The sequence below is a fragment of the Phaseolus vulgaris genome, chromosome 1 (genome assembly GCF_000499845.2).
Source record: "Phaseolus vulgaris cultivar G19833 chromosome 1, P. vulgaris v2.0, whole genome shotgun sequence".
NCBI classification, from domain to species: Eukaryota; Viridiplantae; Streptophyta; class Magnoliopsida; order Fabales; family Fabaceae; genus Phaseolus; species Phaseolus vulgaris.
This window is the reverse complement of record NC_023759.2, coordinates 4,010,463-4,082,551: the sequence shown is the minus strand read 5'-3', so window position 1 is coordinate 4,082,551 and position 72,089 is coordinate 4,010,463. Positions and strand designations below refer to the sequence as shown.

At 30.0% G+C, this 72,089-nt stretch overlaps 9 protein-coding genes and 1 long non-coding RNA gene across 10 annotated transcripts in view; 1 reads left to right on the top strand and 9 right to left on the bottom strand.

Moving 5' to 3' along the window:
* LOC137816691 (uncharacterized) overlaps positions 1-1,121 on the bottom strand; it is a 4,449-nt gene extending 3,328 nt beyond the window's left edge. Inside the window, exons 1-3 of the mRNA XM_068619944.1 lie at positions 794-1,121; positions 645-701; positions 378-531 (exon numbers count right to left, since the gene is read on the bottom strand). Coding sequence (XP_068476045.1) covers positions 378-531; positions 645-701; positions 794-916 — 334 coding nt within the window. The 5' untranslated portion in view covers positions 917-1,121. The remainder of the gene's footprint in view (positions 1-377; positions 532-644; positions 702-793) is intronic.
* A 1,956-nt stretch (positions 1,122-3,077) lies between these two features.
* LOC137816690 (uncharacterized transporter C405.03c-like) lies at positions 3,078-8,123 on the bottom strand. The gene is made up of 8 exons (XM_068619943.1): positions 7,693-8,123; positions 6,558-6,917; positions 5,599-5,813; positions 5,044-5,114; positions 4,847-4,945; positions 4,407-4,524; positions 3,804-3,939; positions 3,078-3,325 (listed from the first exon to the last, which is right to left on the bottom strand). The coding sequence occupies exons 1-8, from the start codon at positions 7,771-7,773 to the stop codon at positions 3,254-3,256; spliced, it is 1,152 nt and encodes a 383-aa protein (XP_068476044.1). The 5' UTR covers positions 7,774-8,123; the 3' UTR covers positions 3,078-3,253.
* Positions 8,124-10,786: 2,663 nt separating this feature from the next.
* Positions 10,787-16,904, bottom strand: LOC137816689 (probable monogalactosyldiacylglycerol synthase, chloroplastic). The gene is made up of 8 exons (XM_068619942.1): positions 15,862-16,904; positions 14,822-14,994; positions 14,034-14,195; positions 13,810-13,951; positions 12,627-12,851; positions 12,002-12,064; positions 11,852-11,926; positions 10,787-11,196 (listed from the first exon to the last, which is right to left on the bottom strand). The coding sequence occupies exons 1-8, from the start codon at positions 16,354-16,356 to the stop codon at positions 10,960-10,962; spliced, it is 1,572 nt and encodes a 523-aa protein (XP_068476043.1). The 5' UTR covers positions 16,357-16,904; the 3' UTR covers positions 10,787-10,959.
* Positions 16,905-19,433: 2,529 nt separating this feature from the next.
* On the bottom strand, positions 19,434-23,322 carry LOC137816688 (uncharacterized). Its single transcript, XM_068619941.1, has 5 exons — positions 23,074-23,322; positions 22,841-22,936; positions 22,477-22,599; positions 21,567-21,606; positions 19,434-19,659 (listed from the first exon to the last, which is right to left on the bottom strand). Exons 1-5 carry the CDS (start codon positions 23,194-23,196, stop codon positions 19,586-19,588), a joined length of 456 nt encoding a protein of 151 aa, XP_068476042.1. The 5' UTR covers positions 23,197-23,322; the 3' UTR covers positions 19,434-19,585.
* Positions 23,323-29,842: 6,520 nt separating this feature from the next.
* LOC137815352 (receptor-like protein EIX2) lies at positions 29,843-37,871 on the bottom strand. Its single transcript, XM_068618496.1, has 2 exons — positions 36,977-37,871; positions 29,843-32,124 (listed from the first exon to the last, which is right to left on the bottom strand). Exons 1-2 carry the CDS (start codon positions 37,869-37,871, stop codon positions 29,843-29,845), a joined length of 3,177 nt encoding a protein of 1,058 aa, XP_068474597.1.
* A 4,489-nt stretch (positions 37,872-42,360) lies between these two features.
* On the bottom strand, positions 42,361-46,106 carry LOC137816687 (receptor-like protein EIX2). Its single transcript, XM_068619940.1, has 2 exons — positions 43,358-46,106; positions 42,361-42,664 (listed from the first exon to the last, which is right to left on the bottom strand). The coding sequence occupies exon 1, from the start codon at positions 46,022-46,024 to the stop codon at positions 43,385-43,387; it is 2,640 nt and encodes an 879-aa protein (XP_068476041.1). The 5' UTR covers positions 46,025-46,106; the 3' UTR covers positions 42,361-42,664; positions 43,358-43,384.
* Positions 46,107-48,124: 2,018 nt separating this feature from the next.
* LOC137816686 (uncharacterized) lies at positions 48,125-52,002 on the bottom strand. Its single transcript, XR_011081847.1, has 2 exons — positions 51,608-52,002; positions 48,125-48,559 (listed from the first exon to the last, which is right to left on the bottom strand). It is a non-coding gene; the product is annotated as an uncharacterized lncRNA (long non-coding RNA).
* On the bottom strand, positions 49,278-51,601 carry LOC137816274 (receptor-like protein EIX2). The gene has a single exon (XM_068619351.1). It carries the CDS (start codon positions 51,300-51,302, stop codon positions 49,278-49,280), a length of 2,025 nt encoding a protein of 674 aa, XP_068475452.1. The 5' UTR covers positions 51,303-51,601.
* A 12,146-nt stretch (positions 52,003-64,148) lies between the features above and the next one.
* LOC137816685 (peroxidase 46) lies at positions 64,149-66,535 on the top strand. The gene is made up of 4 exons (XM_068619939.1): positions 64,149-64,494; positions 64,916-65,095; positions 65,207-65,372; positions 65,991-66,535. The coding sequence occupies exons 1-4, from the start codon at positions 64,267-64,269 to the stop codon at positions 66,404-66,406; spliced, it is 990 nt and encodes a 329-aa protein (XP_068476040.1). The 5' UTR covers positions 64,149-64,266; the 3' UTR covers positions 66,407-66,535.
* A 2,573-nt stretch (positions 66,536-69,108) lies between these two features.
* On the bottom strand, positions 69,109-71,360 carry LOC137816684 (protein ENHANCED DISEASE RESISTANCE 2-like). The gene is made up of 2 exons (XM_068619938.1): positions 71,239-71,360; positions 69,109-70,197 (listed from the first exon to the last, which is right to left on the bottom strand). The coding sequence occupies exon 2, from the start codon at positions 70,152-70,154 to the stop codon at positions 69,267-69,269; it is 888 nt and encodes a 295-aa protein (XP_068476039.1). The 5' UTR covers positions 70,155-70,197; positions 71,239-71,360; the 3' UTR covers positions 69,109-69,266.
* Positions 71,361-72,089: the final 729 nt, after the last annotated feature.

Sequence of the window (72,089 nt, the reverse complement as noted above, 5' to 3'; positions counted from 1 at the left end):
TAAGCACTTATATAACTATTTGTAAAACCTTCTAAAAAAAGCTGATAGTACGTGGTTAATTAGTTTTAGATTATTTCAAAAGCCCTTCAGGAAAACTTATAAAAACAACTTACAACCTAATCTTTTCTACTTGTTGATTATAGAAACAACTAGTACATATGCCATAAGAGCTAACATAATAAACACTTATCCGAGAAGCACTTAATTATGTTGTTTACCCAGACATACCAACAAAATAATAGATCTCTAAACACACACTTACACATCACAGATAAATGAATTCGTCATTAAAATATAAAGAGAGTACCATACGTCCAAGATTAACCATTCAATTGAAAAAACATAAACTAAAACGAGATGAGAAGGTGAAAGCATACTCTTTCCGACACTCTGCAAGGCACTAATGGGTTGCCAAAGAGCAGAGAAAGTAATCCCAATGCTGAACAAGTGGACTGTGCTACCAGCCATCCACATCATGAACCCCATCATCAGCAAATTCTTAAAAGGGGCTTGTGCTACCTCCCAAGCTTTCTGTTCATAACAATAACAAAAATCATAAAAAACCAATACCAAATAATACTTCCTCAATTAACAAATCAATTACCATAAGTTCAAAAACAATTAAAACAAAAAAGAAGAAAAACCTGAGATTTCCAATTGGATTCAGCGTCCTTCTTCTGGCGACTGAGCGTTGAATCGTCCTGCACGGTTGAATTTCAATTTCAACTTAAATAAAAAATAATTTGAAAAGATGAAAGAAATTGAAAGGATTTGAGCGTGCGTGGGAAGGAACCTGGTCGAGAGAAGCGCGAGAGAAACCGGGAGGATCGGGAATATCGCGAGAAGTGGAATTGTCTGATAAGTCAACGGCCCACCTTCGTCCTCCCGATCCCATCACTCCCTTTCCCTTCTCCATCGATTCTCTCTGCTTGCGAGTGCGCCTGCACTGAACGAAACGGCGTCGTTAAGGAGCGGTGTGTCTCTCTCTGGATCGCGTTCAGTGCTGGGTGAGTCAGGGCAACGCAGATGTGAGGTTTCAGAAGTTTCTCTGTGCTCGTTTTGCTTTTCTTAAAACGACGTGGTTTTGACTAGTAGTAGTAAAAAGAATAACTAAAGGACCATATACTAAACCAGAAAGTGATATATATAAAGATATTTTCTAATGTTTTTTTTATTTTTATTTTTCTAAGATTTATTAAAAGGTATGTAATTTTGTCTCTTCTGTTAAATTAATATAAATATTAATTTTACATAAATAAATTAACTGATGATAATGTGTCACACTCAATGTTATGCAGACATGTATTCAAACACAAATGCTATGAAAAATATCTAATTAAAATTATAGAGACCAAACTAGATTTAAATTCAATTATATATCTTAATTTATAATATAGTATAATATTTAAATTTATGATAGATATCAATTATCCAAATAGATTCAAATTGATTTTAATTTTTTTTGTAATTCAGTAAAATTCAATTCAGTTCAATCTAATATAATCTCTTATTGGTGTTGGGTGAGTTATGTATCTTGAATTCAAAATTCATTTCAATTCAACGGAAATTATTAAATAATAATAATATAAATACAAGTTAATTTGTTTTATTATTTTATTAACTAAATATGTTTTTTTAATACTGAATTAATTAATTCCTTAAATATTAAATAATATAGTCTAGTTTTTAGAAGAAGAAAAATAACAAAAATAATTTCTTTTTAAAATTTCATATTTTAGAAAAAAAAAAAATTAAAACATGTGATCCAACTAAAGATAATACACTAGGTTAGTTTGGATATAATAAAAATATATAAAAGTTCGACTTAACTCAACTCATCCCAAAAAACATTTAATTGAATTTAACGAAGAACTAACACATCTTAACTTATATACACACCTATAAAATATGAATAGATGTAATGTTATTGATAATTACTTGTGAAAATGTCAAAAGATATCAAAAGATAATTGAATGATATGCAAAATATATAGATTAAAAATGATTGACAATTAAGAAGAAAAATATCTATAAGAATAAGTAAATTGTTATTTTTTACACATTTTATTTTCTAATTTATCCTTTTAACTTTGTAATCTATAATCTATAGTTATAATCTATGAAAAATATGGATATGTTTATTTAAACTCTTTTTAAAATATTTTCTTTAATAAAAATTCACTTATTATAATTTGTAATACATTTGGATAAATTTGTTTAAAAATTAGATGTAGGAAAATAATAGTTTTATTATTTTTTTAGAAGTTTTTGGAGTTGATATGTGTTAGAGGAGAGATCATTTAAAAAAACACCTCTGTTTATTGAATAAAATTATTATAAAAAATAGAGTTTTTAGATATTATGGTGGGAAGCATGTATTTATTCTTAATTCAAAGTGTAATATGTGTTTTTTTTAGGTTTGATTTGTAATGAACAACTTACATATCTTTGAGCATTCTCAACTCATTCTTCTTGTTATGTATATTCTCAACTTACATATCTTTGACAATTGTAATGTAACTGTAGTGGTTTGTGTAAACAAAGAGTACCTATGCCTGTATAAAAGGGAGACATGTAGGTAGTAAGATAGTTTAAGTACCATTGTGATCCCAATCTAAGAAAATGTAAATACGTAGTTTACGACTTTAAAGTTTTGTTAAACAGGTTAATGTAGTCGTTTTGATATATAAAAAATACAATACAAAAATAGCTTTAGGATGATGTTTTAAAATTTAAAATTCAATTCAATTACTAACTAGTTATTTATCTAGATGTTAGTGAATAAGCAAAGTCTCACATTTGAAAAATGGTACTAAATCATTCTCTTATACAATATCTCAAATTTAAATATAAGTATTTAATGAAGGTTTGACATTTGAATATACATAGTACTAAATGATTCTCTTAAATAATATCCAATTCAAAAAAAAATTGTACTAAATGATTCTCTTAAATAATATTTTTATGGATGAAAAAATGCAATTAAATGGCCGACCCTATTAAATAAAATTTCAGAGAAAAAAAATATGGAGGAGAAACTCTACTAAAAAATTCTACAAATGGGATCTTGAAGCTTAACTCACAAAGCTAGTTTATCAAAGCATTTTTCTTTTCAATCTCATTGAATGTTGTTATATATTCAACTTTATTGTTTATGAACCAAAGTCAAATCACCATTTCACACAGTTTTTGCTTCGTGACTGTACTTAAATTCTTGCTTGTTTAAGATACAGAACCTCTGCTTCTTAGAACTTCAACTACTCAACTCTTTATCACTTCTTGAAATCTTATCTGAAAGATTTGCCAGTGTAAATCCTGCAAAAACCTGTTTCCAATACAACCAAAGAATCAATTCTAAATATAGAACACACCAAAGAAATTAGTTTATGAGCTTAATTTTTATAAAAACATGGCTTTGCATCATTAACTGATAAGAAACTTATTACAGAGGGACCATACACTGAGACTGCATACACTGTGAACTTAATTTTTTAGTGTAATTTTTATGTGTTGTCATCTAATACAAATCATTAGTAAACATAATTTCTACAATAACTATTATAACAGTTAATACATCATGAATTCTGATTGGATAAATGAACAAGAGTATAAAAAACATTTACCTGTACTATAAATATGTAATATAACAGAAATATACTTACTGTCATATTATATCAAATGAATAGGAATATGATAACATCACAAAATGGATGATTTTGAGTCAATAATTATATTATAAATGGAGTATTATAATTAAATTCTACTGTTATTAAAGAGTTGATGGTGAAAAGGAGAAATCAAACCTGAATGCATCCAAGAATGTACATTATAGAGTACTTGCGACCATGTATAACCATGTCAGCTATCATGGCAATAGGAATTGTCAAGGACATGCCCAATGTAGCTACCAATGGAGTTGTCCAAACTATAGAAAGTGCCCTGTTACAATATTATTGGAGTTGTTACATGAAATAGAATCAATATTCTGTAATAACTGTTATCATATAATTATACTATGTGACAGAAGAAGTATTATATAATTTAGATGTAGATATATGTGATGTGACAGTTCTAATATGTTTTAACATTTTGGTATTTGTCAAATGTTCATTATTCACCTCTAGAAAATGTTAACTTATAAACTATTATGTGCCACAATATAATTACAAAATTGTTCCATCTCTTCAGGTGGAATATACATTTCAGTACAAAATATATATTTTTTCTGTTATAATCTGGTGCAGGTTTCAACATGTCAGTACATTTTCTTTTATATCAGTACTTTTTCTTTTCCGTTATAATCTGATGCAAGATTTTCAACATGTCAGCACTTATACCTATATAATCTGTTAAACAAGATTTTTCACTATAGGGCTTCTTCACTGGACAGATGATGTTCAACTTACCATAAAAAATCTGAAATCACGCTTGAGAAAATGCTGTTTGCTATAACAATTTCCCAAGTTGAGATTGAACTTGGAAATTTGAAATAGGTTTCAATTCCCACAGCATTTAATGGCCATGCTGCATGGAAAGTTGCAAGAACATCATCAGTTAAGAAGTTTGACAAAGAAAAAGAGACAGAAATTTGTCCTTTTCTAAGTTTAAGAAAACATTCCTTATTTTATCTTTTATATCTTTCACATGATCTTTTTAATTAGTCTACACACATTCATTTATGATAAAGAAATAAAAAAAGATAAAACAAAAGATATTTAGTACATTTAAGTCATCCTACCCTCAAATTATTTTGACCAATAGGGAAAAATCAGTGTTGTAAAAGTGCATTACATTAATGAAATTTGTAATCCCTGTTGTGTAAAATTCTCAAAAAAGAAATCCATACCTAGCCACCAAAAGCCAAGAAAACTGTAGATACCAATGCAGCCAAAAAGGTTTTCCATGTCTACCATGTCTCCTGATCCAGCAGAGTTCTTGAGAACCACTGCAATTAATTGAACAATGATATTCAAGTCAAAATTTGAACTTAGAAACAGATATTATGATCATGAGATAGAATCCATTGCAATTGATTATTCATACCTGTGAATAAGCCATAACATACTGCTGAAAGTAAGCCAAAAACGTCCCCAATGATAGAATGCTTTTGAGTACTTGGTAAGAAGAACAGTTTCCAATTTCAGAAATTGAAAGAATAAAGGCAAAGAGAATATAAATGGAAACACATTTATTTAAGGCAACCTGATATTAACTAACATCAACTAATAAAAAGGGAAGCATACATGAAAATTGCTAAATTTTTTAAGACAAAACTCATATCAACTACTTTTTTTCCCATTATCTCTGCCTGACAACAACTTGAATCTTTTAACATATTAGCTAAGATGGACAAAGATGGAGGCTGTACTCAATCACTGAATAAAAAAGATTACTTAATGAAGATTAAAAAAAATTGCAATATTGTGATTTACTGTGCATATTAACAAAATTTAAGGCTAAAACTCCACACAGAAACTGAAAATGATTTTCCTTCTGGAATTAGGTACTGTGCACCCTAATGAAGTGGACTAAAGGATTGCAGGGTTGAAGTACTTGATGAAAGAGATTTTGCACCTTAACATGAAACTTTGAACTTACTTAGAGATGCCGATAAGCTCATCTGCTACCCAAGTTTTTCCAATAGTTGTCATGACGACTCCAGCCATGCTGATTAAAACAGCTGCTATTTTGGTCATATTTACTGAGTCCTGGCCAAGAAGGGCTCCAAAGAAAAGGGTAAAGAGACCTGACATGGAATTCAGAACCGTTGTACTAGCAACACTAGTATTTGCAAGTGCCATGTTTGAAAAATACTGCATGTTATCAATCAAGTATAGGGAACATAATGAGTGGAACATCTTCAAAACTCATGATCATGTATGAATATCAGAAGAATCTTTTCTTTGTACTTAATTTACTTTTGGAGGGTAGATGGGTGAGGCAGGGAGGAAAATATGTTAAAAGCATTAAGAAACATTATCTAGATGTCATATTGGAACATTTATTCACCAATCTCTGTGCAAATCTTTTGGGAACACAAAACAAGAGGAAAACATGGTTATGTTTTTTGTAATCATAATGAAAAGAAGAAAAACTACTAGATTTTTTTTTCAAAAGAAACAAGTTCTTAAGGTTTTTCAGTGTCATCTTTTTTATAAATTTATTCATTCTTACTCTGTTTATCCAAGTTCATACTACTCTCTTTACCCATCCTTTCAACCAGGATCAGAAATTAAACTTTCAGCTTTCTAACCCATACAAAACTATTAACTACCATGCCTAAGAGATCAGTTTGAAAATCTACCAAAAGATCAAATATTTCTCAATTATTTTTAACCCCATGTTTCCAAAGTTTATAATATTCAATCATTTTTTTAGTGGTTTTTTACAACATTAAATCACTCCTGTAACAAGCAATACATCCAATCTAGACTTTCTGGTAGTGGTAACATAGATATTGACTAAGCTATACAGTGTTGATCCAACTGCATTGTGCCTATTTGTATTCTCAGTTATCCACAAAAGTAGAAAAGGAAAACTAAATGAGAAATTATTACCTCTTGTGCAAACCATATTGGAGTGAGGTACAACCCACACTTAGCAATTTTCCATGAACTACTTTCATTACTCTGTGCAATCAAGGGAGTTTCATCTTTCTCTTTCTTGACCAAAGACGTCCCTTCTTCTCTTTCTCTGATGTCATTGTCATCTATCAAACTACTTTTCAGACCAGTTTCTGGTCTTTGGAGAATCCCATCTGTTCTAACTGATATATAGTCCCCTTGAATTTTTCTAAAAAAAATGTTCAGCAATCTACAAATCCAATTTTTTAAAACAGAAATGGGAAAATAGATAGCCATCACTGATACTCCAAAGTAAGTGAGTGCAAAAGGCTGTTTGTACTCTTCAAAAATCCTCTGCAATAAAGTATCGTAATAAGCTTATTATAACAGTATAACAAGTCTTACTGCATAATCAAATTATTTCAGATGTTAAAGTGCGCTCATTTGTCACATAAATTTCTCTTTTTCTTTTCTTTACTATGCTTTGTTGCTCCATCTTGAAGTTGATCCTTCCCCAAAAACCTTATCAATGTTCTAAAAATAATACATGTAATAACAGTTCCTTATACTTCATCCCATCACAAACAGAAATGTTGTTAATTCATTATATGAAAGTCAGATAAATGACCATTTCTGATTGACTGAGGGTTGAACCGTTTGCACTTATGCTAATGCACAAGGCTTAACAACTCCAGAGAATAAACTTTCAGCTGGTTGTTTGGGTCATTTTAACTGAATCCACATCAATAAGAAAATTATTTTTTGGAAAGAAACATGCTATATTGATATTAAAAGCCAGTTACAACTGATATCATTCATTTAAGAAAAACAGTAAATTGGTCATCATGTTTAAGCTATTCAAACAAAATACAACCTTGTTTTGTGTCTCAAATTCACAATTATTCAAATAAGATAGGTGTGTGATGGAACAACTTGCAGTTTCAATAGGTTACAGATTCAGATTTTGTTTTCCACTCTGAGAAACCACACAAAAGAATAACATCTTTAAAACACAACAAAAAACAAATGAAATGGAGTTTAACACAAACAACATAGCAGACCAACAAGGAAGGATAAAAATACAAAAAAGAAAAGAAAAGAACAGAAAGAGGAAAAATATAATTCAAACCTGAGTTATTTCTGCACAACTAACCCATATTAAGACAAAAGCTCCAATAAGTCCCAACCCAGCATGGTACCTCCAACCCATTACAGAACTTTGTTTCAAGTCTCTTATTCTATGTGTGAATATATACAAACTGAGATTCACCCTACTTTTGCTAGAAAGTCAGCATTATCTTCTATGGCAATAGTAAAGACAAGAAATTATGCAGGTTATTCTAGTATATATATTTTAGATGCTAATTTATCAAATGTAACCTGGTTTTTGAAATCTTTATACTTAAAAGATATGTAAAAGAGTGGCACAAGAAATAAATTATTATATGATGTGGTTGATGTTAAGTCTATGGTCCAATGTTCAGGTTACAGTAACTTAAAAACTCAGACTTAATGATAAATAAAGACTAGTACACATTCAATAGTATCTTAACTAATTGTAACTTAAAACTCGATTTGTGTGTGAAATAAATATCAGTCAGAGAGATCTTACATAAACAATAATATATTTTTCTTGCAAGGGTCACGTGAGGGTGCTAACAAATAAAATTCTAGACCAAACTCACGTGTTAAAGGTTACAACTTTTTTTGTGTTTTAACGTTATCTTAAGCTTCTTACAGGTGCCATTGCAAAATTTCAGTTCTTAGCTATCGTGTCAGTGTACGTTTCAACACGAGTGCATGACTCATGATATATGAACCAAAAGAATATTCACTTTCAAACAATCAATTCTAGAATATATCCTTAAATATACTACTCTACTACCGTTTGCATTACATAGGATACATGAGAATTGTCAATGTTTTGAACTGTTTACCTCAGTCTTAGAAGAAAATGTAGCTCTCAGATATTGACATGCATGCAACAAAAGCAATTTCTTCTTTGATTTTCAGTTCATATCATGTTAGTGTAGGTAACATATATAACACTAGTAACATTCTTTATGCATTGATGAGATTTCAAGTGGAATGTAACTGGTTCACTGCTAAAAGTACAATTATGAAGAAGTGTCAAATCTTGGGTCATGAAATTAATGCAAAAGAAAATTGTGTAACCATTATGATCAAAGTACAAAAAGAATGTAGGAGTAATATTTAAAAATTTTAGGTTTAGTTTGAAAAAAAAATTTGATGATTCTGTGAGAAGAAATTGTTTAAGGTTACTTTGTTAAGATAAAATTATAAGTTAAAATAGATGGTACATATATAATAATTTATCCACAAAAATATATACTGAGAGTACATTTAATTTTAATTTTAAATTCTTATACTCATTTATAAAGACAAATTATTTAATTATAAAATAGAATAAAATATAACATCCTTTTAGGTAGACATTACTATTTCATTATGATAAATTAATGATTCAAATATCTTAAACTATAGTACTAAAATAATATAACAGTGACATGGTTAAAATACATTATGTAATATAAAAATTAATTTAAATAAAAAATTTATCAATATCAACGTCTTGAAATATCATCCTATAATCTAAAATTGTATAATCATAAAATGATATATTTATAAATAATATATTAGTTAAAATAAACAATATAACATAAAAAAATATCTAAGTAAAATATTAATAAGATAAGATAATTTTATCTTCTATAAATCTTGTGTAATATAAGGGTAAAAATAAGAAACATATGAAAAAAAATATTAAAAAACGTAACATAATGTGTAATAAATGAATAAAGAAAAAAATATAATGAATTTTATCTTATGGGATAAATGAACCAAAAGGAGAGTTAATAAATATTAAAAAAATAAAAATAAATATAGAGGGTTAAAAATATTGTTTATCATCTTAGAAAGCATTATATGTTATTAAACTTAAACATAATTAATTACGAGTGATTTCATACTCTATTTATATATATATATATATATATATTAACATTAACATAATATATAATTTTTAAAATATATACTAAAAATCATTTTATTATTATTGTTTTATTTTTATTTTTTTTCCTAAAAGTAGCACACATAATTACAATAATATATAGATATAGTTTAATAATTAGATTGTAAAGAAGCACATTACATGAATACTGCTTAAGTTAAAATAGTGATTCGTGTAGTGCGTTCACGTACACTATGTGTGATCCCTTGTCTGAAAAAAAAAGGTACTAGATTTGTATGGTAATAATATGTAGAAAAAAACTATGTACCCGATTTCAAAATATTTTATATATGAAATATATTTTATTATAATAATTTTGTTTTAATATTTTCAAAATTACATTTTTATTACACCTGATGAGTTTATCACTAATGATAAAATTTAATTAAGTTACATAAATATAAGATTAACATATACATAGAATAAATATATTAAAACTAATTTTTTTATAAAAAGATAAAAATAAATTACTATTTAAAATACTAAAGACTATAGAACAAGATGTAAATGAGAACTTCTTATAAAATCTTTACAATAAAGATACTGACAGACAAAAAATTAAATTAAAAAAGAGTCTTTTAATAATAGAATTAAAATGACTAATAAATTATGTTTACATGGACAGTATTCATGGTGACAAATATCCTAATTGAAAATTAAGATTTCCATAATTCACACTGAAAACAAATTTATTGCAATTTCCAAGTAATGACATTCTTCACAATAAAACATAACTAATAAATCTTCCTGAAACAAACATAAAAAATGAGACATACATGTTTTATAATTTATTTTTTATTTTTTGTTGTATTGAGTCTAGGGAGTGTTTAAGCTATAGACTCATTTAATATATGTCAGGTTAAAAGGTGTCTGACACATACTTAAAAAATGTAAGAAAAAAAAAAACCAAAACACCTTATTATTCTACAAAGGTATCAGTATTACCTAACTTTCAAGTTCCTTCTACAGTATATTCTACATTGTTAAAACAAGATATTGATTCATTAGACAATAATATATTTTACATTCCTAAAATAAAAACTTTATCAATTTTTATATATTGAAACTCTTTTAATACAGCATTCAAACTCAACCCTTGAGTGATATATGAAGAGATGCTGCGCCTAAGTTTTTCTCCAGTTTTTCATAGTAAAGTTACCAAAATAGCAATGTATCCCTAACATGAAAAGAATTGATAAACAAAGAAACATTCAAAACTATATCAACTTAAAATTCTCAAAGGAGCATCTGAAAAATAATGTTGGAAGACAATACACAGATTTCTGGTAGTGATCAGAAAAATGGTTGCCTTATACATTTTTTTTCCTCAGTAAAAATGGTGCAAAAAAATACCCTAAGTATCAATTAAGCTGTACAAGAATACTCTGCTAGGTAGCTTCTTTGTCTGACAAGCTCGTGAAGGTCATGAACAATCTTGAAAACAGCATCTGGTCTTGCCAGCCTCAACGCATTTTGTGACATTTGTTGTAGTTCGTAGGCTTTTGGACCAAACCAATTGGCAACAATTTTTGCTATCTCTTTAGGAGATTTGGAGAACTTTCCAAATCCATTTTCAACTACATACGGGACATTGCCAGCTTCCTGAAAATGAAACTCCTCTATTTAATCAACCATGAAAAGGATTCCAGTAAACTCAAGCAAAAATATCTAGCTTTTACATTTTTCATGGAACTGAAACATATGCACCTTCAGACAAGTACACAAACACACAAGACAAGTACACAAGCATGAAGTAACATAATGTTTACTCCCTCTGAACTCAGCAATCAAAAAGGGATTAGTTAACAAACTTTGTATATTTTAGGACTATATTAACAAGATATGTCTTGGATTTTCTTCAATATAAACTCATGGAATAGTTCACTAAAATACTTCTTTTGAAAAAAGTGCACTGTAGCAAAAGTACATTCACTTGCTTTTATGAGAAGTTTAACAAGTTAAAATTTTGATATTCTGTAAAATACAGTCAGGGATTGCTTTACTGCCAGTAGAAAATAGTAGATGCATGTTTAACAAATACCTATATGAAAAGTATGCATGGAACAATTTAAACAAACACTTTTGAGAAAGATTCTTTCCACCTCTTTATTATGGTAAAAAAGCCTCTAGTTATAGCTAAAATAATTCATTAAGTTCTAGAACCCAGTCTCAAATTTACACTATGACATAATTGAATCAGCTGGATTTTTTGTACAAAAATCACAAAGTTCAGGAATCATAGCCATAACCAGAATACCTGTCCAGCAATGTAATCATTCAGAATAACAGGGAGGCCTCTGATCTGGGCTTCTGCAATGGTCCCGGGGCCCGCCTACAAGAAAGAAGAACCCATCAATTGCTGCCATAATTAGGTGCAAAAAACTTAGTCAGGATAGAGCATTCAAACCTTTGTAATGATGCAATCGCAAGCTCCCATGCATTCCTCCATTTTGGTAACAAATCCCTTGACCTAAATATGAGTAAATTAATTCAGGGGCGTTGAATAAATAATTACTATGCTCATCAACAAATTGAAGTGTCACGGACCCCAAACAAAAAACTTAATATGAAGTTTCACACCTGAAGTTTTCTACATTTTCTAATGAAAAGAAAAAGTAATATTACTCTGGGTCCTATGTATAAGATCCTTTTAACAAATTCACAATAATTAAGAAACTACTTGTCCTCAACCAATGGTTAACGTGAAATATTATTTCCAGTTTGACCCGGGTTCAATCTGGGTTGAACCAGTGAATGCTAAATCAATATTTTCACTAGTTCAATCACCAGTCTAGTTTCAAAAAACATTGCATATGAGAAATCTGATTCTAAGGCTAGATACCTAGTTCATTGTGTAGTACACTAGCAAAAGTCAATCACCATGGACAGCTGACAATTAAAATTTAAGCCTATGCAGGAAACACCAAAGATTGTAGAGAGAGCGCAATAAAACTACAAAATATATTGTAATTTATATTTGAATAAAAAATGATTAACAAGGTTCTGAGGAAATATTTTAAGGGTAACAATACCTGCACAGGAACCTTCCAATCAATAGAATTCAGTTTGTTAAGAAGTTTCTTATTGCGTCCACATATCACTAGGATCTGACCTGCAGGGGCCCCAACATTCTCATCGTATAATGAATCCCCAAGTGCCCGAGCAGTAGCCTCAATGGGACCCATACCTTCACCACCTCCAATCAATAATACAGCAGGAAGATCCTCATCCATCCCTAGTTCTCTCCGTAGTTCATCCTACAAAATAAAGTAGAGAAAGCCAACAAAATCAATACTACCTGATGCACTTAAGAAAATATAACAGTGATGTAGACTTGCTTGTGACTTCTATGTTAAAGGGTTAATTATTTCAACCTTCGTTGGGCTAGTTCTTAAAAGTTTTTACACCTACACCCTTCTATTTTGATAAATTCCACTAAGCGCGTTGCTTTATTATATATTAGAAGACTTTGTGTGTAGTTTTCATAAAAGTAGGGGAGTTAGGTCTAGGTGTAAAGTCACAAATAGATAATGGAATTAGAACAGAAGCACAGTAAGAAGGAGGTGACTGTAATTTCACAAACAAAAAGAATGTCCGATAATTAGCCTTAACCTCATAGATCATTGTTACTAGCCCAATTCAAAACATTCACACTTCAACAAGCACTGAAACCAGAGACCATTTAACATGAAGTGTATTGAATTGTATGTTCGATGAAAAAAGAATAACAGTGAAACCAGTTCAGATCCAAGTTTGTACGATTAAAGTATAAATAATACATTCCTATATAATATATGCATCAATTAGTTACAAGTATAGCAGTTATGCTGTACACTAATTAAAATTTACAATACTTGACTACAGCCTGTAGTCATACAATCAGAACCTACACAAAACACCAAAGCTGATAATTTTAGTATCATACTACACATTTGATTGTCGCTTAAACAAAATCAAGGAAATAACTTATAGTTTAAAGGCAATCATTAGCAAAAAGTGTCAGCACTGTTTACATGGAAATGGTTATTATCTATCTACTTGCAATAACTTGAAAACCTAATATAAATTACTACTCCCATCATCCTATCACAGAATTTCAAACAAGCCAGAGGCATTCATTAGGTAATAGTATATATAGCACATCATTCGGTGTTGTGATTCCAGAATTGTTAGTGAACTTGCTAAGAATTCAAGTAGTGGCTATAAGAATAACACCTTGGGGCGAACATGCTTAACAAAGGAAGGCCGGACAGGTAGACCAAAAATCTTTATTTGGGATTGCTGCAATCCTGCTTTCAATGCCCTTTGCGCAACATCTGTTGTAGGACAATAGCATCTAGTTACAAGCTTATGAAACCTAAAGAAAACAAGAAATAAGATGTCAATAAAATTCTAGATATGATTTTTTAAAAAGGAAATAATAAAAAAATAGAACTAACCATGTTGGATGGCATGTGCTTAAATCTGTGATAACTGTAGTAAAAACAATCTTATCTAAAAGACCCTTTGACCTCAAAATTCGAAGTGGAACGTGCTGCATCAGTGGATGCACACTGATTATTATATCTGGTTGGTATTTCATTAGACCTTTAGCAACCTCACTGTAAAAAGAGAATGGATGGTTTAACTATGACATGTGATGTTATACTATATTTGAGATGAGATACAAAGGGCATATTGTAAATGTAATACTGTATATGCACAAAGTGAATGTATTACTGTATATGCATAGGGAAATGTTGTGAAACAAGGGATGCAAAAAAGTCAATAAACATTGCAAGCTGCAACCAGAGATCAATCTATCCAGATTACAGAATATCATTTGCAGAACATGAATACCAAATTAGAACCACCCTGAAATACTACCAAATTACTGTACTATCTTTTTTGCAAAAGAATCAAGTAATATAAATTATGCTTTAACCCGAGAAATAAATGAATCAGTACAAGCACAATCTATTCCCACAACTACAAAAGCAATACACAAAAATAATGAAACTATTCTGATATAACTTATAAATTTAATGATCAAAATAAAACTTTCTAACTACAAAAACAGGTTGAATGCTAAAGCAGTATATGCATGGAGCCTGGACTATCACACATGCATCATTTTGCATGCCTATCAACTATAATGAACGCATTGGTTTTCTTATTCATCAAAGTAATTTGTCAAGAAATGGGAGTAGGAATTGTTGCATGAAGGCAATCAAATCCAAATCCTCACCGAGCTATGAAAGTTCCAGTTGCAGCAAAATTAGACTGGTGCACAACGCGCGGGGCAGTTCCATAGTAAGTCAGCTTCCACAATGGCCCGTGTTTCACCAAAAAGCTATAGCTCCTAGGAAGTTGGTTGAACGGCCAAGGTGTGTGGTCAGCCCACAAATCAGTAACAAAAACCTGTACCGTGAACCCAAACTGAGAACACAATCCAACAAAAAAAATACATGCATTCACGCATCCTTTCATGTGATGTGATTCCCTATAACCTCCCATCACCTTAAACGCAACCATTCCTAAATTCATCATCATTAACGTACAATCAGAGGGTATTTGGAAGAGCTTGTAGACAACTTATTTGAGCTTACCCAAATGACATAACCAAACTCTTTTTTCTGTGAGGGGAAACCTGTCTTGCTTAAGTTATGTAAAATCACTGTGAGCAATAAAGCCCTCTAACGAGTATTTGAAGCAATTCAATACCCAAAGCTCAACAAGAGATAACTGGTTAAGCACAAACAACCTCAATGTCAATTTTATATACGTGTTAGGTAATCATATAAGCACTTTTAATAACTTCTCATCACCTGAGAAAGGTAAATATTCAACTCAGTCCTAAAATTATTATCATTAACTTACAATTGAGGGTGTTTGAAAATGCTTCTAGACAACTTATTTGAGCTTATAAAAATGACTGATACGTCATGTTAACTCTTCTTGTACAAAACCACATGTATACTTTACACAACACAATCTTACTCGAGCCAGGTAGAATCATTATAAGCCACAAAGTTCTCTTCTCTTTCAAGTATTTAAATGAGTTGTATATTTCCAGGACTCAAATTCTGAACTACTAAATAAATGGAAACAACCTCAAACCATTTCATGAGCTCAATGATACTAATATAAACTATTTCTACGTTATTTGAAGAAGATTATTTTTAGTTAAACTAAACAAAACAATCATCACCATTTTCCCCTACTTTTAAATAAAGAAACATCTCATACTATTCCCATTGCATAAAAAAAGAGTTTACCAAACCAAACCTGGTAATCATCTCCAAATTCTTCATAGAATGCAGCCTTGATAGCTTCAGCGGAAGCTCGATGCCCACCACCAGTGTCACTCATCAAAATCAAAACTTTTTTGGGCCTCTCACCCCCCACGCTATTCCCGCGAAGCCCCTCATTCTCTACCCCGCCACACTCATCCACTCTAACCCCACTCCCGTCACCGTCACCGTCACAGCCACCACTACCACCACCATCGCCATCCGCGACTCGCAGCGAGGCGAACCCAATCGGGATCTTCTCGCAGTGAAACCTAATTGCTCTGTTAAACTCGCTGAGAACATTCCTGACCCTAACTCCCGCTGCCCCCACCTTCATCGAAACGCTGCGTCTGGCTCCCGCTCCGCCATTGAAGCGCAGGAAATTGGATTGTACAGCGGTGTCGGTGCGGAAATGATCGAAGGCGAAGCGATTGACGTGCGATGCCAAATCAAGAAGCACACCGGATTCTTGCCTAACACCGTTTTTCATTGTGGTTTCAAACCGTGACTAATCAGTAATCGTCACTAATTGTTCCTAACAACAACAACAACACTATTATCTGAGAATTTTGAGAGAAGAAAGAGCATTGAGCAAAGAACGTAGACTACAGAGTATTGTTGGAGTTTTGTTTGTATGGTGTGGTGTGGGTTGTGTCATGTGGATTGGGTTGAGGACACTGGGAAGGTGCTTGTCACGTGACCAGCCAATGGAAGAGCGCCACGTCACGTGCGTCTCAAGCGACGCAACGAACTTGGTATTGCAGGCACGGTTTCAGCGTTGAACAAACCTGGGTTTGGGTTCTTGTTTGAAGGTTTGGGTTGGGTTGGTGGTTAGCGCGATACGATGTATGATGCGATTTCGTACGAGGATGATTTATAGAGGTGCCTTGGTGCTCGATTGAAGGGTAAGGTGCCTAGTTAATCCTTAAAGAGACTATGACACCTTCAAAATAAGGAAATTTTAGCAATCTATGTACAACATGTGATGAAAATGTGTGTTTTTATTAAATCAAAAACAAAATAATTTGGTTTGAATTCTATATTAAATCAAATTACATCTAATTATCGTCTCTTTTTAAGATTAGTTAAAATTATTTTTTAATAAAATGAAAACTGTCCTGGCATAGCCGACCAACATGCTAACGCGTCTCGGGCACCCTGACTGAACCGATCGAAACACATGCACGATCAGACCGACCGACATATATAATCATTAAACGCTCAAATCAAGGTCAGTGAAGCTAAATTACCATTAAGAATTAGGTAATGCAACCATAAGTGTAATTTATTCCACTAATCAAGCCCAACGAGGTAAGCCCATTAAAATAATATAAATAGCACACATTTCAAAAAACAATGTAACGTCATTATTACTCTACACCTACCAGAGTGTTGAACACTCTTTACTGACTTGAGCGTCAGAGTGTTTTTTGCAGATATCTCTCCCATTTGGCATACTCGAGACCGAAAACCAAAAAAGTAGCGCGAAGGCAAGAAGGATTCCAACAAAACCCTAGCACCCTATCCGAAAGAAAGATGAAGACGAAGACTTCAATAGTTCTCTAGATCTCATCTTCCTATAAGAAAAAAAAAACCTTATTTTTATGTTTTATAACAAAATTTACAATTTCTAATATATTCAAATACATTAAATTTGAATCAATATTATTTTCTTTTATAAATATTTTATTTAAATAATATAATTCAGATTTAGTGATTTTTTTTAAATTTCCTTAGTCAAATAATATATTTTGTTATTCTAAGTTTTTATAAAAATAATTATCCTCTTAAAATTTGATAGAAATTCCAATAGTAATGTCTTTCTGAATCAAACAACATTTTCCGTCCAACCCTGTAACACGTGTTTCTAACACTCTTTCTTTGAACATATCATTACATTGTTTTGAGAAACATGAAATTTTGGTTGGCATGTGTTTCTTATGCCGCATGCATGTATAAATAATGACAGGGAAGACCCTTCACTAGTTGACCCTTCACCCATTACCGTCCAAAACAACCAATGGTTATTGAAATTTGTTCCACCATGGCTTATGGGTTCATACCTTGTCACTCACCACCCAAAAATCTGCACTTATTCTTAATGGGGAAAAAATAAAACACTTTTAAATTCTCTATCAAACATGCAACTCTTAATATCTCTCATTCAAATTTTTATATAAATAAATTATTAAAAACAAATCATTTGTTTGCATATGATTTTTTTTTATGTTTATATATCAAATATTAAATACTTATAAAGAATTCATATGCTAGCACATAGTTTTATATTATTTTTTAGTTTGTTAACTTGTAGCACTTAAGGGGTGGCAAAGCGGGCCAGTCGGTCCGCATTGGCCCGCCCCGCGCTTGGCCCGCAAAAATGCGGGTCGGGTTGGTCCGCCCCGCAAAGTTATTGCGGACTAGAATTCTCAATCTGCCCTGCATAAGAGCTGATCCGCGGGTTTGCGGGTCAGCCCGCGTTCTTTTATTTTTTTTATTAAATTAAATATATATATATATATTTTACATTTTGTTTTTACAAAATTGTCAAATTAAACCTATATATTTGTTACTATCAAACCTAAATTCTTTTTCTTCCTTTTCAAAAATAGTCAAACATCAAAACATTAAACATAGAGATAAATATCAAATATCACTATTCTTCCACTTCCAAAACATTAAAAATACCTAATTCCAAAACATTAAACATAAACATAAACATTAATTCAAAAACATTAAACATAAACATTATTGACGCGATTATGTTGTGTTTCTTTCTTTGAAATTTTGTAAAAACCTAATTGCGTTGCCTTGCTGCGACTAAGTGCCAATTTTTTTTTCTTGCGGCTAAGCGGGCTAGCCCGCCCCGTCCCACTCCTGGCTCGCACAGGTTGCGGGCTAATGTGGGACGGGCTAATGCGAGTTAGCGGGTTGAAAATGTCAGTCTTCCCCGCGTTTTTTACCAACGGGCCGCGGGTCGACCCGCCCCACTTTGCCATCCTAGTAGCACTAACACTATATTTACTTCCATTTTTGTCCTTTTTATTTATAAATACTTGTTAACATATATTGTTACCTTTTAAATAAACTTTCTTCATAGGCCAATTTTAAAAAGCATATATATATATATATATTAAACTTTTTAGAAAACTAGAATTTCCTTATATCTAAATTAATTTATAAAATTTCTCTCCTACTACTTTTTTCTAAAAAATATTTATGCACAGGATATCTGAAGTAAATTTATATAATCATCCAATTATAAGTTATTATATACATTAAATTTTACGATAATGATTTTAAAAAATATATTAGTAGATATTTATGATTAATTAATAATGTAAGAAAAACTACTGGTACTATTAATTATAGTGTATATATATGGATTAGTTATTATGAAAAGTGAAAGTATTTAATTAGTTATTTAAGTTGTAGATTATGTATTCATAACTTCAGATGTATTGCAACATCCTTCATAAACAGTCAATTAAATAATGTAGTTGTTAAATAAAATAAAATAAACAAAACAAAAAGAATCTTTAAAATACTAAGAAAAACAAAATAAACTTTAGAAAGGACTAAAGGAAGTAATTCCTTGTAAAGAAAGTAAAAAATTAAAATAATACATTCCAAGTATGTTTTAATGTCAGTATGACTTAAGAAACCAGTTAGAAGCATGCTACTTTACAAGTCTACACTGTTATTCTTTGGATAGCAGATCAATTACTTTGAACTATAGTTGAGAACAGCAGTTTGTTGATATCTCCAGAATCAGCCTCGTGTGTCTCATTCCCTGCATTCAACACATTCACAGAAATTCATTCATTTTTTCCACAATTCTAGCAGTGTACAAAAGGTAATAACCTAAGATCATATTAACCATTTTTGAATTCTTGCAGTGTCATGCATGGTAACTATCTAAGATCAACCAGTATGATAAACCAGATTTGACAATACTCGTCCCAAATGCTTGGATAGAGTCCTTCCCTACAATGCCACTGTGGACAAAACACTGAAACAAACCATACCTTCATTGATGTACTCTACACCTAATTAGGCATCATAAGACATTTAACCACAGCCACTGCCTGCCTATTTTATAGGCACATCAATGGCAGAGGCATAATCTAAATAAATTACGCAAGCAATCAAGACAAAGGGTCTACCAAGACATGTTTTTCCACTAAGTCCTTACAGAAGAAAAAAAAATAAGTAAAAAATTAAATGATTTTTTCATAAATGAAAATTAACTTAGGCATAAACTTATAGAAGTTTTTTCATATTAACTTCACTGAAAGATGCTTTTTAACAACTTAATTTTAACTTTTAGAGAGCTAATTTCCCTTTTTCCTCTAATTGGTTATCAACAAATTCATTCAAGAAAGCCCACAATAGTCTCAAATGGGGAAAAAGGACTTAAGCAAAAGAGATAGGAGGTACAAGTGGGGGAAAACCCTACTTTTAAGTAAGGTATTTGAGTCTTTTCTAACCAAATTTGGTGAACCATATTATGTTATAGTGTATAAATAAGTGCAAAACTTACCTTACATACTAATTTTTGACTAATTTTGTGGGGATGACTTAAGCCTAAATCTACTTTATAATATAAATATTCAATTTCAAGGGAAATAAATAAGAGCTGCATCATTGTGGGCATGTGATTTTTTCACGTTGAGGCACTAAAACAAGTGCAACAAAATGAGTCAGTAGAAATGAGATGAAAACAGTAATAACTGTGTTAACATCTCAACTATGAAAATATTAGTACCATGGTACAAATAGGAACTTTGAGGCACTATAGCAGGCTCACTCGGAAGTATAAATACACCAGTAGCTGCATGACTCCGTTGTATAGATCAGGAAAGGAAAAACATTGTATTTAGGTTTGAGGGGTTCCTCACTACACTTATAGGAAGAAATAACTTATGAGCTTGTTCATTGTTATTAGATATAAAAATAATAAAAACCCTTCACCTAATATAGCTTAAGCTTTTGGGAGAATTAGTTCTTGACATTGGCCCTGTTTTTCTAAATATAAAAGTTGAACTTCGGCTCAAGGTACAGTGAGCTTGTGCATTATCCATGCTTCAAGTTTGAAGGTCTCGTGCATGTGAGGAAATGTTAGGTATAAAACCAATCATGAACTTCGGTTAACAGCTAACAGCTCAAGTTTCTGCAAAAACTAGCTCATGACAATTTTGTTCATGTGCCTAGTCTGATTTATTGAGAATAATATTCCATATTGTTCTTCAATCCATCACTCTTCGTCTAGTGCTATATGCAGTTGTTCCACTACAACAAGGCCAAGCTGTCCCTTCCAAGGCTAAAAAACAACTGTCTCACAACACAAGCCTTGATCCTGAAGTGGTAGTTGAGACTCAACAATACACTCTAACCCAAGCTCGTTCTCCCCCTTTTTTTTGTCATTTCACTCTCCCAATTGATGTCTATTCAACTCCATTCCCCTTTCCTTACCACATCAATCCCCACTTCTAAGATAGTGGAACTGATCCAGATCACAACATATTATCCTCTTTCAAAAGACCAAAAGATCTTGAATAAAATATATTTAATTAAAACCAATACATTGGCATCCGGTAAATTTTGCAACTACATGAACAATGACACATCCATTAAATAAGGTTGTTAAATTTGATGTATGGAAAACTGCCAAGATAATAAATCCTTCAAACTCCTAACCTGTTTTGGATCTTACTTGAGCTGTCCATTCTTCAATTACCTGCATAATCAGTTAAAATTGGGTAAAAATCATTGCAACTGCACTTAGTTTCTGCTTGACTGTCTAGGTGAAAACTAATGACATACAAAATTTTGGATGAAATGGTATGACAGAAATGCAAGAAAACGTAAACAGAATGAGAATGTATTCTTTTCCACTTTGAGTCATAAATTCAGTTGAAATTGTTTTGCTCTATCCTCCATTTTCTATGTTCTCACGTTCCACCAACTCAACCAAAAATAAACTTGGTTATGTAGGCAAAGCAACATGGAAGCTACCCAAGGACACCTTTGGTTGGGTAAAATTTAAAAGCAAAGCCCCTAATTTGATTTATCTTGGTTGCTTGCTGGCAAACAATGTAAACACTTGAAAACACCATTTGGAAAATAGACAACCATTGAGAATAACATAGATATACATGCATAAATTACCATCATGCTCCACTTTGATACCTTAAAATGGAAGATACTACACTTTCTTTTTTGAACTATAACTTTTTATTCCCTTATGAAATCAAGACCTAGCGCAGATACTTAATCCTTTGAACAGCTAAAACTCCTCTTGAGAGTCTACGTGAACCATTATGCACTTCTTAGTAATTCATGAGAAAAATGGACATCCAATATACGAAATTTCTAAAGACACTGAAGAACTAACTTTAAAAAAAGGAAAAGGAAACACACTCGCTCACATTTTCATTATTTTATCTGCATAAAAACACTGACAGACTAACTTAAAAAAAAATCAATTAAAAAAGATACACACCAAGTCCCTCACACACAATTTCATTAGTTTTTATTTAAATTGAGGGACCAACTTAAAAAATCAATTAAAACAAAAAAACAAAAAGGCACACACATTCACAATTACCTGTTTGAAGTTAGTGAATGCAGCATCATCTTCACCAGTGGAGGAGATGCCCAAGGCTGGTTGCATTCGCTGCACCAAATTCCTGTTCTCCACCAGAATTCTCTGAGCCTGATCAATCAAATCCTGCACAAGTGAACAACCAAACCAACATCAAATTCAAAACAAAGGTGTTGTTCATCTTTATAAGCACACATCGATACAAGTATGGTTTTAATAAAAAGTACGCAACAGCAATGTTGGCCACATGTCAAGATTTTTGGAGTCACCGCAACTGCAACAGCGATCACAATCTAAAATCTAAGGTATCACTATCAATCAAATCAATAGAACCCACCAGAATGCAGAATAATTAACAGTAAAGTACCTGCTTAGCAGCCAGAAGCTCATGGCACTGTCCCTTCAAGGTTGCTATATCTTCCTGAACCTTCTTTATTCTAGAAACCAGTTTCATAGGGTTAGCCTGCAAAACCCAATTCAGTTTTAAGCATAAAGGTACGAACTTAGAGGTGCCCATGATTGGTTTTAGCAAGGAATCGAAGAAATATGAATGATGGTACACAGAAAACAGTGAAAAGAGTGATGGGGTGTTGTGCTTACATTTTCAGGGTAAACCTGCAGAAACTCCTTTTCGAGGCGATGGTGAACTGTAGAGAGATCGTGATTGGCCTTTGTGAAAAGGTTCAAAAGCCCATCTGTTGCTTGGTGGTATTGATGCCCCATCTTGGCTTCACGCTGCAATGCTGAATTGGGGATTCAAATGTTCATCGTGCGTTTAGGTGTAACCAGTGTGTTTTCGGAGCCAAAACAAATTCAAATATCTAGACACTAGAATAGAAGAAAAAATAAAGCACTTTTATTTATTTATTTTGATCTTTTATTTATATTTAAAAAAAATTAATTTAATCTTTCATCTTTTAAATTTTTTTCAATTTCATTTTTCCGTAACATAAAGGAATATTCTCATGAGGGATCAAAGCACATTTCAGTTGAGATTGAAAGGTTGTGTATTTTTAGAAATTAATGTAATTTGGAGATAAGATAATGTCAACATCTATCAACATGAGGTCTTCTCTCAATAAACTAAATGATGTGATTTCAATTCTTACATCACTTTCGTTTGCTTAATCAATCACTCTGACTTTGGTTATAAGTGGTGGATTTTGATTCTTAAATAGTTCAGACATCCAAAATAAATAAACTAAACGACATGATTTTTACTCTTAAATTGCTTTATTTGTCTGATTAATTCAATAAGTGGTGTAACTTCGATTCTTAAAATCATTCCAGCATGTAGTCTAAATAATCTTATCAACACAATTTTAATTCTTAAATCACATTACTTTTAGTTATAAGTAGCATGATTTATTCTTAAATCATTTTGATGTCCAACCTAAATAAATTAAGTAATGCAATTTCAATTCTTAAATCATTCCATTTGTTTGATTTAATCTAACCTTTTTTATAAGAATCTTTGTTTTAGTTCTTAAATTACTCTAACGTCCAATGATATAATATAATAAATTATTTATTAATTTGAGTATCGAAAGATCATGTGTAAGTGAGTTTTTATTTAATTATTGCATGTTTTTTATTAGAGTTTAAATAATTCTTCTTTACTATCCATTACTTGAGTCATAAAGATCAAAGATTTTGTTTATTGAGAACATGATCAAAGAAATTTATTTTCAATAAAAACATTTGGAGTCTTATATGTGGAGCTTAAACCTACAACAAGATAATAATAGCTCTCTTCTAAATCATTTATCAAGCAACAATTCTCCACACCTATGTGTTCTCACCCACAACCCTAAGGACAGATATTTGATGTAATTTTCTTTACTAATGTTCATCTTACAGTCATGTAGAGAGGATCAAACTTCTATTATTTTTATGCAATTTTATCTTCTAGTGTACCACTTGCACCTGCCACACACTTGTGATTGTGATTACACCTTTGTGGAGAAACTTTTATTGCAATTTTCTCTATTAGCACACCTCTAACACTCATGTAGATGTAGTAACAACCAAGTGAGATTTTTTTTATGCAGTTTTCTATATTAATGCATCTCACACATCCATGTGAGGTCAGACATAACCCAATGGATAAATCTCTAATATAATTTTCTACAATATCATGTCTTTCACATCCTTTTAGACAAACTCACACATCTATGATTGAACCTCAAGACAATATTTTCTAGTACTACATCTCCCACACTCATGTGAAATCAACCATAACCTTATGGGAAAATCTTTAATGCAATTCTTTATATATAATATAACATACGAGTTTATCTACCTATACTAATTGGACAAAAATATATGCAAGTAAGACACGTTCACTAACTATATAAATAATTAATATGCAAATAAGACATATGACTTAACCAACCCTTATTAAATTGAACAATGATAGGTAAATTAAGTCACATATTTTGAATTTTGATCTTGTTAAAATTTATAATTCGGAAACATTTTTTTGTTAAATTTTTTAGAATAAGTTTTTTTTAAAAATAGACTACACTATTTAATATTTTAATAATTTAATATTTCAAAAAAATACACATTAGTTAATAAAATGATAGGGTAAATTAAATAATAAATATATTACTTTATTTTATGAATATTAATATTATTTAATAATTTTGGTCAGGGTGGATTGGATGATAAGTTTCATATGTTGAATCCAAGACCCAACTCGTAAGAGATTGAGTTAGATTGTGTTGTATTGGATTTGACCCCATCATAAAGAAACTCAATTCATTTTGTTTGGGTTGAATTGGGTCTTCGGGTTATCTTACTAAATAAACACCTCTATTTGATATAATTTTCTATATTAATGTGTCTCTCCCACTCATGTGAACGCAACCATATCCATATGAGTGCAACTACACCTCTATGGGGAGAAAAATGAAGGATCTAGTCATTCGTACCAGTTAGACCTCAAATGAGTTGCTTGTTCGATATGTCCGAAAGTATCAAATCACTTAAAAATTGAGGTTATTGGTAGTTTCTCCTCTTTTAATCCACCAAGACACTTTTTAATGATAAAAATATGATGCAAGCATCAAGATCAAATGCAAACAATACATTAAATATGGTGATTGTCTTTAACAATGTTATTTTAAGCGGACGAGATTGGAACATTAACATCGTCTTTGAAGACAAAATATTAGAAGATTTTAGGTCACTCTTACATGTTAACTCTCGACAATGGAACTTGTTCTACTATATCAAGCAGTTTCACGTCGCTTGGTAGTCAAATCCAATAATTGTTATATATGATTTCTTTCTTTAACCCCCAAAACATCTTTCTAAAACAAAACTATAACAAGAATATCAAGTTCCAAAGCACGTAATATATTTGGTGATTAAGAGTGTTCTTGGTAAGATCTACTTGTGGATCTAGACCAATAAATTTAGGGGGTCAAAATAATATACACAAACTAAGTGTAATTTTAATATGTCTAATTTCGATGCAAAGCTAGTAGTGTCCATTCTCTATTGGTCGCAAGGTAGTGTGGACGAGTTTCTCTTCCTCCTACATGCATATTGTACCGTCCTTACCTTGCACATGAAAAAAATGATTTGGATCAACAACACCCTCCTTAATCACCAACAACTCTAACTTCTAACTCTATTATCGAAAAAAAAACTTAAGAAGTGGTGGATTTTGCGACAAAATTAGGGTAAAGGATATTCCCCATTACACTACAAGAAAATCATTAAACAGTGATTAAATTTAGAGACAAAAAATAACTAGTCACTATATTGACTAAATTAGATACTAATTTAGAGACTAAAAAATTATTCATATTTAAAGTAATTTCTATTATAAAAAAAAACTAAAATAATTTCTAAATTAGTATCTAAATTAGCTATCTAAGTTTTATCTACTAATATTTTAGATTATAAATTAGTCTTTAAAAGATTAATAAAGACTAATTTAGAATATAAAGTAGTAAGTAACTAAAATCTTAGTAGCTAATGGTTAAATACCAATTTAGAAACCATTTTAGAAATTCTTTTAATAATAAAAACTATTTTAGATATCAATAACTTTTTTAATTTATAAAATGATTTGTAGTTTAGTCAAATAGTAACTTCAATAATTTTCTTATAGTGTTATAAGCTGGGTCATAAAATATAATAGACAAGTTACTAACATTTAACTAGCTTATAAACTACTTTCACCAAGAAAAAAGTATTTGGTATGTAGTCAAAAATAGTTTATTTTAGAAGTTTCTAGTTTATAAACTATAATTTATTACGATTAGTTTGTAACTTGTAACTTATTTAATTTTCTTTCATTATTACCCTTATATTATAATACATAATTTTAATGTTCTTAATTTCTTTTTGATACTCATTTCAATTTTATAAAGATAATTAATTATTAAATTATTTTTAGTATTTGTTGGATTGCTTTTTAATTTTTTTATGTAGTATAATTGAAAATAGACTTAACATTTTAATTCGATGTGAATACTGTATTTTATTATATGATATTATATGAAAAATAAAATTGCAAAAGATAAATTCAATGTAACAGTAGTTCAAATTAAGAAATAAAAAAAATTAGATTAATACTAATTGCATTAACTCATTTGAATAAGATGACTTGTACAAATAAAAAAGCCCATACAACTTTAAAAAAATAGAGGTACTAAAAAGTTTAATATAAATAATTATTTTAAAAATTATGATTATAAGTACATAATAACATATTTTTGTTAAAAAGAATACAAATTTCATTAATATAATAAAACTTATATAGTTATATTATTTTATGTTATTTTACGTGTACTAATTTAGGTTATCATCTACTTTATCAAATATCATTAAAGTAAACTAATTTATAAGCTTAGAACGTACAATTTAGAAGCTTGCTTAACTTATAAAGTAGAAACTAACTTATTAACTAGTTTTTCTAAAGAGAATCTAACACCAACCCTAGTACTATCACTTTACTTTCTACGAACACTTTAAAAATCACTACTAACTAAAATAAAAAAAACTATTTTACTACATACTAATCATAAAATAAAATGATAAAATTCATTACAAGGAAATTATTAAATAAAAATTAATTTTAAAAATAAAAATTAATTTTAAAAATAAAAAATAACTAGTTATTATATTAATTAAATTAAATAATATTTTAAAAATTAAAAAAATATTAATATTTAAAATAATTTTTATTATTAATAAATAATTTTTAAATTAGTATTTAATTAACTACCAATGTTTTGGTTAACAACTATTATTATATATATTAATATTATTTATAATTTTTAATTAATATAATAACTAATTATTTATTTTCTAAAATTAATATTAATTTAATAATTTTATAGTGATTCTTAAATAATAAAAATTAGGTTGACGTAAACAAGTTTTTTTGCCATGGTGCTTCACTATTCTTTTTAATAAAAAATGTCGTTGTTTGATTAAATAATATATTTCGTGGAGATGATGCTTTATATTATTATTTTTTGAAAAATTATTAAAATTGCCACCAATATTTAATGTTGTGTACCGGTCATTATTGGATGAGTCTATCTCAATTTTTTAACCAAACGCACAAGTCAAGCAAAAACAACAAAATTAACATACATGTAAATAATATACTTGAATTCATATTTTTATCTTAATTAAATAAATTGAAATAGGAATACAATTTTAATTTTCAACAATAAAAATAAGTTTTTTTTTATAATTAATAAAATTTTAATTTAAAAAAAAAAATTATACGGACTGATCCACAAATTTGTCAATTATTTCTTATGTGAGACGAGTCAGAAAAAAGAACCCGCGCATTTTTTACACGAGGCAGACCATAACACGAGGAGGAGTAAGTTTGCGTTATCACCCTAAGTAAGTAATGACAACTCGCACAACCCATGAGTTAAACATGTTTTACTTCGTGAGGTGCATCACGAAGCTTAATTCAATGTCTCTTGCTTCTCTCAGTTGCACATTGTTTAACGAGTTGAGTAAGTTGTTTGTATTCAAATAGATACTAAAATTTTTAATGTATCTTTGCATGTGCAAACTGATCTATTTCACCCACGAGTTTTATGAGCGGATATAGTTTTAACCAAATGCGTTTTTTCCCATGGAGACTTTAATTAAAAAAAAACTTAACATTTTAAGTTGAAGTAAATAATATTTTATTATATAATAATTGCAAAAGATAAATTCAGTAACAGTAGTTCAAATTAAATAAGAAATAAAAAAATAAATTTAATTAATACTAATTACATTAACTCATTTAAATAAGATGACTTCTCCAAATAGAAAATGCCTATACAACTTCTAAAATAAATAAATAGCGGTACTAAAACATTCAACAAAAATAATTATTTTAAAAATTATGATTATAATTATATAATAATATATTTTTGTCAAAAGAATACAAATTTTATTAATATAATAAAACTTAATTATAGTTGTGTTATTTTATATAAATTTACATGTACCAACTAAATTAATTTTTCATTTACTTTATCAAATACCCTTCAAATAAACCAATTGATAAGCTTAGAACGTAGTTTAGAACTTTACTTAACTTATCAAGTAGAAACTAACTTTTTAACTAGTTTTTCTAAAGAGAATCTAACCCCAACCCTAATACTATCACGTTACTTTCTAGGAACATTTTAAAAATCACTACTAACTAAAATAAAAAACTATTTTACTACATACTAATTATTGAATGACAAAAATTCCAATTAATAAAAGAATAAAAATTAATTGAAATGACGTAGAGTACCCGTTCTTTGATCAAATAATATATTTCATCGATGATGATCTATATTATTATGTTTTTTGAAAAATTATTGAAATTGCCAACAATATTTAGTGCAAAGTTAATGTGGAATGATAACTTTTGCTATATAAAAGATACAACTTTGACTCGTCTTACTTATTAAATGCTACAAAGATCAACATTCTTTGCATAATACAGAATAAATGAAAAAGAAAAGATAAAATAGAAAACCATGACCAACATTAAAAAGAAAAAACAAAATACACCAACTATTAATAATAAAGTATTAAGTTCATCACTACTGACATTACTTGCAGTTTTATCATACGAATTACACCATCACGTCTTCTTCTTCTACGTTTGATGACTTATTCCCTTTTGAAGAATGAGAAAGGCCTAAAATATAAGATAACAAAAGCATTTTTATTAGAATAAATAACTAAACCATGACAAAAGCATTTTTAAAAGATAAAAGTTAAAGAATTAAAGTATATCTTAGTAATTATGAAAGAAAGAGTATGTAAAGACAAACTAAAGTGATATTTTAAATAAAAGGTTTTCACTTACCAGTATGGGTATGCAACCTGTTTGAGCTTAACGGGAGGGATTCATCTTGACAACCACCGTAACATGAAGTCGATCTCTCCAGTCATAAAGAAACTTGAAGTAAGCATGTCTCAGTTTTTTGTTGAAGAATATGACATAACAAACTCCCAAAAAGCTCATCACAAATCCAGATTCTATTCCGATGTAAAACCATAGCCAAAATTCAGAATAATTTCCATCTTCCCCAAAAAGCTTTTTGTCTTTATGTTTATCATCTTGAAAGAACATTTTGGTAAGTGGGGGTCCAGAAAGATCATTGTTGCCCATATAACTTAAAGTAGTAAATCCCTGAAGTTGTGGGCCTGATGGTATTTTTCCTCTCAAATTGTTGAATGAAATATTCAAATAACTCAAAAAGAACAAATTGGATAAGCTTTGAGGAATTTCACCTTCAAGTTGGTTTCTTGAAAAGTCAAGAGACTCTAAGTTTCTCATGTTTCCTATCTCATCTGGTATTTTTCCTGATAAATTATTGTTGGATAAGTTCAAGGAACACAATCCAATGAGACTACACATTTGTGGAGGTATTGTTCCGGACAAATTGTTACTTGACATATCAATTAAGGTCATAAAGTGTAGGTTTTCTTTATATTTTAATACTTGACCTTTAGTAACCAATTCAAGAGTTTCATCTTCATAGACGTAAACCTTACCAGATGTATGAAAGGAAAAAGAAAGTTTGTTGTGTGGAACATTGTTGAAAAGTAGGGTTTTGACATTATGAAGACAAGTGGGTATATAACCGGAGATTGCATTATGTGCAATATCCAATATAATGAGGGAATACATTTGGCATATTTGTGGAGGGATTTTACCACTAAAATGATTGGACCTTAATTGGAGAGCCATTACACTGTGAGGTATCCAATCTATGTTTCCCGATAAGTGATTATTGCGAACATTAAAGACCAATAGAGAGTGACAACTTTGCAATGAGGGATGAATCTCTCCATTTAGCTTATTGTCATTCAAATAGAGTGAGGTGAGGTTAGATAGAAAGCCCATTGATGAGGGTATCTTGCCTGATAGATTATTGCTTCCTAAGTGAATAACAACCAAAGATTTCCAATTCTTCCAACAATTTGTAAGTCCTCCAGATAAATGATTTTGTGATATGTCCAAGAACAACAAATTGTTTTTCCCATTCAACATCTTATGATCACATAAGAGGGGAGCTAAGTCTCCTGATAATGAATTATCTGATAACAAGGCAATGACCACGTTTGGTGATAATTGAGGCAAACAACCTTTCAAACCATTCGATGACAGATCAATCACTGTAGAGTTCAACAACACGTTTGACATGTTCCCGTCTATCAAATTACCTCCTAATCTGACTTCATTCATTCTTGATACAAAATTCCAGAATTTGTTTGGAGCCTCAAATGATGATTCCCAAATAGTTAAACTTTCAATAGATCGTTGAGTATATAACCACGCAGGAAGGTTGGGATTTGAAAACCTGAGAAGTAATTCTTCAAGTTGAAAGGGTGGAATCCAATGGGAGTCAAAATCAAGGATTAACGATGATGTTGAGTAAATATTCAAATTCTTTAATTTTGACAATTTGGCTAAAGTTTTCTCAGACACAACTCCTGTCAATGGATTTATGGTAACATCCAAGGTGATTAAGGAAGATAGATTTCCCAAATTCACGGGAATAGATCCAGAAAACTTGTTTATTCCAAGATCAAGATATTTTAAATGTTCGAATTCACCTAACCAATCTGGTATGGGTCCATCAAAGTGATTGCCAAACAAGTTCAAGATTTCCAGTTCTCGAAGATTTAACAACGCATTGGGTAGATGTCCTATTAAAGAATCTAAGCTAAGGTCTAAATCATAGATACCGGAACTAAGATTGAATAGCCACTTAGGTAACTCTGACTTAAATTTGTTTCCAGAAAGATGAAGAACTTTGAGTGCAGTAAAATTAGCATAGTGAAGAGACCAACTCAAGTCTTTAAGTTGACACAAACCCATTTCGAGGAATGAAAGTGATGGAAGCATAGTCACTAATTGAAGCCAATTAGTTTCCTTGCTAAGATCAATATCATAAAGGTCAAGATATTCCAAGGAGGAAATGTAGGGAAGCCATTGAAGGTTGTTGATAGCAAGATTCGAGTTAGATGATAAATCAAGATGACCAAGAGTTGACGAGTTGACACACTGACGAGGAAAAGTAGGTATGGATAGACTATGACAATTATGTTTATGCTCATAATCAAATTGCAATGCTAAGAAGTCATTGTTTGTCAAATCCAAGTAATCTAAAAATTCCAATTCCATTAACAACAAAGATAGGTGAATGGAACCTGTAAGGCAATGTGATTTATCTTGTTCGTCCCTGTTAGATGAAATAGTTGTAGAACACGGAAGACTGATTCCAGTAACTCTACTTGTGATGTTGTTACACATGACTCCTTTCCATTTGCAACAATCTAGTTTAGTGGACCATGAAGAAAGGACACATGATGGATCTGTGATTCCTTGTCTTAAGTTTAAGAGAGCATGCATGTCTTGTTGATTGCAGTGAATATTGAAGTTGCAGAGGCCATTGTTGAACATAATTCCGCAAAACAAGCATAAAAGAATGATTGGATTTTGAGAGTGAAATGTAGTCATGATTAAAAGAGAAATGTAGGGTTTTGAGATAGTGGTAGTAGAAGAATATTATATAAGGTTTTGAGAGAGATGAAGTTTTGGGTGCATTGCCATGTGTTTCTCATGCACTGTGCATGTATCATGGCAGGGAAGACCCCTCACCCCAACGTCTTTCTTCCATTCTCATTGGAATGTTTTGAAAATTGAAACATTGAAGCATGGTTCATAGTTCACACTTACCACCCAAAAATGTGAATATCATGCACTTACTATTATTGTAATAAATAAAATTCATTTTTTCATTTACAAATCTAACTTCTCAATTTAAATAAATAAGAATATGTGTTGTTATTGAGTTCTTGATTTGTAACACTATAACATCCTAGTGGTCTATTAATGGCCTGTGATGTTTAAACAACACTGTAGTAGTACTTCCATTATGTCTGCGCGTGCCTCCGTGTAAATTTTAATTATTATGAAAAATGGAAATATTTAATTGTTAAAGAAAACCAAAAAGATCTTAAAAAAATAAAAAAAAACCAAAATAATCTTTAGAAAACTAAAAGTAATTCATTGTAAAAATGTAAAAAAAAATGATTTAGGTTAATTTATTAAAAGATAAATGTTACTTTTAGTAATTTATATTTTGATATTTTTATGTTTTTATATATTCAATTTGTAATTTGAAAACACATTTTTATTAAATTTTATTACAAAATAGAACATAGATGAACAAAAGGGAACAGAGATGAACAAAAGAGTAAACTGAAGACAAAGGATATGAGAATGAATATCTCTTTTTTCTTATTATTCAAATCAAAACAAATGGTCTGAATATATACAAGTAGTACATTCATTCTAGGGTTTAACTAAAGAAGGAAATAATCAATATTAAATACTAGAATCATAACACACAAAGATAAAATAAAGGTTATTCCCTTCTATAAAGAGAAATAACTGATAATTAGAAAAGACACTCAATTATTCTTTTCTATAAAGAGAAACAACTGATAATTAGAAAGGACTCCCAATTAATATTAGGATCCTTCTGTAACTCTGGTATCCATATCCTTTAATACCCCGCCACAAGCTGGAGAGCAAATATTGATGAGACCCACCTTGGAACAAATATTCTTAAAAGATTGAGGACTTAAAGCTTTGGTATAAATATCAGCCAGTTGCTCTGTGGTGGAAATGGGAAGCAAATGGATGAGACCCTTCTTTAATTTTTCTCTGACCACGTGACAATCTATTTCTATATGTATGTTTTGTACGCTCGTGAAATACTGGATTTGCTGCAATGTATCTTGTTGAGTCATTGTCACAATATAAAAGAGATGGTTGCTCAAAAGGAACTTTGAAATCTTGAAGAAGATAAGTTAGCCATTGAATTTCACATGTAACAGTGGTCATTGCCCTGTATTCAGCTTCACAAGAACTCTTTGATATTGTTCCTTGCTTCTTTGATTTCCAAGATATGAGAGAATTCCCAAGATACACACTAAAACCAGTCACTGATTGTCTTGAATCACTGCAGGTGCCCCAATCACTATCACAAAAGGCTTTAAGATGAACATAAGTAGTGGAAGAGAAAAATAGACCAAGACTTGGAGCCCCTTTGATATATCTGAGAATTCTAATCGCTGCATTATAGTGAACAATTGTAGGCTTAGCAAGAAATTGAGAAAGTTGTTGCACAGAAAATGTTATGTCAGGTCGGGTATTAGTGAGATACATAAGTCTTCCAATCAATCTTCTGTAGGCTTGAATATCTGTGAAAGGAATACTTCCAGTAGAAGAGAATTTCTCATGATTATCAATAGGAGTGGGTGCAGGTTTGCAGGCTAAAAGACCTGCATCGGTTAATAATTCCAATGCATATTTCCTTTGATTTACCATTATTCCTGTCTTACTTCTTGCTACTTCTAGACCAAGAAAGTATCTTAAATTCCCAAGATCTTTAATCTTGAATGTCTGATTCAAGGCTTGTTTGATTCGAACAATCTCTTCTTTATCATTTCCTACTAATATTATATCATCCACATATACCAATAATGCTGTAAAAGATCCTTCAGAAGAATTAATGAACTAGGAATGATCATTCATAGATTGAGTATATCCCATAGAAAGCAAAAATGATGACAGTTTGGCAAACCATTCTCTGCTGGCTTGTTTAAGGCCATATAAAGCCTTTTTTAGTTTACAAACTTTTTCTGGTGGAATAGAAGTCAATCCAGGAGGAGCAACCATGTATACATCTTCTTTCAAATCTCCATGTAAAAAGGCATTGTTTATGTCTAATTGTTTCAATTCCCAATTATAAATAGAAGCTAAAGAAAGAAGCAACCTTATGGTGGTCATCTTTGCTACTGGAGAGAAAGTATTGAGGTAGTCAATGCCTTCTGTTTGTGTATATCCCTTTGCCACTAACCTTGCTTTATACCTTTCAATTGTTCCATCAGCCTTATATTTTATTTTGAATACCCATTTGCAACCTATGGCAGCTTTGTTCTGAGGCAGAAGAGCAGTCTCCCAAGTTTGATTTGACTCTAAAGAAGATATCTCACATTGTATAGCTTTTCTCCAACAGTCATGTTTCACAGCTTCAGAATAAGTGTTTGGCTCAACATGTGAAGAAATAGACATAACAAAAGATTTGTAAGAAGGTGATAAATTGCTATAAGACAAAACAGAATTCAAAAAGGATATTTAACGCTTGAAGATGTACTGGAAACATTAAGATTACAATGATAATCCTTTAAATACTCAGGTGATTTTTTTATTCTTGTGCTCATTCGGACAGATGGATCTGATTCAGAACTTTGTTCTATATCATGATTTTCATTGAGGTTTTGGTCTATATGGGAACAATCTTCTTCTGAAACCTCAATTTGTGACTCACAATTATTATCACTGCTATTTTCAAAATTATCACAAGGTGTATTATCACAAGGTGCAAGAATGGCTTGTGATGGCTGACTTAAGACAAATTGATCTTCAGCAAACAAAATTTGATCAGTAACGTCGGGATTGTTAGTTTCATTGCTAGTATCTTGAACCCTTTGGTATGGAAAAACATGTTCATAAAAGACAACATCCATAGACACAAAAATTTCTCTTGATTGAATATTCAACAAAATATATCCTTTTGTCCCCCGTTGAAAACCAATAAAAACACATTTTGATGCTCTTGGATCAAATTTTCTTCTATTTGTTGACAAGGTGCTAGCATAACATAAAGAACCAAACACCTTTAATCCATTAAAATTTGCATCAGTTTTGAAAAGCATTTCATGAGGAGAAAAATAGTTTAAAACAGGTGTGGGAAGCATGTTTATAATATGCGCAGCATGTATCACAGAATATGACCAATAAATGTTGGGTAAATGAGATTGTATCATAAGAGCTCTTGCTACATCTAATAAATGACCACGTTTCCTTTCAACTATACTATTTTGTTGTGGAGTATTGACACATGATGTTTGATGTATTATTCCTTTATTGACAAAAAAATTAGTCATGAAAAATTCAGTTCCATTATCACTTCTTATTATTTTTATTGTTGTCTCAAACTGTGTTTGAACAAAAATAACAAAATTTTCCAAAACCTTAACAACTTCAGATTTTTTTTTCAAAAGAAAAATCCATGTGTACCTCGAATAGTCATCAACTATGGTCAAAAAATATTTATGACCATGAATTGATGGTATTGAGTATGGTCCCCAAACATCTACATGAATCAAATCAAAACATTTTTTTGATTTAGATGTACTAATAGGAAAAGAAAGTCTTTTTTGCTTTGCAAAATGACAAACATCACAAACAAAAGATTTGTTATATTTAACAAAAGGAAATTTATTCTTGATAACATCAATACATTTATTTGAAATATGACCTAATCGAAAATGCCAAAGGGTTTCTAGATCACTAGCACTGACATTAATAGTATTGATGGTGTGTGTACATTCAAGGGGTTTGATTTGAAATTTCTGGTAAGATGGGATCCTGAGTATATAAAGTCTATCTTGCGTCTTAGCGATTCCAATCATCTTCATTGTTATTTTGTCATGAATGTGACAACCATTAGAGTCAAAGGTAATATAACACAAGATAGTTTATCAATCAATTTTGCTACGAAAAGAAGATTAAAATTGAAGCAAGGAATGTACAAAACATTGTCTATGACATGGTTTTGATTGAGAAAAACACTTCCAAAATAATTGGCAATGACTTGATTTCCATTTGGTAATTTGACATAAATAGGATCAATTTGATGATATGAAGTGAAATAAGTTAAAGATGAACAAATGTGATCAGTAGCACCACTATCAATAATCCAAGAACTAAAAGAAGAAGAAATAAAATTATTACCTGTTTGATTGGAGGGATTGGAGGGAATAATAGAGACTTGATTAGAAGCATTGCCACTGGATTTGGTCTGTTGTAAAAGAGCTAACAATGTTTGATACTGCTCAGGAGTAAAACCAATTTGTTGAGACTCCATTTCTGACTTTGAACCTTCATGATTCTGATTTTTGAACTTGAAATGAGGTGGAAAGCCATGCTTTTTATAGCATGTATCAATGGTATGCCCTGTCCTTCCACAATGACTACAAATTTTGGAAGTATATCCTCTTCCATTGCTTCCTCTTCCGTATCCAGCACCTCTGCCATAGGTTGTAGCATTGTTTTTATAACCTCCTTCGCTAGTAGCAATCATTGCCTTGGATTGATCACCAAATATTTGCCTCTCTTGTTGTGTAACAAGAGAGCAAACTTTATTCAATGATGGCAAAGGGTCCATCAATAAAATTTGAGTTCTCACAGTCGAATAATTATCATTTAGCCCCCTTAGAAATTTGATAATCTGGTCTTGTGTTTTATATTTAGAAACATTTACAAGAGTATTGCATTTAGAGGCACATGAAGAAGCGGATAGCGGGCGGAAAAGATCAAGTTCATCCCAAAGAATTTTTAACTGAGTGAAATAGTTTGTAACAGTCAACTCACCTTGTTTAAAAGAAGAAATCATCTCCTGGATATCATAAATACGAATCATGTCTCCTTGTGAGAACCTTTCCTTTAAATCATTCCATATGTCAAAGGCATTGTCCATACAGATGATGCTCTGCGCGATGGATTGAGAAACAGCCTTGAGAATCCACGAAACAACCAACATATTGGCTCTCTGCCATGTTGGAAACAATGATTTGGTACGATTGGGAGCTTCTATAGTTCCATCAATGAAACCTATTTTGTTCTTTGAAATTAGGCTAATTTGAAACAAACGAGACCAATGATGATAATTTGGTCCCTCAAGAATAATAGGGACAATAAGAAAGGAAAGATTATCTAATGAACTAACATGGTAAGGTGAATTAAGATCTTGTGAGGGATCATCAACTTTACCCATGAATAAATGTAGCAAGCAGAGCTCTGTCAGAGCTCTGATACCATATTACAAAATAGAACAGAGATGAACAAAAGGGAACAGAGATGAACAAAAGAGTAAACTGAAGACAAAGGATATGAGAATGAATATCTCTTTTTTCTTATTATTCAAATCAAAACAAATGGTCTGAATATATACAAGTAGTACACTCATTCTAGGGTTTAACTAAAGAAGGAAATAATCAATATTAAATACTAGAATCATAACACACAAAGATAAAATAAAGGTTATTCCCTTCTATAAAGAGAAATAACTGATAATTAGAAAAGACACCCAATTATTCTTTTCTATAAAGAGAAACAACTGATAATTAGAATCCTTCTGTAACTCTGGTATCCATATCCTTTAATAAATTTTTAGGATATACTTTTTAAAATATAGACTATACAGAAATGAATAATTTATTTTAAAAAAAATAAACATTCACTACAAGAACTTAAATATAAACTAATTTTAGAAAAATAATTAGTTACTATATTGACTAAATTATATATTGTTTTAGTGATTAGAAAATTATTGGTATCTAAATCAATTTTTCTAATTGATAAATAGTTTCTAAATTGGTATTTAATTAGCTACCATCTCAAGAATCTAAATAATTAGATACCAATTTAGAAACTATTTATCAATAACGAAAATTAATTTAGATACCAATAAATTGTTTGGTCTATAAAATAATATTTAATTTAGTCAATATAACAACTAATTATTTTTTTCTCTAAAATTGATTTCTATTTAATAATTTTCTAGTAATGATTTAGTTAATAAAATAATGGGATAAATTGAATAATAGTTATATTAATTTATTTTGTTAAAACCGTTTCTATATGACAAATATCAGAGTAGGAAAGAAAGAGATAACACCAAATAAAAGTATATTGGTTCACTCTTAACCAAAAGGTACATCTAGTCCTCAGCACACTACTAAGAGTTCACTAAAGCAATCAAATAAGATTACAAACACAACCAAGAATGTTGATCTTGAACCTTTCAAAAACAAACAACACTTTTAACCATACAGACTTAAGAAATGCGTAGTCATCATTTAAAACTAATGAAATTCTCAAATAAATAAACAAGAATACATATTCATCTGTTATATAATAATTTTCACGACAATATAAACAGTGAGCAAGATAAGTTTTTTTATAGTAATTTGTAAAATGAGCAATGTTCTAAATGGAAAATATTGTGTACGGAAATTAGGAAAAAATAGGATTGGTATGAAAGAAAATATAGAAAGGGAGGAATTGAGTGTTCTAAAAATAGGATTACGTAGATGAATGTCACTTATGTTTAGAATAGGTAAACTCTTTCCAACATCTATTTATGTTTCATGGCAGGGAAGACCCGTCACTGGTTGACCCCTCATCCCGACGTGTTTCTTCCATTCAACTTGGTTCAGGGTTCACACCTTGTCTCGATAGACCTTCTTCATAGATGATTTTAAAACAAAACATAAAAGTGATTTTTTTAATAAACTCAAATTATTTTATATCTGCATTAATTAATAAAATTTCTCCTCGTATTATTTTTACTAATTTAAAATTTGTATTAAGGTACTATTCCATTAATGTGTGTGTGAGCATTACATACGGATTTGGATTTGTATGTAAAATAAACGTTAGATACAAATTTTTACATACAGATCTGGATCCGTATGTAAAGTGAGCATTACATACGAAGTTTTACATACGGATTTAGATTTGTATGTAAAGTACGTGTTACATACAGATTTTTACATACAGATTCAGATTTGTATGTAAAGTGAGCATTACATACAATTTTTTACATACGAATCCAAATTCGTATGTAAAGTGAGCGTTACATACGGATTTTTATGTACAGATCCAGATTCATATGTAAAGTGAGCATTATATATAGATTTTTACATACGGATTCAGATCCGTATGTAAAGTAAGTGTTACATACCGATTTTTACATACGGATCCAGATAAATATGTAAAGTGAGTGTTACATACGGATTTTTATATACGGATTTGGATTCGTATAGTTCTTGATGGGAATTAGAAGCCATGAACAAACTAAATAAAAATAATTAAAAATTAAAATATAAAAGAAGGTTATAGAGAATTGAAATAATTTCAAGATTTATTACGTTGTTAGAATTAAATTAGAAAAGTAATTTGAGTTTAATTACTTTTTTAATTTAATTAAAGAAAAATTTATAATATTAAAATTATAAAAAAAATTAAAAAATTAAAAAAAATATATAAATATTAGCATCAATAATAATATTTCATATTGATTGTCTCCATCTAAATCCAATTAGAATTATAACACCTTTTTTTCTAATTGGACCATATGTGTTGCAGCCTATCAAAAATCTAAAAATAAAATTAGGTGTTGCATGAAGCGTATGAAGCGGGAATAATTACATACGGATTGTATCCATATATAAAGTATTCCATACAGGATATTTTTAATAATTATAATAATAATAATATAGATATTAATGATAATATTGATATTAATATTAATAATATTATTAGTAATAATAATATTTATAGTATTTATAATATTAATAATATTATTATAATAATAATAAGTATAATAAAAATTATAATATAACAAAAGAACTTGTCTGATCTGGTAGTTAAAGCTAAGAGACACCATCATCACACTCATATCATTCGACAAAAGCTGAGAGAATAAGAAAAAGGAAAAAGGGAGAAATAGAAAAGATGGAAGAGAAAGAAACTATATTATTCTAAGAAAAGTCACTTGAAAGCAGAAAGAAAAAATGAACATAATAAATAGGCATGAAGACTGTCTAACAAGTCTATAAGGAGAATGTGTAGCTATACTATGTGACACCCCAAACCATGAAATCTCATCCTCACACTCAAGAATTTATTATTGGCTAAATCATCTAAATTTATTAGAAAATTTTGTTAACCTTAGTCAAATTGATTAGGTTGTGTAGGAAGGCTGATTTATTAAAAAGGAAAACATTCATTCAAAAATTATTTGTAAACTCTCTTCCTTAATATTAATAATGTGAAGTCTACCGTCAAGTCTCCCTTTTCTATATCTTCGTGTTTGTGTACCTAGATTTCTTCTACCACTACTATTTGGATACCGATTATTATATACAGATTTATATAATAATTTAGAGACTAAAAAAATTATTAGTATCTAAATTAGTTTTTATTATTGATAAATAGTTTTAAAATTGGTATCTAATTAAATATTAAAGATTTAGCTACTAATTATTTAGATTCTAAAGTTGGTATCTAAAACCTTGGTAGCTAATGAGATACTATATTAGAAACTATTTATCAATAATAAAAATTGATTTAGATATCAATAATTTTTTTAAGTCTATAAAATAATATCTAATTTAGTCAATATAATAACTAATTATTTTTTTTATAAAATTGATTTTTATTTAATGATTTTATTATAATGTATATTGAAGCTGAATGTTGAAGCTTATGTTGATAACATCGTATAAAATGAGGTTTATGCGAATGAGAACTTGGAGTGTCGTTAGTGTCTTGATTTTACTATAACCGGTTTTCTCCCATGGAGGTTTTTTCTCCTCCATAACTTTTTCCTCTAGGATTTTTTGTGAGGCAAATCAATGAATAAATTGTTTTGAACTTAATGAATAAATTGTTTTTATGTAGTTTAATTAAAAAAAACTTAACATTTTAAGTTAAAATAAATAATATTTTATTATATAATACTATTTGAAAATTAAAATTGCAAAAGATAAATTCATGTAACAGTAGTTCAAATCAATTAAGAAATAAAATAATAAATTTGATTAATACTAATTACATTAACTCCTTTAAATACGATGACTTCTCAAAATAGAAAAGCCTATACAACTTTTAAAATAAATAAATAGAGGTACTAAAACGTTCAATAAAATAATTATTTTAAAATTATGATTATAATTATACAGTAATATATTTTTGTCAAAAGAATACAAATTTCATTAATATAATAAAACTTAATTATAGTTGTGTTATTTTATATAATTTTACATGTACCAACTAAATTAGTTATTCATTTACTTTATCAAATACCCTTCAAATAAACCAATTTATAAGCTTAGAACGTATAATTTAGAACTTTACTTAACTTATCAAGAACAAGCTAACTTATTAACTACTTTTTCTAAAGAGAATCTAACCCCAACCCTAATACTATAACATTACTTTCTACGAACATTTTAAAAATCACTACTAACTAAAAAGAAAAACTATTTTACTACATAATAATAGAATGACAAAATTTCCAATTAATAAAAGAATAAAAAATCATGAAATGAGTAAACAAGTCTTTGTTGCCATGATGCTTCACCATTCATTTTCATACAAAAACGTCAAGTACCCGTTGTTTGATCAAATAATATATTTCGTGGATGATGATCTATATTATTTTTTTTTTTGAAAAATTATTGAAATTGCCCACAATATTTAGTGCAAAGTTAATGTGGAATGATAAACTTTTGCTATATAAAAGATACAACTTTTACTCTTCTCACTTATTAAATGCTACAAAGATAAACACTCTTTGCATAATACAGAATAAATGAAAAAGAAAAGATAAAAAGAAACCATGACCACAACTTAAAAAGAAAAAACGAAATAAACCAACTATTAATAATAAAATATTAAGTTCATCACTGCTGACATTGCTTGCAGTTTTATCACACGAATTACACCATCACGTCTTCTTCTTCTATGTTTGATTATTTCCTTTTAAAGAATGAGAAATGCCTAAGATATAAGATAACAAAAGCATTTTTATTAGAATAAATAAATTAAAGGGAAATGTTCATTATCATATAATTTTGCAACTTAAAAATTTTAATACATCACAAAACATCAATTAATTCTAAAGTATTTTCACTTTTTTTTATAATTGGTTCTCATCAAACTCATAAAACATCCTTATATTTGATATTTTTCACATTTTAAGATGTAAGAATTTGTAGGTTCTACTTAAAAAAAGAAAAATATTGTTAAAATATAAATATTATTAAGACGGTCTCAGATTTGTAGTCAATCAAATTATCCTAATTCTAGTGTCCATTTTATCATGACTCAATTTTGATAAATAAAAAGTAAAACTAGACGAATTAAAGCATATTGATGTACTTTGTTATTATGCTTTGATAAGTTACAAGAATAATAAAATTTATATTTATATATGTTTTTCAAAAATTCAATTAAGACACAAATATCACATATGTATAAGTTGAGAAAACTGTACTACACTCAATTCATTTATATTTATATATGTTTTTAAATAAGTGGAAGATAAATATTAGTGTAATTCAAACAATACATAAAGATTAAAAAAATTAAAAGATAAAAGTTAAATAATTAAAGTAAATTTTAGTAATTATGAAAGAAATAGTATGTAAAGACAAACTAAAATGATTTTTTTAACAAAAGGTTTTCACTTACCAATATTGGTATGTAACTTGTTTGAACTTAACGGAAGGAATTCATGCTGCCAACCACCATGACATGAAATCGATCTCTCAAGTCATAAAGAAACTTGAAGTAAGCATGTCTTAGTTTTCTGTTCAAGAATATGGCACAACAAACTCCCAAAAAGCCCGTCACAAATCCAGATTCTATTCCGATGTAAAACCATGGCCAAAATTCGGATTGATTTCCATCTTCCCCAAAAAGCTTTGTGTCTTTGTGTTTATCATGTTGAAAGCACATTTTGGTAAGTGGGGGTCCACAAAGATCACGATTTCCCATGTAACTAAGTGTAGTGAACCCTTGAAGTTGTGTCACTGATGGTATTTTGCCTCTAAAATTGTTGAATGACAGATTCAAGTAACCCAAAAAGGACAAACTAGACAAGCTCTGAGGAATTTCACCTTCAAGTTGGTTTCTTGAAAAATCAAGAGACTCTAAGTTTTTCATGTTTCCTATCTCATTTAGTACTTTTCCTGATAACTTATTGTTGGATAAGTTCAAGGAAGATAATCCAGTTAGACTAAACATTTGTGGAGGTATTGTTCCGGACAAATTGTTATTTGACATATCAATTAAGGTCATAAAGTGTAGGTTTTTTTCATATTCTAATACTTGACCTTTTGTAACCAATTCAAGATTGTCGTCATTGAAATAGTAACGTGTACCAGATGAAGGAAAGGAAAAAGAAAGTTTGTTTATTGAAACATTATTGAAAAGTAGGGTTTTGATATTAGGAAGATAATTGGGTATATGACCAGAGATTGTGTTATGTGCAATATCCAATATAATGAGGGAAGACATTTGGCATATTTGTGGAGGGATTTTACCACTAAAATGATTGGACCTTAATTGGAGAGCCATTACCCTGTGAGATATCCAATCTGGTATGTTTCCTGATAAGTGGTTATTGCGAACATTAAAGACCAGTAGAGAGCGACAATTTTGCAATGAGGGAGGAATCTCTCCATTTAGCTTATTCTCATGCAAATGGAGTGAGGTGAGGTTAGATAGAAAGCCCATTGATGAGGGTATCTTACCTGATAGATTATTGCTTCCCAAGTGAATAGCAACCAAAGATTTCCAATTCTTCCAACAATTCGTAAGCCCTCCAGATAGATTATTCAATGATATGTCCAAGAACAACAGACTGTTTTTCCCATTCAACATCTTATTATCACATAATAGGGGAGACACGTCTCCTGATAATGAATTATTTGATAAGTTGACAAAGACAACGTTTGGTGATAATTGAGGCAAGGAACCTTTCAAACCATTCGATGAGAGATCAATGATTGTAGAGTTCAACAACACGTTTGATATGTTCCCGTCTATCAAATTACCTTGTAATTGGACTTTAGTCATCCTTGATACAAAATTCCAGAATTTGTTTGGAGCCTCAAATGATGATTCCCAAATAGTTAACCTTTCAATAGATCGTTGAGTATATAACCACGCAGGAAGGTTGGGATTTGAAAACCCGAAAGCTAATTCTTCAAGTTGAAAGGGTGGAATCCAATGGGAGTCAAAATCAAAGATTAACCTGGAATATGAGTATATAAGCAGTTCCTTTAATTTTGACAATTTGGCAAAATTTCTTTGAGACACAACTCCTGTCAATGGATTTGAGGCAATAGCCAAGGTAATTAAGGAAGATAGATTTCCCAAATTTGTGGGAATAGATCCAGAAAATTTGTTTACTCCTAGAATAAGATATTTTAAATGTTCAAATTCACCTAACCAATCTGGAAGGGGTCCATCAAAGTTATTGTCTTCCAAGTCCAAAATTTCTAGTTCTCGGAGATTTAACAATGCCTTAGGTAGATGTCCTATTAAAGAACTTGAGCTAAGGTCTAAATCATAGATATTGGAACTAAGATTGAATAGCCACTTAGGTAACTCTGAGTCAAATTCATTCGCAGAAAGATCAAGAACTTTGAGTGCAGTAAAATTAGCATAGTTAAGAGACAAACTCAAGTCTTTAAGTTGACAAGCACGCATTTTGAGGAATGAAAGTGATGGAAGCATAGTCACTAGTTGAAGCCAATTAGTTTCTTTGCTAAGATCAATATCACGGAGGTTGAGATATTCCAAGGAGGAAATATAGGGAAGCCATTGAAGGTTGCTGATGGCAAGATTCCTGTTAAGTGATAAATCAAGATGACCAAGAGTTGAAGAGTTGACACACTGACGAGGAGAAGGAACTATGGATAGATTATGAGAATTATGATTATGCACATAATCAAATTGTAATGCTAAGAAGTCATTGTTTCTCAAATCCAAGTAATCTAGAAATTGCAACTCCACTAATAACAAGGATAGGTGAATGGAACCTGTAAGGCAATATGATTTATCTTCTTCGTCCCTGTAAGATGAAAGAGTTGTAGCACACCGAATACTGATTCCAGTGACTCTACTGGTGATGTTATTACACATGACTCCTTTCCATTGACAGCAATCTAGTTTAGTGGACCATGAAGAAAGGACACCTGATGGATCTATGATTCCTTGTTTGAAGTTTAAGAGAGCATGCATGTCCTTTTGGTTGCAGTGAATACTGAAGCTGCATAAGCGAGTGTTGAATATGATTCCGCATAGCAACCACGAAACAATGATTGCCTTTTGAGATGGAAGTGTAGTCATGATTGCAAGACAAATGGAGGGGTAAGCTAGAATGGATGATTTCAAAGTAAAGGAGAGAAACTATACTTATAGTGATTGGAGTCCTAAAAGTTTCATATTATTAAGAGTATTACGTATACATATTCTTTAATAATTCAAGATACTTTTTAAAAGTAAAACCATAATGATAATATTGAATTTTCAAATAAATAATTGTTATTTTTAATTCAAAATAATGATGCTTTTAGTTAATGTAAAAGATTATTTTTTAAATAAATAATGTAAATTTTGCTTTCGGTTCATGTAAAAGATTATTTTTATGTGTTAAATCAAATAAATAAATAAACAAGGATACGCATTCATGTGTTAAATCGGGTCACAATATTTTTCACAACAAAAGAAAAAGAAAAAGTGAGCAAGTGAAGCAGATAAATTATTTACAGTAATTTAAAAACGAGCTCTTTCAAATACAAATATTTGTGTGTGGAGGTTAAATAAGGACATAATTGGTGTAAAAGGAAATATGAAAAAAGAGAGAGATTCCGATAACATTAAATCAATGTCACTTATGTCACTTATGCTAGTAAGATGTGGACGTGGAACCTATCCTATAAGTGGATAAGAATTAAAATAGCCTCATTTAAAATTTCACTGGGTTTTGGTCTAAAATTATTGGGTGCAGGAAGCAGTGGCCCTCTTGAAAGTCTAGGCCCATTTGTCTGGACAAGGGTTTTCACTATTTGCACTTGCGCCTTTTATATCCGCATCACCATTTTCTAAAATGCGTAGGCCTATTAAGCTGGGCCAGTATTTCCACTATTTGCACCAGTCTTTTATTCATAACCTGCCAGTTATTATTTGTTACTATTTTTAGAAAAAAGCCTTCGACTATTTAGCTAGTTCAACAGTTTTACTATTTGCCACCTAATTATTTTACATACACCATCATCAACAGTTTTTTTTTAAAAGAAAGAAATCAATACAAATAAAAAAATATATTAAAAATATAATTTTTTACATTATCTTCTACTCAATATTTTTTTTTTAAAAAATTATGATTTTCTTAATAAGATTCACTCAAAGAGTAAATAGTATTATATAATTTACAATATTTCTCTACTTACTTTATGATTTATATATAATATTAAATATAATCGTCAACACTCTCTTATACTCTAACTTGCGTGAATCATAAAAATCAATAAAGTCATGCTTCTTATCTACTTAAAAAAACAAATTTAGCATTGCAAACATTAGAATATTATATTATGTTTATAGACATGTTATGGCAATGAAATGAGAAATATTTTGTTATAATTTAAAACCAGAAATATCATATCATATTTAAAGTCATGCTTGTGAAGTAGAGAATAAATTGTTTTAATGTTTTGATAAAAGGTGGATGAATTAGTTCATCTAAAAATAAGTGTAAATTCATTAAATAATCTTAGTCATAGATGATTTTTTTTTTATCATGATGGGTATTACAATAAATTATGATTTAGGATATATGAGTATGCATTATAGATTGTCAAATTTTAATTAATGACTAAGGTTTATTATTTTATCTTTTAGTTTTTAATTCTTAATTTAAAGTAGAAGAGATCCTTAATTTCTTTTTACTAGTCATTTCAATTTTATAAAAACAATTAATTATTAAATTATTTTTAGTATTTATTGGTTTATTTTTTAATTTTTTATGTAGTTCAATTAAAAAAAAACTTAACATTTTGAAGTAAATAATATTTTATTATATAGTACTACATCAAAATTAAAATTGCAAAAGATAAATTCAATGTAACAGTAGTTCAAATTAATTAAGAAATAAAAATAAATAAATTTGATTAATATTAATTACATTAACCCATTTAAATAAGATGACTTATCCAAATAGAAAAGGCCTATAAAACTTTAAAAATAAATAAATAGAGGTACTAAAACGTTCAATAAAAATAATTATTTTAAAAATTATGATTATAATTATATATAAAAATATATTTTTGTCAAAAGAATACAAATTTCATTAATATAATAAAACTTAATTATAGTTGTGTTATTTTATATAATTTTACATGTACCAACTTAATTAGTTATTCATTTACTTTATCAAATAACATTCAATAAACCAATTTATAAGCTTAGAACTTTACTTAACTTATAAAATAGAAACTAACTTATTAACTAATGTTTCTAAAGAGAATCTAACCCTAACCATAATACTATCACATTACTTTCTACGAACATTTTAAAAATCACTACTAACTAATGCTACGAATATTTAGTGTAAAGTTAACGTGAAATGATCTAGCTATATAAAAGATACAACTTAAATGCTATAAAGATCAACACTCTTTGCATAATACATAATAAATGAAAAAGAAAAGTTAAAATTCAAAATCATGACACAACTTAAAAAGAAAAAACAAAATACACCAATTATTACTAATCAAATATTAAGTTCATCACTGTTGGCATTGTTTGCAGTTTTATCATACGAATTACACCATCACGTTCTCTTCTTCTACGTTTGATTCCCTTTTGAAGAATGGAAAATGCCTAAGATATAAGATAACAAAAGTTTTTTTATTAGAATAAATAAATTAATGGAAAATGTTCATTATCATATAATTTTGCAACTTAATATTTTTAATACATCACAAAACATCAATTAATTATAAAGTATTTTCACTTTTTTTTTAATTGCTTCTCATCAAACTCATAAAACATCCTTATATTTGATATTTTTCACTTTACGATGTAAGAATTTGTTGGATCTACTTAAAAAAAGAAAACATTGTTAAAATATAAATATTATTAAGACAGTCTAAGATTTGTAGTCAATCAGTTTGTCCCAATTTTAATGTCCATTTTATCCAGACTCAATTTTAATAAATAAAAAGTAAAACTAGACGAATTAAAGCAAATTGATGTACTTTGTCACTATACTTTGATAAGTTACAAGAATAATAAAATCTATATTTATATATGCTTTTAAAAAAGTCACTTAAGTTAAGGCACAAGTATGACATATGTATAAGTTGAGAAAACTCATTTATGTACTACAATCAATTTATTTATATTTATATATGTTTTAAATAAATGGAATATAAATATTAGTGTAATTCAAACCATACATAAAGAATTAAAAGATAAAAGTTAAAGAATTAAAGTATATTTTTGTAATTATGAAAGAAAGAGTAGGGAAAGATAAACTAAAGTGATATTTTAACAAAAGGTTTTCACTTACCAGTATTTGTATGCAACTTGTTTGAGCTTAACGGAAGGGATTCATGTTGACAACCACCAAGACACGAAGTCGATCTCTCAAGTCATTAAGAAACTTGAAGTAAGCATGTCTTAGTTTTGTGTTGAAGAAAACGGCACAACAAACTCCCAAAAAGCCCGTTACAAATCCATATTCTATTCCGATGTAAAACCATGGCCAAAATTCATATTGATTTCCATCTTCCCCAACAAGCTTTGTGTCTTTATGTTTATCATCCTGAAAGCACATTTTGGTAAGTGGGGGTCCACAAAGATCACTGTTGCCCATATAACTAAAAGCAGTGAATCCTTGAAGTTGTGTGCCTGATGGTATTTTGCCTCTCAAATTGTTGAATGAAATATTCAAGTAAGCCAAAAAGGACAAACTGGATAAGCTCTGAGGAATTTCACCCCCAAGTTGGTTTTTTGAAAAATCAAGAGACTCTAAGTTTTTCATATTTCCTATCTCATTTAGTATTTTTCCTGATAAATTATTGTTGGATAAGTTCAAGGAAGACAATCCCATAAGACTAAACATTTGTGGAGGTATTGTTCCAGACAAATTGTTACTTGACATATCAATTAGGGTCATAAAGTGTAGGTTTCGGTCATATTTTGATACTCGACCTTTAGTAACCAATTCAAGATTGTCACTTTCATAGATGTAAGCATTACGAGATGTAGGAAAGGAAAAAGAAAGTTTGTTTTTAGAAACATTGTTGAAAAGTAGGGTTTTGATATTAGGAAGACAATTGGGTATATGACCAGAGATTGTGTTATGTGCAATATCCAATATAATGAGGGAAGACATTTGGCATATTTGTGGAGGGATTTTACCACTAAAATGATTGGACCTTAATTGGAGAGCCATTACCCTGTGAGATATCCAATCTGGTATGTTTCCTGATAAGTGGTTATTGCGAACATTAAAGACCAGTAGAGAGCGACAATTTTGCAATGAGGGAGGAATCTCTCCATTTAGCTTATTCTCATGCAAATGGAGTGAGGTGAGGTTAGATAGAAAGCCCATTGATGAGGGTATCTTACCTGATAGATTATTGCTTCCCAAGTGAATAGCAACCAAAGATTTCCAATTCTTCCAACAATTCGTAAGCCCTCCAGATAGATTATTCAATGATATGTCCAAGAACAACAGACTGTTTTTCCCATTCAACATCTTATTATCACATAATAGGGGAGACACGTCTCCTGATAATGAATTATTTGATAAGTTGACAAAGACAACGTTTGGTGATAATTGAGGCAAGGAACCTTTCAAACCATTCGATGAGAGATCAATGATTGTAGAGTTCAACAACACGTTTGATATGTTCCCGTCTATCAAATTACCTTGTAATTGGACTTTAGTCATCCTTGATACAAAATTCCAGAATTTGTTTGGAGCCTCAAATGATGATTCCCAAATAGTTAACCTTTCAATAGATCGTTGAGTATATAACCACGCAGGAAGGTTGGGATTTGAAAACCCGATAACTAATTCTTCAAGTTGAAAGGGTGGAATCCAATGGGAGTCAAAATCAAAGATTAACGATGAATATGAGTATATATCCAGTTCCTTTAATTTTGACAATTTAGCAAAATTTCTCTCGGACACAACTCCTGTCAATGGATTTGAGGCAATATCCAAGGTAATTAAGGAAGATAGATTTCCCAAATTTGTGGGAATAGATCCAGAAAAATTGTTTACTCCAAGAATAAGATGTTTTAAATGTTCGAATTCACCTAACCAATCTGGAATGGGTCCATCAAAGTTATTGTCTTCCAAGACCAAGTCTTCCAAATCTCGATGATTTAACAATGCCTTAGGTAGATGTCCTATTAAAGAACTTGAGCTAAGGTCTAAATCATAGATATTGGAACTAAGATTGAATAGCCACTTAGGTAACTCTGAGTCAAATTCATTTGCAGAAAGATAAAGAACTTCGAGTGCAGTAAAATTAGCATAGTTAAGAGACAAACTCAAGTCTTTAAGTTGACAAGCACGCATATTGAGGGATGAAAGTGATGGAAGCATAGTCACTAATTGAAGCCAATTAGTTTCTTTGCTAAGATCAATATCACGGAGGTTGAGATATTCCAGGGAGGAAATATAGGGAAGCCACTGAAGGTTGCTGATGGCAAGATTCCAGTTAAGTGATAAATCAAGATGACCAAGAGTTGAAGAGTTGACACACTGACGAGGAGAAGTAAGTATGGATAGATTATGAGAATTATGATTATGCACATAATCAAATTGTAATGCTAAGAAGTCATTGTTTCTCAAATCCAAGTAATCTAAAAATTCCAACTCCACTAACAACAAGGATAGGCGAATGGAACCTGTAAGGCAATGTGATTTATCTTCTTCGTCCCTGTAAGATGGAAGAGTTGTAGAACACCGAATACTGATTCCAGTGACTCTACTTGTGATGTTATTACACATGACTCCTTTCCATTGACAGCAATCTAGTTTAGTGGACCATGAAGAAATGACACCGGATGGATCTATGATTCCTTGTTTGAAGTTTAAGAGAGCATGCATGTCTTGTTGGTTGCAGTGAATATTGAAGCTGCATAAGCCCGTGTTGAATATGATTCCGCATAGCAACCATGAAAACATGATTGCCTTTTGAGATGGAAATATAGTCATGATTGCAAGACAAATGGAGGGGTGAGCTAAGATGGATGACTTGAATGTAAAGGAGAGAAACTGTACTTATAGTGATTGGAGTCCTAAAAGTTTCACATTATTAAGAGTATTACATATACATATTCTTTAATAATTCAAGATATTTTTTAAAAATAAAACCTTAATGATAATATTCAATTTTCAAATAAATAATTGTTATTTTTAATTCAAAATAATTATTCTTTTAGTTAATGTAAAAGATTACTTTTAAAATAAATAATGTAAATTTTCCTTTTAGTTAATGTAAAAGATTATTTTTAAATAAAATAAATTGTTATTTTATAATGCTTTCAAATAAATAATTATATAAAATATTGTTTTTAAAATAGTTATTGTAATGCCATATTTACAACTTAAATATTAAAGTGAAATAATTTGTTATGATTTCATAGAAGTATGTGATAAGATTAGAGTTTGTCCTCTGAGAATATAATGAAATTTTGTGATAAATAAAAAAAAATATAGTTAATTAGATTTGCAACGACTTGACTATAGAAACCGATTATTTGACCAAATTTGTCCCCACGAAAACGATTTTGGAAAGACCTATTCAAATCAAACATAAATTATGCATGGCTTGTATTCATTCCTTATTTCGAATATTACTAAATATTTTAAAATTAATCATTTTTAGGTACATATATTTTTAAATTAAAAATATTTATTTTATAAAAATGCGTTTAACGGTTTAAAAATAATATAATATAGTTTAATGACAAGAAGATGAAGAAAGATGAAAAAGAAATTCTTAAGGTCGAAACTTTTTTTTTCGGTTTTAGTGGTTAAAAAATATCATAAATTCCACTAATAACATTTACAAGGATTAAAAAGTAATTTTCAAATTTTATGGAATTAAAAATAAAGTAACCAAATTTAGGGAACTAAAAATATATTTAAATATAAATGTATTTTAATATAACTTAATTTTAATAAATGAATGTTTTAATATATAAATTTTATTATCATTAAATTTTGATAATCAATTTTAATGTCTAAGTTGTAATGCAAATTTATGATAAATGAACTTCATTGTTATAAAAAGTTATTTAGTATATTAAAAAAAATTATTACAACAAATCTTTTAGTAACATTAAGTTTCCAAAATACATATAAAGTAAACATAAAAAGTGAAATTAAATAATATTCTTAATTCTGTTCAAAACTTTTTACTTTTCTTATACCTCATACTAAATACAATCACAACATAAGAAAATATAGAACTCTAAGACACACCACTCACACAGTATATAATTCAAATCATATTTACCAGTAACATGGTATGCATTCTTGTAATAACTAAAAATTATGTCATTCATGTTTCATAACTACATTAATAACTCCATTCGTTTCCATTTGTTTTTGTATCTGTATGGACAAAGAGGGACCTAGATAATACCTGAAATTGGTTGTACAATTGCTAATTTGTCAGTAGTCTCCTTGCTCCTTCCTTCAAGTCTCCTCCTTTTGTTATTGGTGTTCGGTCAGTGGTTAATGCCCAGTCGGGGTGACCTGAAAAGGTACTCTAAGTAAGTACTTTGTGTAAAGAGTATATATTGTAAAGTTGATTAAAGCCTACCTTACACCTCCGCAGAGGGTTTTATTATAGTGTTGGTTATGAGCCCTTGCCATGATGGACCGGATATCAGTTATTGACTGATATGCATTCTGATCCCCGATTAATAAGGAGGTATATTGGTACATAGGTATGCTGAAATATCTGGAGAATATTTGTAACCTCTTTCAATTAATCAAAATACATGAGATTGAGAAAGATTATTCTCAATCCCAAAGGGTAGAATTAGCCACGTATACTTCTAGCACCTTCCTTTCTCTCAATTGGTTATAATTCACTCAATAGTGTTTTCCTATTAATCTGCACACTAGGGTTGTGCCTCTAGTCCCTTATTTTACTTAATTTGTTAGAGTTAGGTGACTTCCTGCGTCGTGCTCATGGGCTTAATGATAAAAACATAAAAATAGTCCAATTAATCTGACACATTCTCATTGTTGAGTTGGATTTTTTTCTCTCTTTTGTGTGTTTTGGGCCTTCCAACTTTCTTCTTTCAACAAATATGATTCTTCTTTAGTCCAAATTTCCATTCTTCACTAGAAACCTACAATTAAGAACAAATTTGGAAATAAAATGCTCTTATTCAATTAAAGATCATACAAAATGTAAAAGGTATAAATTCATAAATTAGAAATATTTTATATGTAAATTAGCAATTAATACTCATAAGTGTCTATATTTTAATATGAAATATTATGGAAATTAGACACTTATCACATGGATCAATTTTAATCCACTCAAAAAATAAGATGCTTTTATTTGTTCACTAAATAAGTGGGTTAAAAAGTCTCAATCTTCGTATCCACATTAAGTGGATTAGACTAAAGTGGGTTTTTTCCACTATAAGATTTCAATAAACTCCTAAATATTTTTAGAATTACATGAGTCATTAAATATTCTAAATTGAAAATTGATATCTAAATATTTTATATTAATTATAAATTGATCTTTAATTAATTTTAATTATTTGCAACTTAAGTGAAAGGTTATATATGGTCAACCTAACTTGTCCAATTGACCCGATCCAATCCAACTTGAGTTTGACTTGACTTTATATCTGACGTGCATCCGACTTTGTTCATTTCTATCTTAGTTCGACGTAACATGGCCCTATATGAACTTAGCCCAACATACGAGTCTAACTCAACTTTGCCCGAAGTGGACTCTACTCGACTTGACTCGACATGAGCTCAACTTAACTCAGTCAAACATGAGGTCATGACCTAACTCTACTTGATCCAACATGGACTCGACTCAACTCAAAACGACATAGACTTGATCAACCCTTAATTTGACTTGGACTTACCCCAAATCGACCTACTTGACTTAGGCATGACCCAACCATTCCCATATTGACCTGGAACAACTTGCACAAACCTAGTTTCTTTCCAACTCGAGCTGACTTAGGCTTGACTTGATTTGTCAAATATGAGTCCAAACCAACTTGTCCAACTCAAGTTCAACCCAACTTGATCCAACATGAGCCAGGTCCATCTTAGCCTAAGCAAAACCTATCCGAAATTGCACTTGACTTGACATAGACTTGGTTAAGACCTAACTTGTCTCAACCCTTACTCGATCCAACTCAACACAACTTAGGTCAAGTCTAACTCAGCTTGACTTGGACCTATTCCGTCTTAGTCTGACCTAGACTTAACCTTATTTGACCGACCTAGACATATCTTGACCAACTTAACGTGGTGCTAACCTGATCTAAGTTCAATCCAACATTTGTCTATACTAGGTTTGAATTTGGATTGAATAAATATTTTTCATTTATATAAAAGAATTCTTTTAGTAATTTTTTTCGTTTTCATTTTTAAATAATATTTTTTTACTTTAAAAAATATTCATGGATTGAATCTTGCTCATGGAATTTTTATTGGCAGTTTGACTCAATGATTTTTTTTAATGGGGACTTTTTTTTTTTTTTTGGCTTTGTAAGCTTCTTTTTGTTAACCTCTGCCCGTATGGATAATCCTCATAAACTAGACCAAATTGAAAGGTCTAAATATATTGGAACATTCATATTAATTCCTAAAATAGGAGATAAGATGATGTTAGATTTTTCGTTCACAAAAATTGTCCGGATGAATGATAACAAAATAAAGAAAATGAATTGAATTAGATTTATTTGGTAAAAAGAAGAATTATTGTTTTTCGGAAAAGGAAGTTTGTGGAGGATGTAAATATAACAAAATTACAGTCAGATTCGTGCAAATCACGGTTGAAAAAACAGAAGGGACAAACTCCAATTTAGATATAATTTTTTTTTTCGAAAGGAAAGTTTGTGGAGGATGTAAATATAATGAAATTATAGCCATATCAATATTTTTGCATGGTGGAAAAAAAAGAGAGAGAAAAAGAAAGCAAAATAATTGTTTAGAGCGCACCATCCAAGTCACAATTCGGTTGAAAAAAATGGTGGTTAAGTATATTTTTAAGGCTTAAATAATTTGTTTTACTTCTTTGTGAATTTTAGATATACGATCTTTAATAAAAAAAAGTATAATGTTATTTAATAAAATTTGTATTTTATTTTGCTTCATCGTTTACTTGTACTCATTCAATGATACAATTTTTATAAGAACTAATTTATTTAAGTTAAAAGACATAATTTTAGATTAAACGAAGAATGGATATATCTTTAAAAGATATATATATATATATATAAATAGATTAAAAACAATTTTTTTTTAATTCTAAAATTTTATCTCTCTAAATTTCAATTCATCATATTTACTATGAGTTCTATTTAGATACGTTATAATGGTATAAAGCATTGTGAATTGCGACTGATGTCTTTATTATATTGAAGTATTGAATTTGTTAATGATTTAAACCAATTGAGATTATGTTAGTATTATATATATTCTCTTATAAACCAATTCACATTATAGTATTATATATATTCTCTTATAATTTCGCGATAATTGTATAAAATAAAACCGTAATGATAATGTTGAATTTTCAAATAAATAATTGTTATTTTTAATTCTAAATAATTGCTCTTTCAGTGGGTATATGATCATTATAAAAGATTAATTTTTAAAATATTTAATGTAATGCCATATTTAAAACTGAAATAATTTGTTATGATTTTATAGAAGTGTTTGATGAGATTAGAGTTTGTCCTCTGATAATATAATGAAATTTTGTGTTAAATAGTAAAATATAGTTAATTAGCATTGCAACGACTTGACTTGAAAAACCGATTGTTTGAGAAAATGTGTCTCTTGTCCCCAGGAAAACGATTTCGGAAGACGTATTCAAATCAAACATAAATTACGCATTTGTCGTATTCATTCCTTATTTTTTCCACTCAATAATAATATCTTATTTTTCGTTATCCTCCTTATTTAATATATACTATTTCTGATAAAAATAATATCATACATTTTTATATAAATAATTAAAGCGAAAAATTTCACGTGAGGAGCGAATAAGTTTTAGGAATGCGTAGACACTAACACAGACACAGATACAACACGGACACTGACACGAAAATACGTATAATATTTAAAATGTAAGACACGGGGACACGAATCTATATATTATATAATTATGAATTATATAAATTGACAATAAAGATTTATGTGCACAAGTATGTTCCAGATTATTTTTTGGAGCAAAAAAATGTTTTTCATGTCTGGTTCAAAAAGATTTGTTTCTTATTTTTATAATTATAATAAAAATTTATACAATAAGTTTGAGTATTTAAAAAATTAATGTATTTTTTCTTCTTAAAATTGTGTTAGAATAGTACTAGAATTGTCAGAAATCCAACAAATACTTTTTGAATTGGACACTTCACGGATACGTGTCCTACAAGTGTCATACGAGTGGTGGTGTCTGGTATGAGTATCCAACACTGACACGCTATTTAAAAGAAGTGTTTGAACTTCATAGATAATCATCCTTTAAAACTAATGAAATTCTCAAACAAATAAATAAACAAAAAATACGTATTCATCTTGTTTAGTTGAAGAGTATACTAGAAATCAAATTGTTGTGCGTCTAGCTACTAAGAAATCAGATTGTTTACTCTGCAACTATAAATCTATGTAAAATGCAGACTTAATTTAGGAAGAGATAAGGAGAAGTAAGTGCATTTTGTTTAATAGGAGTATATGGATTAGTATCGGATATGTATGTACTTCAAATGTATTTTGCTATGAGACAACATCGTTCATTACTAGTCTGACCTGTTTTTTTTATGGAATACAAAAGTTGAGTTAGTAGCAGAGCAAAATCACTACAAGAAAAAATGGTTTTAACAAGGGTTTATTTTTACATTATCTAGGGTTAAAACCTCCATTAAGTCATTTATCCAGGGTTGTAATTTCTCCCGCTAAAACAGGTCCGGTGGATGAGAAGCTATGGTAGAGGATGAGAAGTATTGTGGAAGTGGAAGAGGAGAATGAACATTTTAGTCAAAGTTGTAAAAAGTCTGAGTATTTTCCTGAGGTTTGAAAATACATCTTTGGAAAAGTTAAAAAAATTATAATTTTTCTTTTTTTATTAAAAATATTTATATAAAATAAATAAAAATTAATTAATTTTAATTAAATAAATATTTAAAATCAAGAATATTTTAAAAAAAAATTATATGTTTAAAGTTACATTTTCAAAAACTTTAAGAATTTAGTTATCAAATATATTAAAATTATTTTTTAAAATATTTTTTTAAAAATTTTTAATTATATTTATTTATTGAAATTTGAGAAAATTTAAAATATTTTATTAATGTTTTACAATAAACATTTTAAAATTAACGAAAATTAAAAAAAAAATCATTATTTTGATGAGATTTTAGAATAAATTAATGAAACTTAACAAAGGTTAAAAAGCCTCAACTATTTTGCAGAGGTTTTAAAGTAAACCTTTGAAAATTAACTAAGGTTAAAAAACCTCCGTTATTTTGCGGAGGTTTTGAAATAAACCTATGGAAACTAATGAAGGTTAAAAAAACCTCAGTTATTTTGCGGAGATTTTAAAATAAACCTTCGGAAATTAATGAAGGTTAAAAAAACCTCCGTCATTTTGCCAAGGTTTTATAATAAACCTTTGGAATTTAAATAAGGTTAAAAAACCTCCGTTATTTTGTTGAGGTTTTAGAAAAAAACCTCCATTAATTAAATCAATTCCTAAGGTTATGTTAACCTCCGCTAAATAACCTCCACTAAAACCTTTTTTTCTTGTAGTGAATCCAGGATAAAGTCTAATATCTCTATGTAATAGAACACATGTTATTTTTTTTAAAGGATTGAATTATCTCTAGTACTTTTAATTTATTGATTTTTTTATTAAATATATATATTATAAATATTTTCTTCTTCATAAATATTATGTATATTGTGTTAAACACACCAATATTGAGAAAAGTAATTTTAGTAATTTTATGCAGAATAAAAAAAAAACAAAGCAAAATTTCATCTCCTACCAAGTACTTTTTTATAAGAAATTAATCTAGACCTTTTAAGCAAAATTTCTTAAGAAATTTATTTTTTGTCTTGAAAATAAATAGAAAAAGATAAAAATTAACGCTCATGGTTATTTCATTTATTCCTTTCCATTAGCCTTGAAATTTTAGTCTTGACATTATTATATGAGTGCTACTTTTCCTAATTCACTATAAGATGTGTTTAAACAAATAATAATATCTAAAATATATCATAAACAAAATAATAAGTTTATTAATATCGGTCAGGGTCGAACAACCTACCACACTCGGTATTAAAGATTGTTCGACCAACTAAAGATAAAAACCTCAAGGTAAAAAGGAATATGCAATAAATCATGTATTTACCCTAAGTTAGCTAGTCTTGAGCTAGCTAACTTGGTGCCCAAGCTATGTTATTTATCCTAGATTGGTGTTAACTCTCTCAATTAGGGTTAGGTTATTTAATCTAAACTATTCGTGACCCAAATACAATATCCAAAATAATTCCTAAACTAATTTGTACAATTATTTTCAATGTCCAAAATAAATTCCTAAACTAATTTCTACAATTATGTATAATGCTCGGAAGAATGAAGACCTAAAGGGGTGTTTTCCTCAATAAAGTTCCAAACTTCTTTGATTTTTTCAACTAAGTTGTGGTGACTTGGATAAACCCTCATCACATAGTTAGAGTAATAAACCGTCACCTGAGTAATTAGTGTGATACTTGAGCGAAATGTTTTACCCCAATAATGATTGCTTGAGTGTCACTCAACCAACCAACCCGACACTCATGTGATATATGAAAAAAAATAGAAAAAAAAAAACAAAATCACATAGCAATTTTACTATCACAACACTCAATTCTAACTTAATAAGAGAGTTTTTCAATACACTCCTCACATTAAGATTTCCAACATGGAAATAGTGGAGGTATTGATAAGTACAACTAATTTCATTAAGATAAATCTTTGATACACTCTTATACAATATTATAAAACTAAAATTTAAGTCTAATTTAAAATTACAAAATCAATTTTATAAAATAAAACTTGCTTTCATTTATATATTATAATTTATATATATATATATATAGCTTATATAAATTCTTCCATCTAAGTTTTATACAAAGTCATATTTTCTATTCATCCAATTGAACAAGGAGATAAATGATTAAGAAAATTATCATAAATACTATGATTAAAACATAGTTCCTTGAAAAGCTTTTTATTTAAAATAATATAAGATAATCAGACGTATGCGTCAAAATGCTGAAAAAAAAAACCGAATGCATCAAATAATTAATTATGTTGATAAAATAATTAAGCATCAAATAGGCTGAATGAGAATAGGTAAAAGAAAAATATGATACATGAAAATAGATTAAAAAAATACAACAAATTTAATTTAAGAAAACTAAAAATGAAAAAATTGCAAGATAGTCAAATAATTTGTCCACAATCGATTATTTATAACTAATAATCATGCTATATGAAATTACACTAAGAAAATCGATTATCCATATTTTTGTTACTATTTACTCATAGTAAGACAATAGATTATTCACAAACTCTTAAAAAAATAGTATTATTTTTTACAAAGACTTCTTCATGATACATGCTATATGAAAATTGGATTATTTTGTCTTACACTGAGAAAATATATTATCCATATATGTTGTTACTATTTTTTTATGATTAGAAAATAGATTACTCACTCTCTAAAAAGATATTATTTTTTAGAAATACTTTTATTTTCATTTTCATCTCATTTTATAAAACGTAATCGATAACTTTTTATTTTTTCCATTATTTGTTTTTATTATTTATTTTTAAACAAAAATAAAGAAAATGAATTGAATTAGATTTATTTGGTAAAAAGAAGATTCATGATTGTTTTTTCAGAAAGGGAAGTTTGTGGAGGATGTAAATATAACAAAATTATAGTCAGATTCGTGCAAATCACGGTTGAAAAAACAGAAGGGACAAACTCCAATTAAGATATAATACTTTCTTTGAAAGGAAAGTTTGTGGAGAATTTAAATATAATGAAATTATAGTCATATCAATATTTGCATGGTGGGAAAAAAATGAGAAAAAGAAAGTGAAAGAATGGTTTAGAGCGCACCATCCAATTGAAAAAATGGTGGTTAAGTATATTTTTAAGGCTTAAATAATTTCTTTTCTTTCTTTGCCAATTTTAGATATATGATCTTCAATAATAAAAATATATTATGTTCTTTAATAAAATTTGTACTTTATTTTACTTCCTACGTTTGCTTGTATTTTCATTAAATGGTAAAATGTTTAAAAGAACTGTTTTATTTAGGTTGAAGACATAATTTTAAATTAAATGAAGAATGCATACATCTTTAAGATATATATATACGAATATATTAAAAAAAATCATTTTTTTAATTATTCTAAATCTTTCTACATTTAGATAACTTTTAAACTCTTTTTAAGATTAGAGATAAGTCATTCATTGTGTCTACTAAGTGAGTTCTCACTTTTGAGTAGATAGTGAAAAATGTATTAATATAGCTCAATGAAAATCTTGATCTTGGTTGAAGTTTTGGAGATTCTACCAGAATATCTAGAAAGCTTTTGGATACTAAAGTTGTTTTTGTTAGAGGACAAACTACCTTCAAGTAAAAGAAACTAATTACATACATATATTAAATTACTAATTAGCTGAGTATTATAAAATATTCATAAAAATATTTTATAAAATATTAGCTCTTTTCACATAATTGACCCAATGATCAATCTTTTGTATTAACAAGTATATGAGTAAAGTTTTATAGAGTTGAAACTATATACAATAAATTATTTAAATTATATTGCAAATACTAAAATTTAAGAGTTTTTTTTAGAAACATAGTTAGATAAATTTGGTCAATAAATATCAATTTTTTCCATACTTAATCTATTGTATAATTTTTATTTTTTTTCTAATTTCTCATTAGACTAATTTCATTAAGTTGAATTCTCATTTTTTTTATTAACTAAGAGTTGAATTTTCTTGTATGTTCCTTTATCCTTACTATCCCTATTGGGTAACATGAATCAAAACATCTACACCTTAAAAATACTAATCATAGGATCCATGCAAAAGAGCATGAGGTTATGTTATGAAATGTGTCTTCCGTAGTACTAAGATGTAATTTTGAATCACTTAGTCCAACAATTAAGAAGACAAGTCCGCACAAACATATTTATTGTCATGTTATGATTAGGAATGGAGGTAATAGTATTAGTTGTTATGCAAGATTTTAAGGGTTAGAATTTTATACCACGAGAGACTTCTTTTTTATCAACAAAAAATAAATTAATTGAAATAGAATGTTTAAGAGATATGTTAACCTTATTACAAAAAATGAGCTAGTCCCCTATTAGAATACAAGCCAAAAAAACAACCTTTAGACTTTCTACTTCTACTTTACATTTGAAATCACAATCAATAGGTCATAGACTTTAACCAATACCACTAGAGAGTGTTTTAAGTGGGTCATAATCATGTGTCACACTTAGATTTGTTAATACTCCAAGTCCACAAATCCATTTATACAAATCGGATTATACAATCCGGTATGTTATTAGAAAATGAACATTGATTTGTACAATCCGAAACCAACACAAGAGATAAAAAAACATAGAACCTCCAAAAATGGTGTCAACTTTCAAAATAGAAAAAAAAAAAAAAAAAAAAAAAAAAAACTTATCATCACTACAATGTTTCCTTCAACCCACTTCAAGTCTCGCCTAACACGCTAGAAAAATGAAAGCTCTCTTGAACACTTGAACACTAGAGGCGTCAGCGCTGTGGAGATAAATAGAGGTGCGTTGCTTTAGAAAAAATAAAGAAGTGAAAGGAGGTGTTGTCGTTGTGATATCAAGAGAAAAATAGGATTTTTAAATTTTTAAAAAGGGTAGAAATGTAGTTTAACATTAACATCTGGAGGTACAAAGAGGATCAATGGAGGTGCAGGGAGAATTTGGCTTATTTAACCTCGCTGATTCAAAGACTACATGGGCCTGTACAACCATGCGTCGAGGCCTAAAATGTCTATGTTTCCTTAAGGCAGTTTCTTCCTGCACCCCCACATTTTTCTTCCTGCACCCCCACAAGGTTGCGCAAAGACAAAACTGTCCCTCTATAAACTGTACATTTATTTTTTTTTGTATTCCGGATTATGAAATCCGGTAAATTTTCGGATTGGCGCTTCCGTTAAATTTTCGGATTGGTGCATCCGGTAATCTCTCGGATTGATGTTTCCGGTAAAACATGAATAATAGTGTTAATTCAAAATAAAAAATGCAAAACATTCATAATTGAAAAAACCATTCCGGATCCTCCAATCCGTAATTCAAAATATGCATTCTGGATTCAGAAATCCATAATTCAAAAAAATCATTCCGGATCCACCAATCCGTAATAGAAATTAGGCTTCCGGATTCAGCAATCCGAAAATCAATAATTTATGCAAACTTTGCTTCTGGAACACCCCCACATCCGGAATGCACCATGATTCACTTCCGGATTGATGAATCCGTAGCATACTCCCAAATCCCGAAATTGTGGGGGTTAGTTTCGGAATTTACAAAATTATGGGGGTGCAGGAAGAAAAATGTAGGGGTGCAGGAAGAAAGTGCCTTTCCTTAATAGGGTTTGTACTGAGGAAGGGTTGTTCTTAAGCCCCTTTCATGTACTTGTCTATTTTTCTCACTCAATCAAATTGCACATGGTTTTATTTAGCTTCATCAATTTATTGTTTCCTGGTGTTGCCTAATGCGTTATGAACTAAAAGCACTTCAAAGCAAACTCAAACTACAAATGGTCCTTAAAATGCAAACATTAACTAGTGTTAGACCATAAAAGTATGGTGGAACTTTATAGTTAGCGGTTGAAATGAAAAGATGAAAGTACTATTTTTTTATGATTCCTCAGCATAGAGATTTTTATCCATAGCTGGTGTAGAACAAGCCTCTTATACTGCACTATTGTCCCAAACACATTGTTGAAATAATTATTCTACGGTTGATGTAATGTAATAAAAAGAGTTACCAGGATGCATCTTAAATGCTTCAGAGCAGGGATAATGCATGACCATGACCTCTTACATTTATGTCATCCACTGTCTTCATCCAACCACATAAATGTAGCTTTGCATTTGGTCTTTTTCCTGGTAATACTTTGCTGTATCTATCTCTATTCTCTATCATTATCATGTGACTGAGATTATCCACACTGCAAACAACTGAGACCTTACTCAAAAGGACTAAGAACTTGGTTCCATGGAGAAAGGAGCAACGGTTTTTCCTTTTCCCCTAGCAGTTTCTTGTCTTTTTATTGTCTTCTTTTTGGCTACTTCTGTTTCAAGTAGCCTGCTTTTCAACTTCTATGCAGCTTCATGCCCAACAGCAGAACTCATTGTAAGAAACAGTATCAGTTCATCTTCTTCTTCTGATCCTTCAATTCCTGGGAAGCTACTTCGCTTGATTTTTCATGATTGCTTTGTGGAGGTTAGCTTCTACTATTAGTCCTTCCTAACACATGTTCTTGCACATAAGTACTAAATTTGCCTGTATATGTTCATATTATATTTTTAGTTATCTTTCGGTGTATTTTTTGTATTTGAGCTTGGACTTGACTTATCTTACTCAGTGGTTGATGTAACATTGTGCTTGTGCACTTAATTTCTAGAGTTGAGTTTCTTATCAATTATTAATTTTGTTATTTAAAGTGAGCCGTTCACTTTGGAGAAATCAGATTCCTCTTGTTCTTGGACTTGAATTCTCTAAAGTGAATAAGGATAAAGAGAGTAATCTCAATTGTTAATAACAAATCAAATGTGGTTTCCCTTGTTCTTGTGTTTCCTCTGCGTGATGTGAAATTCAAAGGGGTTTAATCTTTTAAGATGGTGATCAATTTCATGATTTGTAGGGATGTGATGCATCTTTGATGCTATTAGGGAATAACACAGAACAAAGTGATCCAGCAAATAGGTCTATTGGAGGATTTTCAGTTATAGAATCAGCAAAAAGAGTCCTTGAGTTCCTTTGTCCCGGAACAGTTTCTTGTGCTGACATAATTGCTTTGGCTGCAAGAGATGCTGTTGAACTCGTAAGTTATGCACTTATCCTCATTATTATTACATTGCTTACACTCTTAAAAACGGCATTAAGATGAAGTTTGTTATGGCAATTTATCTGAGTGGCTCTCCCTTGAGAACAGACTGGTGGTCCCATGATTCAAATTCCCACTGGAAGGAGAGATGGCATGGTTTCAGTTGCTTCAAACGTTAGACCCAACATTTTGGACACAAGTTTTACAATGGATGAGATGATTAAGCGATTCTCCAATAAAGGGTTGTCCTTATTTGACCTTGTCATCCTTTCAGGTTCATATTCTTCTAAGTGTTTTCATGTCCTATAATACTGCCATGCTTCTCTTTAATAAGTATCATTCCTTTGATTTTCAGTTTCTTCCCCCACCCCTTTTAGAAGGGTAATTGCCCATGTGTTTCGTCATGATTGTGGTGGAAACCCCATAAAGGCACGCGGCTAGGAAATAGGTTCTGTTAGGTAGAAAGAATTGAATGTTGATGCCATGCAGATGGAAACCAACTCACCACATTTATTAGAAGTCCGAGTTGGTAGCTTGTTTTCAAATCTGATTTTTTAGCATTAAAAAATAATATGTTTGGTACTTGGTATAAAGATCTCATATTATATAATAACAGTAATAGTATTATGTTGAGAATCACACACCAAATTAACCAGAGATAGAAGATAGTGTTTTTAATTATGCAGATGTCAGAATAACATTTTTCAGTTTAACCCATTTAACTTCACAATAACCCTTCCTATAGGTACATCATACATGAATACATCTCACACTATGTAACTAATAGGAGGTCTCACATAACTTGTTTTAGGGTGCTACTTATATAGCAACTATACTTAAGGGCAAAGGGTTTTAAGATGAAATTAGTAACATGCTGTTTTTGGCTTTGTAGGGGCTCACACCATAGGAACTGCTCATTGCAGCTCATTCAGGGATAGGTTCCAACAGGACTCCAAGGGAAAGATGAAACTCATTGACAAAAGCCTTGATAGTAGCTATGCTGATGAGCTAATGAAGGAGTGTCCCTTGAGTGCAAGCCCATCAGTACAAGTTAACAATGATCCTGAAACTTCCATGGTCTTTGACAACCACTACTACAGAAATCTTCTCACCAACAAGGGGTTGTTCCAATCTGACTCTGCCTTGCTAAGTGACAACAGAACAAGGAAATTGGTGGAGGACTTGGCAAATGATCAACAGTTTTTCTTTGAAAGTTGGGGCCAGTCTTTCATGAAACTCACTAGTATTGGAGTCAAAACTGGTGATGAAGGTGAAATTAGGCGCTTCTGTTCATCAACTAATGCATAAAAAATACGCATATACCAAGATTCTCTATGTAGAATGGAAAATAATGTCTATACTGCGTTTATGTATCTCTTCTCAATTCTTTCTTGCCATCTGATACACATTTCTTTTGTATTGCTGTAGCATAACAAATATTGATTTTCTTGATGAAATAATGGCAATTGAAATAATATATTTTATTTGTAAAATAAGTTGTACAAAACTTTAATTCTTTTTAGCTCCATTAATTCTCAAATCCAAATTCAATCAATTCCTAATTTGATTTCTAAACTCAAAAACATAATTGTAATCACAAAGGGCATAATAGAGAATAGAAGAACTCGTAGTGTTAAACGATCGGTATAAAACTCAAGTAAGCTTGATTGATCATGATTATGTGAATTGATAATCAAGAATTAGTTCTTCGTGGATGAAGAACACCAAATGAAATTCAGAGAAAGTGAGAGAAGAAAAGGAAGAGCCTAAATGGAATTTGAGAGAAAAAAGAGAAAACAAGATAAATAGTCAATTCCTAAATATGAAAATTAAGCAAATGATTTATATGGACAACTTTAAAAGTACATTTAGGCTATATATGTTCTGAAATTTAATGTAAAGATATGCTTAAATGTAGGTTTGAATTAGGTCACACAAGTTTAAAATAAAACATGGAGAATTGAATCCACGTGGCAGCTTAAAAAATCGTAGAAAATAGTAGAGAATATCAATTTCAACAAACCATATATTTATTTTGAAGTCCTGAAAATGTAGAATCAAATGTAATTAGAATCAATAAAAAACATCTATTACAGAAAAAGCTGGTCAAAACAATAAGTAGAGATTATATTAACCAAAAATACAAAATTAAAGTAAATATGTACATTAAATTCAATTTATATTACTAAAAATAAATAAAAAACATGTAAAAAGTGTTTTCATTGTATGATAAAACTATAAATATATACACAAAATATTTACATAAAATGTCAAATATTCATATGTGTTTCCAATAGGGAATAATGGTTTAGACCAAGAGTAACAACATACATTTTTTTTCTCGTAATGCATGATGTATTTGTTCTTTGTTAATATTTGATTTTTTTTCCTTACAATATTTATTTTTACTAATGAATGTAATGAGAACTTATTAATTATCATTATATCTTTATTTTTCTCTTTTATGTTTGTGTTGTGATCAGGAATGTTAAAATCATATCTACTAGAAAACATTGGTCTTAATATAAAAGAAGAAATTATTGATTATGAAGACCTATTACATATGTTAGTTTTAATGATGTGCATATGCACTTTTGTGATGTTATTGATTTCATGGGTGAATGTTATCATCTCTTAAATATTATTATTTAAATCATTAAAAAAGTTTTTAGAAAATACTTGTTTACTATCATTCACCCAATTTATAAACATAATAACATATAAGACCCTTTTAAAATAAACTTGAATTAACATTTTATTATTATTATATCAAGTAGCATTCTTCCATTGAACACTTGCACTAATATCTTTGTTGAGGTGTTGGAGAGATAAAGAATAACCTCTCATTTAAGTTTTCTACATTCCAAAAAGTTGGAAATCAAACACTTTAGTTAAATTACGTGAGTTTCATTATTCACGTCAGTCCAAATTGAAAAATGTAAAATATTTTTAAAAAAAATATTAAACTATATAGATTGACTTTATACTTATGAGAAGAATTTGGTGAAGTAGGGCCATTATCATAAGGGTTGATTTCATATTTAAAAATTACAACCAATCATTGTAGATCTTCAAATTCTATGTCCTCTTGCATCTTCCCTACACACCAAATGATATCAATTCATGCACCTATCTTCCACCATTATTTTATAACTCAAATCCAGCTTACCCAGGTTGGCATCCATGAGTAATAAAATTGTGCATGGGTGTGGTGGTTGGTATCAATAGATATGAGTTCATATCGGTTTTCTTATGTTAAAAGTTTTGTGGATAAAAAATAGTTAAAAAAAATCTATTAAAAATTAATAATTAGATTTTTATATCTACTTGTATAGATAAAATGCACTTAGATAGTACATGAGATTGAGCGTAATAATTGTTGTTGGTGTCAATCATTCTTCTAATATTCGTGTCTTCGGTCATGTTTCCGTATACTTGAGTTCTCTCACTCCTTCAGACTTTTTAACCTTTTATTCCTTATGTTTCTGTATATGTCACTCGAATTTGTAAGAAGATATATGTCTTTATGTTTCTGTATATGTCACTCGAATTTATAAGAAGATATATGTGAAATATATTTTTAATAAATTATTATTAGTTGATTTCTGATAATGTTATCCAGATTTGACGGGATAGGATGTGATCCGAATTTATAAAGTATTTTCTTACTTATCACTTATTATTAAAAAAAAATTAACGTGATTGATTGGTCGTGAATCAAGTGACGTGACACACTCGATCCATCCTGTTATATTATATAAAAATTAATTATTACTTAATTTTGTTTTTTTAACAAAAATTGTGGAGTTCAAACTGGAGAAGAAAGGAATGTCCAATATATGCGAGTTATTATTGTCAACAGTGCAACAACTAATATAAAAGGGTAGGATAAATATAGTAATATCTCTTTTTTTTCAACATAAAAAAAAACCTATTTGTGTGAAATTATTAACATTTTTTATTAAAATAAAATAAAAAATAATTAAAATTAACCTTGTCTAGACATGCTCTTTAGAATAAAATTAAGCTTCAGTAAGCACAATTAGTAATAAATAATATTGGCATTATTTTCAATATATAAAAAAATGAGAAATTAAAATCCATAGGATAACAATTAAAACTTGAAAAAACTCATAATCTTTTGTCACTAAAACAGTATTCACACAGTCTAATCAGCCAAACTAAGATCATCCGCAGACTTATGGTGACTCACTTTGGCCGACCCAATCCGCGGCACGTGCGCTACGTGCAACGCCTCCACCACGGTGGCCGACGCCATCTCCATCTGGCAAACCCTCACACCGCCGATCAGCTGCTCCGGCAACTCATCCTCCGTTTGTGCCTCCACCAGGAATCCCATGTCGATTGTAACTGCCGTAACATGTCCCAAGGTGAGGTGCAGAATCGCATTGGCAATCGCGCTGCTTCCTATATCGACGTCGATTTCGAGGTAATTGTTTCCTCTGTGGTATGTGCAATTTAACGCTTTCCCTAACAAACATGCGCTGTGGTTCCCCACGGCTTTCTTCACGATCCACGGTCCCTTCACGATCCGGTTCACCAGCTTGAACCGCTGGTTCCGGAACGTGTCGTCGCCGTGCACGAACCGGTACAGCAGCGAACTGGTTCGGAGCGATTCCGGATCGTCCGTTGCGAAGTAGAACACCGCGCTGTGGTGGTCCTTCCCGCCGGGGATCTGGAGGTTCACGGCGAAGATGAAGCTCTTCAGAAAGTGGCCTAGGGTTTGCTGCGACCTCCGGAGTGCCTGCATTACGCGATTGTCCGAGCGTGAGAGCACGTGCTCGAGCTTCGTGGAGGATTTGAGCCAATCCATGCCGGCCGGCGAGAGGAGGTAGTTTCCGGCGGGGGCCTTTTGGCGGTTCTTGAGGTAGTTGGAGGAGCGGAGGGAGAATACGTTCCCCGGTGGCGACGACCAGCCATTGGTTCCGTTGTTGAGGTCGACATGGCGGAGGGAGCCGCCGTTGACCGAGTCAGAGATCCAATCCGGAATTCCAGGGGCAGAAGCGGATCTCCGGTGAAGGTTCGGCGGCGGCATTGGTGGAGGATTTTATTGCACACACTGTAGAAGTTGAACTCAACTGCATTTATGGTGGAGAGAAGAGGGGTGTGTTAGCAAGGATAAATTGAAGGAGGACCTAGAAATAAAATATAAAAATATTTATTTAATCTTTATAATTAATCAAGTTTTATCTCTTAGTTTTTATATTTAAATATATTTTCTTTACATATTTTTAAATTTTTAAAGTCCTATACGGTAAAAGCTAAAAGTATTAAAATAATACAATTAGAGGCTAAATATAATTAAAACAGTATGTGTACAAATTAAAAATGTATATAAAGAAAAAAAAATGTATGATTATAAGAACTGAATGATTTCTTAAAATGGTAAGTGATTAATTAAATTTTAATTTTGATTCTTTTTCTATAATTTAGTTTTTGCATTTTATAAAGTATATAATTTTAAACTATTTTTATATGAATCTTAGATCTATCATATTTATTTAAACTAATATCAAAACAATAATTAATTAAAATAAAAAACATATTAAAAAAAATTTACTGAATCAAAATTGTATTTTTGTTTTAAAAAGGTTAGATGTTAAAATTTTGAAGAAAGAAATGGAGATGAAGAAAACAAAGCAATAATTTAGTAAAAGAGAATAATTAGAAAAAGGCTTTAATTTGACTTGGCCAGCTAATAAGTAATAACAGTGCACGATGCATAAATAAAAAAGCATATGCTATTTAAAGATGTGTTTGTTTCTGTTTCAAAGTTCAATAATTCAAGCCATCAAATAAAGGTTCAACTTGTTTTGTAAACTCGAGAATAAAACTTTTTAACACAATAATGAAACTATTGGGTTTGACAACTATATTTTTGATTTGAAACATTATACTAATTGTCGAATGAGTTGGAAAAGGATTGTGTGTATTATTTTTGAACTGTGTTCATGGTATAATGTCAGATATTCTTAATCATTTTCTTCAACAAATGTGTTTATCTACCAACCATATCATAGCATTATTTTTCATCATCAATGCATGGGAGAGATGCCAACAAAAACAACTTCTTAAAAGTTGTAAATTAGCTGCATAATTAATAATGTTAAACATCTAACCTTGATGAAGCATGTGCATAAAACATTGCTGTTAATGAAATTCTTTCACGAGAAGACCTCCTTGAAGCTTAAAGAGATGAAAAATTGCTTAATTTCATCTCTAAGCAGTGGCTTTGGGTGTTGGTTTTTGAGATTGGTTTCTTCAATTTGAAGCCAAAAATGAATCAGCGTTGGAAGGTAGTGGTTGTGGTTTCTTTCGGTGGTGTAGCCATGTATGTAAACCTTGTTTTTTTATTGATTTCATCATCATCATCCATTGTTGCTGATTTGGAGTTGCAGGAAAAAAATTGCGCTTCCATGAATTTTAGGAAACTTTTTGGGGCCGTGGGTTTTAAGGAATTTGCTATTTCCTTCGCTTCTCTTCTTTCTTTCTTTATTTTGTTTGGTTGTTCTGATGGTAGTTTTTGTGGTGTATCTATTGTTTTGGATGATTTCTTAATGTAGCTATTTTTATTTTTGGGTAAGAAAAGTGTTTGATAAAATGTCCCAATTAAGAAGAGTATAATTTTCTAGTGTTGTAAGGATTAGATTTTAACAAAATATTATCACTGTGGAAGATCTATTGAAATAAAATGTAGTGGAATAGATACTAATCTTAGTATTCTGTTTTACAATTGTAAATCGATTATATATGACTACTTTCAATCATGTGAGAAAGATCTGGAAAATTATTATGAAAAGTTGGAAATGGAAATTGAAGATTTAAGGAAACAAGTTGATAAATCGAAAACAAACATGAGATTTGTTGATAAATTGTAAACGAAGAAGACGCTCTAGGGTAGTTTGAAAATTAATAGATTTGAATATATGATGAAATTGGAAACTTGATTAAGTTAGTAGATAGGGGTTTA

Bases quoted from the DNA above. Each gene is read 5' to 3' on its own strand.
- LOC137816690 (XM_068619943.1), bottom strand. From the start codon at position 7,773: ATGGGTTGGAGGTACCATGCTGGGTTGGGACTTATTGGAGCTTTTGTC. The intron at 5,814-6,557 runs GTAATAATTTCT...GATAACATGCAG, and splicing joins CAATATGGTTTGCACAAGAG to TATTTTTCAAACATGGCACT. The intron at 4,525-4,846 runs GTATGGATTTCT...CTTTCCATGCAG, and splicing joins TCTTGGCTTTTGGTGGCTAG to CATGGCCATTAAATGCTGTG.
- LOC137816689 (XM_068619942.1), bottom strand. From the start codon at position 16,356: ATGAAAAACGGTGTTAGGCAAGAATCCGGTGTGCTTCTTGATTTGGCA. The intron at 13,952-14,033 runs GTTAGTTCTATT...TGTTTTCTTTAG, and splicing joins AGCACATGCCATCCAACATG to GTTTCATAAGCTTGTAACTA. The intron at 11,197-11,851 runs GTATTCTGGTTA...TTTCATTTTCAG, and splicing joins ATGATTACATTGCTGGACAG to GAAGCTGGCAATGTCCCGTA.
- LOC137816688 (XM_068619941.1), bottom strand. From the start codon at position 23,196: ATGGGGCATCAATACCACCAAGCAACAGATGGGCTTTTGAACCTTTTC. The intron at 22,600-22,840 runs GTACTTTACTGT...TCACTTGTGCAG, and splicing joins AGCTTCTGGCTGCTAAGCAG to GATTTGATTGATCAGGCTCA. The intron at 19,660-21,566 runs GTTAGGAGTTTG...TGTTGAATGCAG, and splicing joins TCAAGTAAGATCCAAAACAG to GGAATGAGACACACGAGGCT.
- LOC137815352 (XM_068618496.1), bottom strand. From the start codon at position 37,871: ATGGGTAAAGTTGATGATCCCTCACAAGATCTTAATTCACCTTACCAT. The intron at 32,125-36,976 runs GTTCAAAGTCAG...TGGAATTTTTAG, and splicing joins CAAAAATCAGAATCATGAAG to ATTACTTGGATTTGACAAAC.
- LOC137816687 (XM_068619940.1), bottom strand. From the start codon at position 46,024: ATGACTACACTTCCATCTCAAAAGGCAATCATTGTTTCGTGGTTGCTA.
- LOC137816274 (XM_068619351.1), bottom strand. From the start codon at position 51,302: ATGCTTCCATCACTTTCATCCCTCAATATGCGTGCTTGTCAACTTAAA.
- LOC137816685 (XM_068619939.1), top strand. From the start codon at position 64,267: ATGGAGAAAGGAGCAACGGTTTTTCCTTTTCCCCTAGCAGTTTCTTGT. The intron at 64,495-64,915 runs GTTAGCTTCTAC...CATGATTTGTAG, and splicing joins TTCATGATTGCTTTGTGGAG to GGATGTGATGCATCTTTGAT. The intron at 65,373-65,990 runs GTTCATATTCTT...TTGGCTTTGTAG, and splicing joins TGACCTTGTCATCCTTTCAG to GGGCTCACACCATAGGAACT.
- LOC137816684 (XM_068619938.1), bottom strand. From the start codon at position 70,154: ATGCCGCCGCCGAACCTTCACCGGAGATCCGCTTCTGCCCCTGGAATT.